Source organism: Neltuma alba, unplaced genomic scaffold, assembly GCF_004799145.2.
Source record: "Neltuma alba isolate B1F8T4 unplaced genomic scaffold, ASM479914v2 tig00012221_pilon, whole genome shotgun sequence".
Classification (NCBI taxonomy): domain Eukaryota; kingdom Viridiplantae; phylum Streptophyta; class Magnoliopsida; order Fabales; family Fabaceae; genus Neltuma; species Neltuma alba.
The window spans coordinates 311,692-369,095 of NW_021636754.1; the positions used below are offsets into that span (position 1 = coordinate 311,692).

The 57,404-nt window shown below is 32.7% G+C and overlaps 4 protein-coding genes across 5 annotated transcripts; 2 read left to right on the forward strand and 2 right to left on the reverse strand.

Moving 5' to 3' along the window:
• The first annotated feature begins 13,219 nt into the window (after positions 1–13,219).
• Positions 13,220–17,392, forward strand: LOC114725080 (adenosylhomocysteinase-like). 2 transcript variants are annotated; one of them, XR_003738387.1, is made up of 3 exons: positions 13,220–14,008; positions 16,066–17,118; positions 17,369–17,392. XR_003738387.1 is itself a non-coding variant. In XM_028911544.1 (2 exons), exons 1-2 carry the CDS (start codon positions 13,331–13,333, stop codon positions 16,978–16,980), a joined length of 1,593 nt encoding a protein of 530 aa, XP_028767377.1. In that variant the 5' UTR covers positions 13,220–13,330; the 3' UTR covers positions 16,981–17,362. The 2 variants fall into 2 exon arrangements, 1 of the variants encoding a protein (XP_028767377.1); XM_028911544.1 differs by lacking the exon at positions 17,369–17,392 and having other exon boundaries at positions 16,066–17,362.
• A 6,993-nt stretch (positions 17,393–24,385) lies between these two features.
• Positions 24,386–24,769, reverse strand: LOC114725065 (protein RALF-like 24). Its single transcript, XM_028911519.1, has one exon. The coding sequence runs from the start codon at positions 24,767–24,769 to the stop codon at positions 24,386–24,388; it is 384 nt and encodes a 127-aa protein (XP_028767352.1).
• A 10,085-nt stretch (positions 24,770–34,854) lies between these two features.
• LOC114725081 (EEF1A lysine methyltransferase 4-like) lies at positions 34,855–38,672 on the reverse strand. Its single transcript, XM_028911545.1, has 9 exons — positions 38,316–38,672; positions 37,835–37,948; positions 37,607–37,675; positions 37,497–37,516; positions 37,377–37,429; positions 37,235–37,265; positions 37,030–37,108; positions 36,357–36,496; positions 34,855–35,150 (listed from the first exon to the last, which is right to left on the reverse strand). The coding sequence occupies exons 1-9, from the start codon at positions 38,497–38,499 to the stop codon at positions 35,118–35,120; spliced, it is 723 nt and encodes a 240-aa protein (XP_028767378.1). The 5' UTR covers positions 38,500–38,672; the 3' UTR covers positions 34,855–35,117.
• A 10,042-nt stretch (positions 38,673–48,714) lies between these two features.
• On the forward strand, positions 48,715–53,275 carry LOC114725055 (methylthioribose-1-phosphate isomerase). The gene is made up of 9 exons (XM_028911511.1): positions 48,715–49,008; positions 49,515–49,570; positions 50,033–50,191; positions 50,397–50,496; positions 50,622–50,761; positions 50,894–50,999; positions 51,520–51,658; positions 51,775–52,043; positions 52,861–53,275. The coding sequence occupies exons 1-9, from the start codon at positions 48,922–48,924 to the stop codon at positions 52,936–52,938; spliced, it is 1,134 nt and encodes a 377-aa protein (XP_028767344.1). The 5' UTR covers positions 48,715–48,921; the 3' UTR covers positions 52,939–53,275.
• Positions 53,276–57,404: the final 4,129 nt, after the last annotated feature.

Consider the following 57,404-nt stretch of genomic DNA (forward strand, 5'->3'; position numbering starts at 1 on the left):
GATCTTGGATCCACATGAGAAAATATTTGAGAGTGTTTGATGCACCTTAACCCTTCTTTTAAAGGTTAAAGTATATATTTAGTCTTCTAACTTTACACAAAATTTCAATTTAGTCCTTTAACTTTAAAAAGTATATTTTTTGTTCTTTAACCCTAAAATCATTAATAAAAATTGATGATATTAAGATATTAAATGTTGATAAAACAAATCCACGTACTAACATATTAAGTTTAATTTTTAAAACAACCATGATCATCACAAAAAATTATTATTTAAAACCAATAATTTTATAGTTAAAAAGACTAAAAATGTACCTTTTAAAGTTAAGAGATTAAATTAAAAGGAGCACCTAATTTATAGTTCGGGCACAGCCCTTATGGCAACCTGACGCCATAATTCTCTTTCTGGGCCTTTGGAGGCCCAATTGGTTTGCACAACCAGACAGCACAATTTCCCCCCCCCCTTCCCCCAAAAAAAAATTCGCTGCTCATCTTTGTGCGTTCCCTGTTTCTCTCCCTCCCCTCACCCATAGTTCTTTGCTTCAACTTCAAGGTTATTTGTCAAAACCCAAAATCATTTCTTTCCTTGCTTGTTCAGAGTCATATTCGCTCTGGGTGCTCTCACTCTCTCACCCTCCTCTCTGCATTCTTCATACAGCATTATATTTTCTTGTTAGCTGGTTTAAGATCACATATTAATTATTGTTTTCTTTCTTTTGTTATGGTATAAGAACATCATATTGGGTTACTTTATCGGGTGCTGCTATTAATCAAGTATGATTTATGGTTGGAAATAATTTATCAAGAAAAAGGGTGATTAATTATATGTAGCTTTTAATGACAGTCACATGAGGGATGTGGATCAGGGCGATATAATTCCAATGAGTTTCTACGTGTATCAAAAGCCTACATTTGTGTAAGTTTTAATAGGCTCAAAACTTATTTATTGAAATATGATACTGATATCTTTTCAAAAACCTATGTTGTAATTAGATCTTTTAAAAAAGCTTCAGGCCCGTCAGGCCTTTTAAATACCCAGGCCAAGCCCAAAAAAAAACTTGTATACAAGTTTGGGTCCAAACTCAGATTTTAAATTCCCATTGCAAGCTAAGGTCTATTTGATCAAAATTTCATAATTTCACCTTGACGAACTATTTCACAAAAAATCAAGGTTCAAATCCCTGTTAGGAGAGAAGAAGTACCCACATTTAGTGTCCGACTCTATGTTTTAGCAAAAAAAAAAAAACTATTTCACGAAAAAAAAATCTCGGCAGCAGCCAGGGGTTGCTGGCATTGGAACTCCTGTGTCACCAACTAGTTGGGGTGATGTTTTTTTTATCATTTTTTCTTTTTCCAAAAAAGCGAGGGCAATATTGTAAAATCACAAACATTTTATGATTCCATTTTGGTATCCGGATGATTTGAGATTACTGAAATTTGACACTTCGATTTGTCATTTTTAAATTTCTAAAAAAAATTTCTGAAATCTTCCATATCCTTTCGGGTGGTTGCATGTTTCATAATGTAAGATATGTGGGAGGAAACAGTCATACATTAATGACCTTATTTCAAAAAATATCCCTCATTAATTAGAGATTCACATTAAATAGATAATATTTTTTGAAAGTTTATAGTTATTTTGTTGCCAACAGAGTTTATATATAGCACTTCTCTTTAAAATAATATGATTTAACTATATTTAATGTGTTGACAAAGAAAATCTATGTTTATTGAGATTCATTAGTTTTTGTAAGTTATTAAAAAAAAAAATCTTATAAATTGAAATAGAGGAATTATTAGCGGCAATGATCCGAACAAGCGCCAAGCATGGCGCCTGGTGTTCATAACATTTGGCACCTCGAGGTTCTTCACTATGCAACTTGAGGGGCTTCTCTTCTTTCTGCGTCTTTAACTCTTTATATCTGAATCATTTAGATTTAATTTGAATGGTTTAAATTTATTTTTTATTTTTATTTTTAAAATAATTATTTTAATGAGTATAGAATCTAAAATAAAAATAATCTCTTAAGTTTTATTCTTTTTAAAATAATTTTTTGTTTAAAAGTAAAAATAAAAAAAATAAAATCTGGAGCATTGAAATCAGATTTAAATGGTCCGAATATGATGAGATTGGATACTTATCCTCTTTCTTGCTTAACAAACAAAAACAAGAAGTGGGCCGAATAAAAAAGTCCTCTAAATGCAATGTCGGTAAAAGGAGAAAGGAAAAAAAAAACATATACCGTTTTGACAACGTTGATCCTCCGAGCTTCCTATTTTAGTTAGAGGATACTCGCACTAATTTGTATCAGTATAGTCTCCACTATCTAGTGAAAGTTGTTATAACTCTTATCAATATTACTTGGAGGAAAAGAAACACAGCTTTGCATAAAAACTTTGCCTCATATCCTCTTGCAAAATAATCTTGAAGTACATTATCTCTTTTGCTCAATTGTTCTCTAATTTAGACGTCGTAGTAGGTCATGTTTCTCATATTGTATTATTCAAATTTTCTTATTTTTAATTCAACTTCAGCTTTGCACTAAAGGATTTGTTTTTCCTTATTCTTTGATTCTTTTTCCAGAAAAAAAATATCATATAATTATTTATTGTTAGTTTAATTTTTTTTTTCCCTGTAAATCATTACCCTCTGGTTTGCCATTGTTTTTAGCAAAGAGATTCTCCCTACTTTCCCTCTTATTTGCACATGCGTCAAACATCACAAATATAAACAAAGTAATAATAACCCACTCGTTAACTATGACCACAAACATTCGCGGCCTTTAACTTAATGGGTCCCACTTATTGACCGGAAATACTAACATGAAAGTATGTGCCCCCGTAAAATATTTTCTCAAATACATCTAATAGTTTAAAATATTATTTTAGTTACGTTTAACGTCTCAAAATATTTTTTAGTATATCTAGTATTTTAAAATATTTTTAGGTGTGTCTAGCATTTAAAAATATTTTTTTGTACATTCAGTACCAAGGTAAAAAAAAAAAATTTAAGGTCTGAACGCATCTAGAAAATGCTTCAAGGTACTAGATGCACCTGAAAAAATATTTCGAAGTACTAGATGCATCTTAACCCTAAAAACTAAAATGAAAAAACCTAACCTGCCGATCTGAAAAACCGCAGAGCATGGCTGGCAAATTGAGATGGGTTTATAGGTAAATTTGCATATTAACTCTAAATTATAAGGATTTAATTTAAAAAATGTGTAGACTATACGGATGTCCAGACCTATTTTCCCTTTTCTTCAGATATCAAAAGATAGAGACACAGAAGTAGTTTCTAAATGTGCATCAAAAGGGGATGTCACTAGTTCTGGTTCATAGAGAATTATGTTTTAAAGCAATTATTTATTGATTTTTATATTTCCTATACATTGGCCTATGTCGTGCATAATTCATAGAAAAGTCAAATTTTTAGGTTTTAACATTCAAATTCTTCGATCTGCCTTCTCGTCAAATTCTTGTAAATAGGAAGTTATAAACTTAATGCTTATTAGTAAATATTTATCTGTTATATCATGAATTAAACCATCTTTTTATCTCAAGCAATAAGAGACATGGCAAATAAAATATTTAGCATAAATAATTAATTCAGTCCAATTTAATTTGTTCAAAGACCAAATGCCCCAATAATTTCGCTTCCAACTTGAAGTACTGCGCAAAGAAAAATGGAAATGAAACTTACATCAAAGCCAATCTTTTCTTCAAAAAAAAAACTATACATATGAGAAAATAATGTTTTCCCGTAATATAGGATTTTAAATAGATTTGCATGAAATTTAATAAATATTTTGATGTCTACGTTTTCATCTTTTAAGTGCTTTCACTTATTTTTGGCTCTGTGGAAAAAAAAAAAAGAGAAAAAAGAACTTTGACTAGGTTCCACCAACAAATCAAAATTTTTTTGGTTGTCTAGAGTATGTATCCTCCCATCTGAATAGTAAGAAACTAGTCTTTCAGAGTACTGTCAGGTACCGTAATGAAGACATCTCCTAACAATGTTTTTCTCTATACATACTACCTTAAGAATCAAACTTGGAACATGATATTTAAGGTGTACAAGTCCCTTCTACAGAGCCGTCAAAACGGGTCAGCCTTTTTAAGCCTCTTTAAATGGAGGGCCGGACTTATATTTTAAGTGGTTTAAAAAGAAATTAGGCTTAAAAGGGCTAGCCCTATAGGGTTCAAAAATAAAAAAATTCAACCATTTTAAACCCGCCTATTTTTTTTTATTATTATCAATATATTTATAAAGTTATAGATTAATTTTTTATGAATAAGTTTAAATTAGAAAAATATTTAGAAGAACCAATACTCAAGCCAAATAATTGAAAAGAATTAGATGTTTTGGACTTGTGAAAGAACAATTAAAATCAATTTTCAATTCTTTCAAGAATGGCAATTGATATTTTTAACATTCTAATTACCACAATAGCTAGTAAATCTTCATTTACCATCAGTTTACATATATTAACAAAGTGTAAAACTTTTCTTATTTGAACAAATGTTCAGACTCTTATTTGTACTTATAACTACTGCATAGTTTTATTTTAGATAAGGTAAATGAAGACAAAAACTTTAATATTTTTATCACTGAAGAAGAGCTCACTTGTAATAAAGAACAATCAAATATTGCTGATCTTGATGATACTGATGAAAATGAAGATAAAGATAATAATGATGTTGATATTGTTAATCTTTAACTGCTAGGTTTTTTTTATCTTTTTGTTTTTTGTGTTTTGTTAGATTTTGATTTTTTATTATTTTGGACAATAGTTTATTGGCATTTAATTTTTTTTCTATACACCATTGGTTTATTTTACTTATATTTAGAAGTTTAATTGTTTTATTTTTTATTTTAAAATAATTAAAAGGAAAATTACGTACAGGTCCCACAGAAGGCAATTTATTACTATGAGGTCCCACGAAATGTCAAAATCACTGACAGGTCCCAAGGGACCTCAGAGTAATATTTTCGATTTGTAAAATGACATTACTGTCCCTCATATTCCAGATTCACATTTGCTCTGTCATTATGATTTACAACCTCAGTAGCGACTATTAACAACCCAATGAGAGGGCGTTAACAACCCTAGCAGTATCCGTTAACAACTTACTTTATATAATCATATAACCTCCACATAGGAGTAAATTATAACCAAATAGTATAATACAATAACTTTAACACTAAAATGGGAAGCTTTTTAATATCATTAAGAATTTTAACTAAACCCAATAGGATTATAGCAACATTTTAATGCGAAAATCCATTTACAACCTTAACAACGACTATTAACAACCCAATGAGAGGGCATTAACAACCTAAGCAGTATCCGTTAACAATTTACTTTATAGAATTATATAACCTCCGCATAAGAGTAAATTATAACCAAATAGTATAATACAACAACTTTAACACTAAAATGGGAAGCTTTTTGATATCATTAAGAATTTTAACTAGATCCAATAGGATTATAGTAATATTTTAATGCGAAGATCCATTTACAACCTCAACAGTGACTATTAATAACCGTATGAAAGGGCATTAACAACCTAAGCAGTATCCGTTAACAACTTACTTTATAGAATCATATAACCTCCATATAAGCGTAAATTATAACCAAATAGTATAATACAACAACTTTAACACTAAAATGGAAAGCTTTTTGATATCATTAAGAATTTTAACTAAACCCAATAGGATTATAGCAACATTTTAATGCGAAGATCCATTTACAACCTCAATGGTGAGTATTAATAACCCAAATAGAACTGTTGACAATCTAGGCAGTATCTGTTAACAACTGACTTTATAGGATAATATAACCTCTAACAACTATATAAGATTAACTTTAAGACTATTTAGTTATAATTTAGTTAGTTATAGTTAGAAGTTATATTATCCGATAAAGTCAGTTGTTAACAGATACTGCCTAGATTGTCAACAGCTCTCTTTGGGTTATTAATACTTACCATTGAGGTTGTAAATGGATCTTTGCATTAAAATGTTGCTATAATCCTATTGGGTTTAGTTAAAATTCTTAATGATATCAAAAGCTTCCCATTTTAGTGTTAAAGTTGTTGTATTATACTATTTGGTTATAATTTACGCTTATATGGAGGTTATATGATTCTATAAAGTAAGTTGTTAACGGATACTACTTAAGTTGTTAATGCCCTTTCATTTGGTTGTTAATAGTCGCTGTTGAGGATGTAAATGGATCTTCGCATTAAAATATTACTATAATCCTATTGGATCTAGTTAAAATTCTTAATGATATCAAAAAGCTTCCCATTTTAGTGTTAAAGTTGTTGTATTATACTATTTGGTTATAATTTACTCTTATGCGGAGATTATATAATTCTATAAAGTAAGTTGTTAACGGATACTGCTTAGGTTGTTAATGCCCTCTCATTGGGTTGTTAATAGTCGCTGTTAAGGTTGTAAATGGATCTTCGCATTAAAATATTACTATAACTCTATTGGATCTAGTTAAAATCCTTAATAATATCAAAAAGCTTCCCATTTTAGTGTTAAAGTTGTTGTATTATACTATTTGGTTATAATTTACTCTTATGTAGAGGTTATATGATTATATAAAGTAAGTTGTTAACGGATACTGTTAGGATTGTTAACGCCCTCTCATTGGGTTGTTAATAATCGCTACTGAGGTTGTAAATCGCAATAATAGAGCAAATGTGAATCTGGAATATGAGGGGCAGTAATGTCATTTTACAAATCGAAAATATTACTTTGAGGTCCCTTGGGACCTGTCAGTGATTTTGACATTTCGTGGGACCTCAGAGTAATAAATTGCCTTCTGTGAGACCTGTACGTAATTTTCCCATAATTAAAAAGAATTTAAATTTTAAAAAATAACATAAAAGGGCCAGCCCTTTTAAGCCCTGAGCCCGTATGTCCAAAGGCCGAGTTTTAATAATTAAATAATTTTAAGGTATGTGGACTTTAAAGGGCCAGACTTTTTAGGCCCTAGCCCTTCAAAGGCTAGCCCTTTAGGACCGAGCTGGCCCTTATTGACAGCTCTGCTTCTATTTGGATCAACACTTGTTTGTTCCAAACCAAAATCTAGTACCTCCTTGTGCTAATTATAAGATTTACATTGCAGTATAAATTTATACTACAAAATGAATCTTATATTTAAAAACAAAAGTAATACTCTTTCGGTCCTTAATATAGGATCTAATTGTTGAGTTGGTTTTAGTCCTAAATATAAGATTTATTTCTCATATTTATCAATTTTTCTAAATTACCGTTATAGATATTTTTTCAACTATAATCAAATAGAAAAGGGAGAAAGGATATTAAAGAAGAAGATTATGATGTTTTAGGAAAAACTTGTCATATTTCTTATGATTAACTAACTTACCTAACTTCCTTAATCTAATCAAATTAGTTAAATAGGTTTTATATTAAGGACCGAAAGAGTATAAAAGAAACTTTTCTACATAAAAATATATTTTTTAGTTAAAAACTATATTAAAATAAAGGAAAAACTAATTTGTCAGTCCTTATAATTTTATCATATTTTAAATTGGGTCCCTAAAGATTTTTTTTTCTTTTTAGGGATAATTAATCTGCAAGTTCTTATAGTTTCAACCTATTTTGAATCAGGTCTCTATAATTTTTTTTCTTTTTATCAGATCCTTATACTTTCACCTGTTTTTAATTAGGTCCTTGTATTTATTTTTCTTTTTATCAAGTCCTTATAAGATCACCTTATTTTTAAGCAAGTCCCTGAATTTTTTATTCTTTATTTTATAAATTCTAATAGTACTATTCTATAAACATAAAATAGTATATAAAATAATATTCTAAAAATAATGAATTATTATAATAATTTTATTTTTTTAGCAAAAAATTAATTGTTTTAAAAAAATTTTCCTTAATTAATTAATCATATTACTTATATTTTATTATAAAATTATTAATATTTTATATTTCAGTGTTAATTTATTTAATTAAGTTTATATTTAATTAATAAATAAAAATTAAAACTAGATGGACTTAATTAAAATTTTAGTGAAATTATAAGGATTTGATAAAAAGAAAAATAAATACGAGGACCTAATTAAAAATAGATGAAAGTATAAGGACCTGATAAAAAGAAAAAAAACTATAAGGACCTAATTCAAAATTAGTTGCAACTATAAAGACTTACGGATTAATTAACTTTTTTTTATTGAACCAAATTTGACTGGATCTTGAAAATGGCAGCGCCGAGCGGGCTCCTTTTTATCACGGAGTGCACGCTTGGTCAAAGGCCCCATCATCCTGCCCCAGCGTAAGCTAATGGAATCTAATCTTCAAATTTTCTGTGCTCATAACCATGCAAATTCAATAAAAAGAAAAAAAATTAAGGACTTAATTCAAAATCCAATTAAATTATAAGGACTAGCAAATTAATTTTTTCTAAAATAAATCTTATTTATTATATCACTCATTATACTGAAACTCTAAAATTTATCATTTTTGACAGTTTAATATTTACCAGTTATTTGTTTAATATTTTCAGTATATTTTGATGATTAAAGTTATTTTTTACTCTTTTACTCAAAAAGTAATTTTTACTTTTTTCTCCCAAAAAAGTAATTTTACTTAAAAACCATTAACAATTAGTTGAAAATTTGAGTCATTTTTTTAAAACAAATGTATATAAAAAATGCATTTAAAAATTTTGAATTGTAAATTTGACATATTAATATAACATTCTTAAAATTATATCATTTTGTAATCTCATAACTTAATCGAAAATATATGTGCATATGTGTGTTGCAAGACGTCTAACATCTTCAACAAACGTATATATTAAAAAGATTACATTAGTAATAAGTTAAAATAAATGATAAGATTAGATATTTCAAATTAGAAAAAATTAGAGAAAATAACCAAAATTCTAAAGAGAATAATATTTTCCAAAAAAGATAGTACGAATTGTAATTATTTAGAAGCACCAAATATAAAAATATAAATTTAAAATTACTAAATTGTTCCTAATTAAACTTCCTACATTCTCTCTTAGTTATAAGAGGGCTTTTTGGTGAGTTTCACGTTTCATCAACATCCATATAACCATATCATCAATCATTTAATTATTAATATAGCTATTTATCCATTTTAACAGTAGTTCGATTATTTTAAAAAACATAAAATAACACTTTGTCATTTTATGTGCAAACTAATGATATTAAAAAAAATATAGGTTAATAAAATTTTTAATCCCTGAAATTTAACATCATTTGGATGATAATCCTTGAAATTTGAAACTAATACTTTTGATCCATGAAATTTGACCTCATCTCAGTTTTTGTTCCTAAAATTTGAAATCACAGGTTTTAATCTCTCAAATTTGATTTCATTTGAAGCTAGCTAAAGACTTCTAGTCCCCGGAACATTATTTTTTAAGAACTAAAATCAAAATGGGGTTAAATTTCAAGAACCAAAACTACTAATTGTAAATTTCAGCTACTAAATCCAAAATAAAATTAAATCTCAATGATTAAATCTATATATTAGTTTGCAAATTCTAGGAATTAAAATTAAAATAAGGTTAAATTTTAAGGAAGGTCGTGTTAATCCAAAAAGCATTTACAAAATAACAGCCATCAAGCGAATAAATAAGAGATGGGCAATATGGCAAGGGAATTCAAATCCATTGCGCACTGCAAAACCGGCTACCAACTACAGTAGCACCTGGCAAGACTTAGGGTGTGTTTGGTTGGAGGGGAGGGGAGGGGAAATGAGCCCCTCCCCTCATTTGGTTAAAAATTTTGGAGGGGAGGGGAGCGCCTCCCTCCCCCCATTTTGGCTCCCCTCCAAATTGGAGGTTTTTGGAGGGGAGCCAAAATTTTGGACCATTATGTCTTTATAGTTTTTTTAATATTCCACTTCTACCCATAAAATATATTATTATAATATTTATTTCAAATAAAAAAATATATTATCCTAAGTAAAAAAATAAAAATATATACATTATTATAATTAAAAATATATTATAAAAATTATTTAAAAATAAAAAATTATTTAAATAAAAATTATAATATTATAAAATTAATTGTGTTTTATAAATATATTATTTATTAAATATATTTTAAAGCTGGAAAAAAAGATAGCCTAAAAAAAATAAAATTTCATTTTTCTTAGAGCATATAAATTTGTTAATTTGATTATTTTAAATATATTATTATATTAATTAGAATAAAAAATTACTATACCAATTTTTAATACACATATTAACATGATAAGACTGAATTTTTATTAAATTATATGATTTAAATTAAGATGTAAATTAATTTATATAATATATCAATAAAAAACATAAACTAATATGTAAGGGTAAAATGGTAAATTAATTATTACTATCCCTCCCCTCCCCTCTTTAAACCAAACAAGGGATCATTAAATACCCTCCCCTCCCCTCCTTTTTAATCAAACCAAACAAGGTGAGGATAAAAACCTCCCCTCCCCTTCCCTACCCCTCCCTGCCCCCCCTACCCTCCTCTCAAGCCAATCAGGCCCTTAGAAAGCAATTAGGTGCAAACCCCATATCCCCTGAGCTTGAATTATCTTTAGAAGTGGGCCCCATTTATCCAAGTGGCTCCTAATTTTTCGCGTCCAGATGAGTTATCTCAGGTCCAGGTCATATTGCATCGAGGAAAGCTTGACAAAGAAGCAAACGGGACGGCCTCGAGGTTGGTTGCCGCAACAAATTAGAAAGGACATCTTTGGTGTTGTTATTAAAAAAATTCGAAGTTTCGATCCGTTGGTTTTGGCCGGGAATTCTCCAGAAACTTATAGAAGAAAACCATGAGATTTAAAAAAAAAAAATTTTGGACCTTGATATGAGATTTAAATTAAAACAAGAATTTTAAATAGAATTATGGTATAATGAAATATTATCCCGATCCTTAATATAAAAACTTGTTTAATTTTTATTTTAGTTTTAAATATGAAATTTTAATATATTTTATCTCTTATATTTATTCATTTTTTTCTCATAGTAGTACTAATCAATACACTTGATTAAAAAAGATATTTTAAGAAAGACAGCACTTATTTATTACAAATAACTAACTTAATTAGTGTTTTTAATTTACTCAAATTAGTCAACCAGCTTTTATACTAAGGACCAGAGCTACTAAGACATTTGTGGGTGGTTTTATGTTTTATGATGTAAAATGTTTAGGGAAAAAATAATGATTCATTACTGGATTTATTCCAAAAGTATCCGTCATCAGTTAATTGTAAATTAATTAGATAGAAACGAAATAAAAGGAAAGTTGCTACAAGTGATCATAATTGCAAGAAGAAAATATTTTTGGAATTTTTTTTAATCCTAATCCTAATCATAATTTTTATTTTTTATTTTTAATGTTCCTACTAAATACGATACAAGGATATAAAGATCAAAGACATACCGGGTTAATTGTCGAAATCAAGGTATGCGCCGAATCCCTTCGCTTCAAGATTATCCAGGGCCTATATGACCATTCAAGGTGGTTTGCAGGTGGTCTTGGTACTTCGCATGCGGTTGCCTCACTCACGGGAGCGGCTTTTCTCTCCTATCGTACCATCCCCTTTTCCTCCTCTATACAAAACTCTACTGTTTTGAAACATATTTCTTTTAGTGATATTTATATCTTAAAATAATTTTTAGTGCACCTGACATTTAAAATATTTTCAGTAGTTCTTAGTACTTAGCAAGCTGTATTCTGAACTATTTTTTCAGTAGCACTTAATATCCTAAATTAATTTTCAGTGTATTCAATAGTCTATATTATTTTCTTGTAATAACACTCAATATCCTAAAATTAGTTTAGAACACCATATGTTATTGGGAAAAATACTGTATGTCCAACTTGCTAGATATTAGGTGCTACTGTAAAGATATTTTAAATTATTAAATGCACTAACAATTATTTTAGGCTTCAGATTAGAATACTAGGTGTTACTGGAAAAATAATTCAGAATGCAATTGGCTAAATACTAGCTACTATTGATAAATAAGTGTACTAAAAAATATTTTAGGATACTGGATTGATTTGAAAAATAAAAAAGCTGGAGAGCCTTCAACTTTAACACCCAAACTGACATAGTTTTGGATAGAGGGGAAGAAATAGATGGTAAGAATAGAGGAGAAAAGCTGCTTCCCTCACTTTTAGCTCATGTTGGCCTCTTTTCTTGCAGCATTATGATTCAAGACGTGCATCTACTTTCATTGCCCTGAAAATATTGATGTGCTTTGCCTATAACTGTTATAGTTTAAGTTGATATAAGTTAATATTAAGTTAATATGATGTTATTTATGTTAAGCTTAGGTGAGGAAACTAAATTTTGTATAAATTAAAAAGACTGATGGTCCAGAGATAGTAATTTACATGGATGATTCCAAAACACAGCTCATTACTGTCACTATTTATTTATTAATTTCATTTTACTTTTAAAATTATATTTTTTTAAAAATAATTAATGAACTAAAAAAACTTAAATTAATTATACGTGGATGAATACAAGCTTACCATTGGTAAAAGTGACTTTTATTTCAATTTTAAGATAACAATAATTAATATAAAAGTATTAACTCTTTCAGGCCAATGATAGCAGAGTTAGACTGTTAGACGACTGAATACTTCATAAGATTAGGAAACTAAACTGAACTTTATATAAAAGTTACATAATTAAAAAAATACCTTTACGTACAATTATTTTTAAATCAGCCGACAATAAAAACGGGGTAAAAAAGCAAAATGAAATATACTAGTATCTAAATTATAGTTCCGTAAAACAAGAGAAGGATTGGGGGAAAAATAAAAAATGATAACATAAATAAACCTGCTGGTAAGATATTTTCCCTTCCTGTCTCAAGAAGGACAAAAAAGAAGAAGCAGGATGTCTGTTTTGTGACAAGGTTTGACTGCTTAGTTTTTCTTAGGATGTTCAGTTTTTATTGGTATTACTAGTGCTGCCTTTTATGGAGGTAACGTATCACTGGAAAAAAAATTCAACGAACTAATTTACAATCCAACAATGAGGTTGGATGAGGAAGAGAAAGGAGCGGAAAAAAAAACAGAGAGAGAGAATACTTGACTTTCCAAACCAACTGGTTTTTTTGGGGCAAACCAACTGCCCAACTGTAGCAAAGGATCTTTGGGTTTATGTAAATCTTTTGTGCTACCTACCGTGGCTGACCGCGGCTTCTGATCACGCGAGCTCGTAGCCTCCCACTACTCTCCCTCTTCCTTACTCTGTTCCCGCACACGGACATTCTTCTTCTTCTTCTCTAGCCGCTACCGCCATGGCCGGGGTTGTCCAGGCTTCCCCTTGGGACCATTACTCCAAGGTCGAAATGCCGGGTCTCAGGTCATGTCTTGCTGAGTTCGGCCCCTCCCAGCCTTTCAGAGGTGCTAGAATCGTCGGTCACCCCCTCATGACCTCTGAAACCATCCCCTTCGAGAAAATTCTAACTGATCTCGGAGCCGAAGTTCGCTGCTTGGCCCTTAACACCTGCTTCATCATGGATCGCATTGCGGCCACTTGGGAGCCTTGGCTGGATATCGACAAATTTCGAGCCAATCTCGAGGATCGCATGAAGGCCCGTTGGGAGACGAATTATTGGCAGGATATCAAGTGTGCGCTTGACTGGGGTCCCAGCGGTGGTCCCAATCTGATTGTTGGTGCCGGTGGCGACGCTACCTTCTTGATCAATGAGGGCGTGAAAGCTGAAGAGATTTATGCCAAGACTGGTCAGTTTCCAGACCCGTCTTCCACTGATGATCCTGACCTCCATGCTGTCCGCACTGTGATCAGGAATGGGATGGAGATTGATCCCATGTGGTACCACAAGATGAAGGACGGACTCGTTGGTGTCTCTGAAGAGACCGCAATGGGTGGTAAGAGACTTTACCAGATGCAAGCTGATGGAAGTCTGTTGTTCCCTGCCATCAATGTCAACGACTCTGTCACCAAGAGCAAGGTAATTATCCGTTACTGTTCTTTTTCTTTTGGTCAACAAGGATTGTATTAGTCAAAAGTTCAAATGCGAAAATTCCCAATCAGAAGCAACTAAAACAAGGTAACAGGAAATAAACAGGAACACTAAGAGAAAGGACAGTCCAACGAAAAGGCAGCACACTAAACTACTAGGACTGAGAGCATATGAAGAAAAGCACCAACTAGGATCAAACATGATTTCCCTGGGGACAGCAATTTCTGTAGCTTTAATGGGGGTTGCAAGACCCATCGCAGGTATGGGGAGATAACATCTCCTTGTCTTAGTCCTTTCCTAAGCGAAACTTTTGATAGTCTTTTACCAGACAACATGACAGGAAAATTTACAGAGCATACACACCGCAATTTTCTATCAATCCATTTCTTACAAAGACCCATTTTTAGCATTATAGCACATAAAAACTCCCATTCTATTCTATCATAAACTTTGTTCATATCCAGCTTTAGAGAAACCTCACCGGCCCGGCTTCTTTATTTTCATATGCTGGAAGACTTTATGGACAATATTGATACCATCCTGAATCAGCCTACCTAGCTCCAAGGCGTCTTGACTTTCATCAATGAAATTGTCCAGAGGAGGCTTAAGTCTGTTTGATAAAATATTTGAAAATATTTTGTATAGATCTATAGGCCTATAATCATTAAGCTCAAAACTTGGGTCAAATTCTTTGATAACACTTGTTAGTTTTGCTACCGCTAGTTGTTAAAATGCGTATGTGCATTTATAAACTCATCTATGACTATTTGTAATTTCTGTATCAGCTACAATGTAAATTAGGATTCGTAAATTCCATACAAGTACTTGCTAGTTTTCTATTTTTAATTGTCAAAATTAGTACTTGTAAATTTCTATTAATTTGCTGTTGTTGGTTATTAAAATGCCTATGTGCACTTGTAAATTCGCTTATGGTATTAACACAAGATCAGTGTTGTTAATTTGACTTGACCTAATAGATATAAGAAACTTGATTTAAGTTTTGTCCAATCATTAACAGGCTCGGGACAATTTACTTTTGGTATTAACAAAAGATCTGTGTTGTTAATTTCAGCCAAAGCAAAACCAGAAGCTTTTTAACTAAATCACAAAACCTGGTTGCCTATTATGTCGTATGATTACTGATAGAAAGCGCCTATGAATCCATCAGGACCAAGGGCTTTGGATCCCCAGAATTGAAATACAGCTTGCTTTAACCTCATCCTCTGTTATTTCAGCCATTAGCACTGCGTTGTCTTCTTCAGTAACCACCCTTTCCAGTTTCCTAATGAGTCGAAGAGTGAAGTATGAGTTCCTCAAAACACTTACACTTTCCTGCTTCAGTATCATCTTCTAACCACTCATTCTGTTCATTCTTCAATCGCATTATCTTATTCCTGCATCTTCTCTGGATAGTTGATAAATGGAAATCTTCTAAAACTTTGTCCCACATTTTAGCCGATTGACTCTAGATTTTTGTGCCCAGAATAATTCCTCCTGGTTCGATAGATCTATTTTCTGCCTAAGATCTGAAAAACTCTCTGGCTGTATCATCATTCCAATCCTTAGTTAAGCATATCAGCACCTTTTCAATAAGCTTGCTAAACAGTTTGTGGCTGTTCCCGAACTCCTTTCGACTCCAGCTGACAAGTATAGATCTTAAATTAACCAGCTTTGAAACAGTCATTCAGCATCTTGTCATTCTCTTCGACTTTCCAGTTATCTTTAATTTATTCCATTAGATTCGGATGAGCAAGCCAACTCATGTGAAATCTAAACAAACTTGGAGTTTTGTTCTCTTTATGATCAAATTCAATGAGGATTGGACAACTATCCGTTACAATATATGGTTTAGTTTTAGAACTGTTTCAGATTTGAAATTTTGTTAAATTTATAGCAGCTACAAAGTCGACTTTAGAGCCAATTGAGTTTGAACCTTTGTACACTTGTAACTAAAGTTCTTTTACTTAGCAACCTTGGATTTAACCTGTTGCTAGTTTTGGAAAACTCAACATTATATCTGATATGTTTTATGTTTGTGTTAACAGTTCATTAACTTGTACGGTTGCCGCTCTGCTCTTCTTGATGGGATAAAGAGAGGTACCAATATGACTATTCCTGGGAAAAAAGCTGTTGTGTTTGGATACGAAGATGCCAGCAAGGGATGTGCTATTGCACTGAAGCAGGCTGGAGCAGACGTGGTTGTGTATACGGTTGATTCCAACCATACTGTTCAAGCTGGCCTAGGAGGTTTCAAAGTTATTAAGGCCCTTGACGATGTTGTTCCTGAGGCAGACATATTTGTTACTCCTAGTATCAACAAGGGCAATATCTTGATTGCTAATTACATGAAGAAGATGAAGAACAACGCCATTATTTATAGCATGGATCCAATAGTGGACCTTAATAGCAACAGTATGTATGCTGGACTGGAGCAATACCTGTCCGGCATGAAGCGGATCATTGTCAATCCTCAAACCGACAAATGGGTCTTTCCTGACACTAATTCAAGCATCCTCATGTTGAGCAACACGGGATACCCTGATTTGATGTCGTCTTGGTCTTGTACAAGCCGTGTGGTTGCTGCGCTTGAGTTGTGGAGCAATAGGGGGACTGGCAAGTACGAGAATAAGGTTTATGATTTTCCTGAGCCTCTTGAAGAGAAGGTGTCTGCTCTTCACTTTGCCAAGCATACGACCGATAGCGTGATGACCAAGACCACTGAAAAGATCGAAGGACGGGCTGATCATGTCTCTCTGCGGATGGAAGGACCGAGGAACATCTTGGCTACAAATACTGAGCCAACGGGAAGTGATAAGGTCAAGAGGATGCTACTCATGGCTGCTCGAGCTTGTTTGTTTTTTGGCACGATCGGTTTTGGCGTCATGACGGTTCCCAAAGTTAACGTAAGTCTCCCATTTCCCAAAATTTGCATAGATCTCGCTGCAATTTGGGGTAATTAAAAGGTGAGAAAGAAGGTACTTTAAACTTCTATTATACATGCATGCTTTTTTCGGGTGATGCGCATTTTTCCAGATAAAGGGTTAGAGAGTGTTTGGTGACTTTGATATCTCATTGGATTTGGAGCAGGAGGAGAAAAGGTAAATAAAGGTCTCTATTATCGGTTGAAAATGTTCAAAATGCTCTAGACCCTTTTTCTTTTTAAATATAAATCTCAGTTGCATGAAACTATTTCTATCGGGGAAGCCTCGCTTATTCAAAGGGCTGATTATTTATAATTCTTGTTTTGTGAGTTAAGCAGCGGGATGATGATTTGTATGCATGTGAAAGTGAATCAATGAAGATCGAAGCAAAGAAATGAACTGCAAGATAAATTTTATATGGATGTAGGGAAAAAAATTTCAAAACGGGGCAAGAATTCTCTGCAATGATCACTTGTAGACCAATTGAAGTCAAAAAGAAAAGAGCACATTAGTCAGTGTGCTTAAGCTGATCCAGCTTAAACATATAATCCGGTTGAACAAACGGAAAAAGAAAAGAGGTTGAAAAGCCGAACCGTCTATAATTTCTTTGACTGAAAAATATTGATTCAGAAACTTCATTGAAAGCAATTTTTATAGTATTCGTATGGAAAAATCAGGTTTACCCAGTAATGTACAATTTTACGTAGATTTGTATGAAATTTAAATATTTTCTAAGCGATACTTCTTCATTTCTTGCCAAAGACCCCATTTTTGGTCAATGGGGGGTTGCTTTTTTTTTTTTTGGGGAGGGGGGGATAAACTGTGACTTGGTTCCACCAACCCAACCAACTTAGGACTAGGGCCTAAAAGATAGGATCAATGTGCCCAGAAAACGCAACCCCTGTATCTCAAACAAGAAGAAAGGAAAGAAAACTCAACCCAATCACATTTGTGTCACCCTTACATCGAAGTTTTTATTTTCCGTTTCTCGGCCAACACAACAAAGTATAGTTTGAACGAAGCCCTTAAGAAATATCAACCAGATTAGATTTAATAAAAGAGTCTAGTTGTTTATAATATAGCGAATCAATATTTTATAGGGAAAATCCCATATAAATACCTATTGAATTCTAAAATCCCAAATAAGTCACTCTAATTTCACAAAAGACAAATAAGCCTACAGGTATTAAATCGGAATTTGCAAATTTTGACAAATTACCTCCATGCCCTTTTTCTCATTTCCTTATCCTCTCTCTCTTCGTCGTCTTTTTTACGGCAGAGACACAGCTTGTATGGGAAATTAATGCCGTGGCTGCATCATTCTTTCACTGGGTTTTGTTAGACATTGGAGACGCAGTTGAAATATTTTAGAATAGAGAAGAGAGATCGCCATTGATTTTGGGAGCACACCATTATACAACGGATCCTCTTCTTCTTCAAATAGCGGCCATTGCGAAACTTTGTTGTTTATATTTATGAATCAAAAGAAACCATGGGAACCAAAATATAACAACTATGAGTCATCTTCTTGAGAGAGAGAGAGAAGACACGACTAGATCTTCTTTTTCCTCAGTCATGGTAGCACTAAATATAGTTACTGTCATAGAACATTCTGGTTTTTGGTAAATATCATTAGTGCAGTTGTCAAACCCATTATAAATGTTGTCAATCACATTATTTTATAATAGATTGACTTTTGTAGTCTGAATGACAAGAAAATATTATAGATATTAGTTTAATCTTAATGCTACCTTGTCATTTGAATATATTTAATGTAACTTCTGTCATAGGCTCGTTGTTTTTTCGTAAATATTGTCATTTTAGTGGTCAATTCCATTACACATGTAGTAAATTATGAAAGTTATTGATATTATGTTTATTATGATGTTTTTCTAGTGTACTTGTATACTACCTTGTCAATACATTTTGACCCTCGTTTAATTCCCCAAAAGGCTAGACTTAAAACAGGTTACAAAAATTGCTATGCATGTAGTAATTTTCATTACGCAAGTTATCATTCCCATTACATATTTAATAAAGTTGCCTGCAAATGAACTAAAATTGGATTGCAAATAATCAAGTTAAAAGTCTCATAATGCTTTTGTGCAACCTGTTTTAAGTCATTTACATATTATTTTACAAAACAAGTAACGAAAATGACAACTTGCATAATGCAAGTTATCATTTCCATCAAGCGACTTGTAACTTGATTATTTGCAATCCAATTTTAGTTCATTTGCAGACAACTTTATTAAACATGTAATGGGAATGATAACTTGCGTAATGAAAATTACTACATGCATAGCAATTTTTGTAACCTGTTTTAAGTCTAGCCTTTTGGGGAATTAAACGAGGGTCAAAATGTATTGACAAGGTAGTATACAAGTACACTAGAAAAACATCATAATAAACATAATATCAATAACTTTCATAATTTACTACATGTGTAATGGAATTGACCACTAAAATGACAATATTTTCGAAAAAACAACGAGCCTATGACAGAAGTTGCATTAAATATATTCAAATGACAAGGTAGCATTAAGATTAAACTAATATCTATAATATTTTCTTGTCATTCAGACTACAAAAGTCAATCTATTATAAAATAATGTGATTGACAACATTTATAATGGGTTTGACAACTGCACTAATGATATTTACCAAAAACCAGAATGTTCTATGACAGTAACTATATTTAGTGCTACCATGACTGAGGAAAAAGAAGATCTAGCCGTGTCTTCTCTCTCTCTCTCAAGAAGATGACTCATAGTTGTTATATTTTGGTTCCCATGGTTTCTTTTGATTCATAAATATAAACAACAAAGTTTCGCAATGGCCGCTATTTGAAGAAGAAGAGGATCCGTTGTATAATGATGTGCTCCCAAAATCAATGGCGATCTCTCTTCTCTATTCTAAAATATTTCAACTGCGTCTCCAATGTCTAACAAAACCCAGTGAAAGAATGATGCAGCCACGGCATTAATTTCCCATACAAGCTGTGTCTCTGCCGTAAAAAAGACGACGAAGAGAGAGAGGATAAGGAAATGAGAAAAAGGGCATGGAGGTAATTTGTCAAAATTTGCAAATTCCGATTTAATACCTGTAGGCTTTTTTGTCTTTTGTGAAGTTAGAGTGACTTATTTGGAATTTTAGAATTCAATAGGTATTTATATGGGATTTTCCCTATTTTATATTTGAATCCTTACTGGGAGAGGTAATCATATTAGTACCTAACAATGTCTCAAATAAAATTACTTTCAATAAAAAAATACATATGCTTAGGGAAAAAAAAGCTATTAAAGAAGAATGAAGAGATAGAACAAATGGCTAAGGAGTGCCCACAAAAATCCATACTGTTCCCTCCATTATGACATTAGTTGTCATACTTATCGTCTATTAATTAAAATTAATATAGATACTGACTAATGGATATGTAAGTTGTTACAAAATATAAAATGAAAAGTTGTTTTTTTAAATAAAATTATGAAATAAAGTTTATTTATTATCAACATAAAAATTTAAAAAAAATTACTGTGCTCATAACCATCTCTTTACGTCTGTATCTGATATGTAATCTGGACTCTTATTTTTGTTTAGATCCATTTGGAAAAATTAATCTAGGTGCATGCTAGGTGAGGGTTATGTCATCAGCTGCTAACATCATTCTCTTACAAATTAGCAAATTATAAATATATCGATCAATGTCTACAATTTAAGAAATGTAAAAACTCAATAAAAAGAAAAAAAAAACCACAAAAACTTAATTAAAAATAAGGTGAAATCTACAAATTTGCGTATTAATTTTCTCAAAGAAACCCTATATCTCCATGCAAATTTCTATACTGCATAGAGGCAAGACCCATCACTCTATTTCTATTTCATATTATCTGACTACGGCAAAATAGTTCAATGGGATATGAGTTTGTAAAATTATGACTATAATTTTTAATTCTCTCTGATCCTCTATTCTTCATTTACCTTGGATACAAATATCTTCGGATTAATGTTTTCCATATTTAATATCTTAACTTGATCCTAATTATTATGCCCTCTGGCTTCTAATTTATTTATATTAAAAAATTGTCTATTGGTAATTTTGCGCGCCATGAGAAGATATATTATTTATAATTTTGTATATCTTATATTTCTGGGAGAATTTTTTTTATAATAATGACTATAAAAATATCTAAATTCACCATAACATATATAGTTCTGCTAATGCTTGTTCAAGTATGGAATAGACTTCTGACCATGGAAAAGATGAGCTTGCTCATATTTTATTATTCTCCCATTCAGATTAAAATCGAATGGTCTAAATTTTATTTTATTTTAATCATTTTGATATTTTTATTTATGAATACGTAAAATATAAAATAAAAATGATTTTCTAATTTGTCTTGACTTTCTAAATTAAATCTAGACGTCCTAGAGATCACCCAAAGATTATGCTTATTTATCGCTATCTCATGGGTGCAAAGGCCTTCTTCTTCTGTTTGGACTAAAGTTTGAAAGCCCAAGCTTCAGTTTTCCCTCAAAAGAGAGAGGTGAAAGAAAAACGTCCAATTTCAATTTACAAAAATCACTTACAATAAAAGTCACTTTTATCAATATTAATTCAATATCAGGTGGTTTACAATTCTCCTCCAATATTTATAAATTGAATTGAGAAATTTACAGCTTGTTGTCTATTTTTTTCTCACTATTTTTTTTAGTAGACTTGTTAATAATAACTCAATTATAAGGCATCTATTAGTGATTAATTTATTTATTTAGAACTTCTTCATAATTTTCCTAAGAAACAAATGGTTTAAATCTTAGTCCCTCGAATCCTTATTATAAAAACCCAATAACATTTTTACATAGATTAAAATTATTTGATGTTTTTAAGTTTTCAAAATTATTAATAAAATTCATTAATCACAGGATGTTGCTTATTTTGTTACGGGGGTATTTAATTAGTTAAAAAATCATCAAGCTGAAGGGCATATAGGGAAGAAATTTAATACTTTATACAGTCTTATGTGAAGAACAATGAAGTCCTTATAATAAATGATAGAGAGAATATTTCATTCCATACTCAACTGCTAGCATAAATTATGCAGAAAATCGACGTCTGCTGGTTTGAATTATAGAAATTTTAATTTCGTTTAAATAGGGTATGAAAGAAGAACAAATTTTCCGCATGCCAACTTTATTGACAAGAAAGCATTTTTGGCTCACAGTGATGATGGGTTTCTTCTGTAAAAAGAACATATTTCCAATCACACAGTCTTGTAATGATCGATTCTTATCTAAACTAGCAATCATTTACAACTTAGCTTAAAGCAAAAGAAACCGCAAAGCAAGACGCATGCCATTGATATTAAAACAGTGAAACTACTTCATCCTATTTACAGAACAAAATATGCTGTTTCCATATTCCAATCATCAACTCTTTATTTTTAAAATTTAAAATCTTGTAATATCCACTTAAAAATAGGTCGGGTCGGGTTAAGAATATTTTCAATGCTATTAAAGTGGTCGCTTATTACGAGAGAGAAAATGGCTGAAAATTAAATGCGTCATAATATCTATTAATTAAAATATGAATACCTATTGATATCCTAATATTAATGTCTAAAATAACGTAGTTTAATAAAATTTCAAATTTAATCAAATATCTCATCTGTGCATCGCATTGAGAAGAAGTTTCTAGTTATGACACCGTGTACCTTGCTAGACAGTTTTTTCAAAAAACAATCTATCCTCCATGAATGAAAACTGATCGAACTGAGAAGCGTAAGCAACAAAAACCGCAAAATGGTTCAATTTCAACACAACAGATCAGAACTTCAATGGCAAAAAGATAAAAATGGTGGGGTATGCCATGGCATCTTAGTTCTTAACAAAGTTCATAACAGTTGATGCTTAAAAATTTTCAAACTTGTTTTTATCTGTTTTTCTTTTTTAATTAAACCAACCAATACTGAAAAGTTTTATTAGACTACGACTAAGATGGATTAAGCCAAATAAGAACTCGGTTAATCATTTTATAATCTTATACCAGATACTGAAAGCAAGATGCTGTCTATGCCCTTGTCTTCTGCATATGGAGCTGAGTTTATGTCAAGCTTTATTCAACACTTCATTAGAACATAGAAAGCAAACGAAGACGTTCAGAACTAGCTTTAAAATCACATTCACTCCAGGCTTCGATCATGCAGATCTAAGGAATATAACTCTGTTAAATTTGAAGACTGAAGAGATCACTAGATGATCAGAGACTATATAGTCCCCAAAAAGAACTCAAGCACTGAAAATTGGTCATGACTGAGAAAAATGAAGCTTAATGTACACACATAAACTATTCTATTTCTTTGTCTTTTATACCAATGACGCCAGGAACAAAGAAAAAGAAAAGGAAGAATCCTCTTTTTTCCCTCACAAACTCAATCTGATAAGAAAATCCTAACTTTGTTATGTAGGATTTATATATAAGATGGAAAACCAAAGGTCGGATTCCCCGTGTCAAATTGAAACCCGAAAGGTTAAGCAACCACATACAATATGCTCAATCTCATCCTTATGAAAAATACTTTAGATGAAGCAAATGAAAACGAAGAAGTCATTTTTTATCTTTCATTCTAAAAGCATAAGCTTCTGGAGAAATCTTTCTCTATTATAATAATTGTGCAGACAACTCCAGGCAACAGATCAAAGTTGCAACTCCAGGTTACATATTTTGAAAAGCAAATTGTTTATGAACTTGATTCTTACTTTACGGCAAGAATCCAGTAAACAGAGAATTCCCCCAGATATCTATTAAATGCAATATATTATACTATCTTCTATTGAACAAAATATAAACCTTCTCATACATAATCAATCATATATGTTACAATCTAAGTACATAATAGGAGTTCAAAATGCGAAAAAATCATGACCACAGGCCACGGGAAAACTAATAGCATAAGCAGGAGAAAAGGGGAATAAAATAAGCTCTTCAAATGAGACATTTGCAAGCACACCCTCAACTTTTGAACGAGAAAAATAGCTCTGAACCACAAAGTTTCAAGACTTGAGTTCTTCTGTTCATGTTCTCTGAAAATGCTGTCAACCAAGATGCCACTTCAAACTCTTTTAGCTACCAGTTGCTAAGCAGCTCAAGTTCTTTGCCTCCCAAATTAACACGAAACGTTGGATTGAAGGGTTTTTCAATGTACTTGGAAATTTTTGGTGCACAATTTTGGGGATTTAGTTGTAGGCACATGAATGAGTGCATCTCAGACAACACTAACTGAAAAGATTATTCAAAATCCTGAAGACTAATAATAGCTTATGGGAGTTCAGAACTTCCACAAAGTGCTTGAAAAATACTCAAAGCTGAAAGGGGGATTTCAAAAGAGAAATAGGGGTTCAAGGGAATGAAGAAGAAGAAACATTGATACAAAGCGTAGGCTTCTCAGTTACCCCTAGCACATGTAGTGATTACCTCACAGCCTCTGCGATAGCGATTGGCCGGTCTAGCTTGACAATTGTAATATGAAGCTCCAGGTCTGTCACAAGGAACCATATCTCTTCTGAGAGTATCATAACTAATATACTTCTTCTGCATTGCCAGAATTCTCCGATTGCTCTCAGAATCCATCATCGTCGTCTCTGTTTCTCCCAAGCTCAAGCAATCCCCAATGCTTCCTGTGCAAACCCTTGTCGTCATTATGCCAGATGCTTCACTCTGCTTCAGAAAATTGAGGTCCACAAGAGGTAGGCCATGGCAGATTGGCAGAACAAGTGCCACATAAAGGAAGGTCTTGAAGAAGAAGAAGAAGAATCTGGTTTGGGACATTGTGCTTGGAGCTTTCTGGTTTTGCAGTTTTGTTTTTTTGGGATTTTTGTTGAAATTTGTGCGGTGTGAAAGGTGGAATCTTTGGTAGCTGGAAGGGTAACCCAGAAGTCAGAAGTCTTTATTGTAAATTGTACAAGTGATATTATATTTGTACCAATGATGTTGGGCTTGATAAACAGTGGAGATTATTCACCTAATCAGATTGATTAGGATTTAGGACGCATGAGGATATATTAATTATTACAAGGCATTAAAGTGGCATTTCCGCGTAGCAGCAATGAGTTGTAAATTTGCAGTAGTAAGTTCTTATTATAGTTTCCCTTTAGTGTTTTTTTTTTATATTTTATGCAGTATCAATTATTCTGCTTATTCTAAATATAAAACTTAGTTTATAATATAATTTATACTATAAAATAGGTTTTATATTTAAGACAAGAGGAGTATTATATTTTTACAGAAAATCTTCTTAATTTATCTTTAACTCATGTGTATTATTGAGTACGGCCCACCCAAGGATTCAAGTTTTTTAAGTTGGACAATAAATATTTAATAGAAAAATTTTCAGCAATTTTTCCTAATTAGTTTCTCAAAAAAAAAAAGATGAAATTTTAACTCAATTATAATTTAGTATTAAAATATATAATTTTGATTCAAATTTTACATTAATCAATAAAAAATTTCCGATTAAAATTAAACCGTGGAATATTTTAATAAAACTAGAAATATTTCAAATATATTTATTGGAAAATTATACTATTCTAATTTAAATTTGACTACTTTAATCAAATTATAATTTTAATAGCAGCATTAAATATTTGATAAGAAATTAATAAACTGTATGGTCAAAAACATAAATTGAGAAACCATATAGAAACCGGCTGTTATTGCGGTATTGTGGGAGGAAAAAGGGATGGTTGCAATTGGCCTGACAAAACAATGCTTTGTAGTCCAAAAGTTAGGTGACTTCCTTTCAAGTTACTCTATCTTTATCTAATCATAACACTCACATCAAGGTCACAAAATGTGTGTGTTGTGTTCAAACAATAACGGTCTTCTTCATTTTTGAGAGGATATTATAAAATTTGCTTCTTTCAAATGCAATTCCTAAATTAGTGGACATTTTTAACTATATGTTAAAAAAAAATTTTCAACACATCATTTTTCAATATTCAGCCTAGTCAAGCATAAATTTCTTTTCATGTGGTTTTTTCTTTTGATGGGAATATTATACTAAACCTAGATGAACCTATATTTCTGATGTTGCTAGGCTAATGCTTATGCTAGTTTATTGTAATTTGTTCATGCTTCTAAATTTTGTGGCCCAAATTTAGTCCTTACTTAGGATTAATCTATAGTTTTATAGGTATTGTTGGAGAAAAAAATTGTTTCATACTATTTTATTGCATAATCATTGACATCTTTTTTGAATTTTGACGTCTTATGTGTGCATAGAGAAAGGAAAAAAAATACTTCTAAATCTGCAGATTTTAATTCAGGATTAAAATACAAATTTACTTAAGAAGTTTTTAGTTAGAAGCGTTAGACGCTCAAATTTTTTTTAAAATTTAACAAAATTAATTGTAACAATTTTGCCCCTGTCATTAAAAATGCTAACGGAATATTTTTCACAGTCAATGTTAAGTTTTTAACAGTAGAAAAAATTGTTATGATTTTAATTTTTAAAGTTGGGGCAACATTGAATATAATGTAGTGCATACAAAATTAATTTATACATTATCTATATTATTTTTTCATTGTTATTATTATTCAGCTCTATCTAATTAATTTTTAAGTAAAGATACCAGTATCTTTTTATTGACATTCTTTTATTCATGTCATGATTACTGCCACTCATTTTTCATATGTGGTCTAATGAATGCGAAAATATTTAAGAATTTTAAATATTATAATGATATTTAAGGATAAGACTTTTTAAAAAAAAAATGATTTAAAGCATAAATGCTTTTATAAGATGTACTAATTATAGGTTATGAATCCAATAATTTGTCTTCAAATACGTGAACTTGTCCAATAATTTTCTATACGTGACAATTAGAATCCATTTACAGTACTAAAGGGAAGATATAATGTAATATAATGAAATGTAATGATTCTTATAATAGGTTTGTTTAATATGATATTAAGAATGTTGGGATAAAACTTATTTTTATACTCAATTAAATGTAACTAAAAGTGAAAGATTAAAATGCCCTTGAAGAATATAACCCTTAATCCCATCTTCCTACTTGTTTTTCTCGTTGTTAAATAATTTTTTTTATTTTGTTATTAAGGCATAGGTGATATTTATCATACATAAAATCATTTTTTTATTTTATTTCGATTTTATCATTTTTAATTTGTGTACATACAGAATATAACCTTACTTGGGGTAACATATATGCTTGTTTGAAATAGTGGTTAATCATAATTTATGAAATACAATAAGAAGGGTTTTATGTCATTGTATATAAACAAAGCTATAAGCAATTATATTAAACAAGCCAAAACAAAAGGAAAAGCTCACCTTATGAGATTGGGCCAACTACGACATAGGGTGTGTTTGGATGAAACCAAACCGTGGTTTGGAAAAGTGATTCTGGAGAATAGATTCTGAAAAAATAGATTCTGTGAAGAATAGATTTTGTAAAAAAGTGATTCTGAGAAGTGAGAGTGTTTGGATAGTTGTTATCAGAAGCACTTTTTATATATACAAATTACTAAAAAAAAGACATAAGTTAATATAATAATTACAGAAAAAAATAGATTTTATGATATATTTTAATTTGAAGAAATAAAATTGTTAATAATATGTTTTTTACCAACATAATTAATAATACATAAGCTAATATAATTAATAAATAATTAATGTCTATATATATTTATAAAATATAAGATTAAATATATTTATAAAAAAATATGTTTATAAAAAAAATAACAAGATACATATCATATAGGCCCTCACACTCTCCCTTTTTCTCCAAAAGCAAAAAAATTTTGCTTTTTCCAAAACCATGGTTTTGACCCAAAACCATGGTTTTGGTTTTTGGAGAGGCTGTTTGGATAGCATTTTCCCCAAACCATGGTTTGGGGTGCTATCCAAACAGAGCCATAGACCTATTAGCTAAACAAGGGAATTGGCAAACGTGAAACGTTGAAGAGCAGCGTGGCATTAAAAGATTGTAATGTATGCTTGATGATGGCACAGTGAATGTCGCATTCTACCTTACTTAATTCACCCAAAAAAAAAAAAGAAACAAAATAAAAATGATGTTAAGTCATCATTTTTATTAAATACTCCTCCGGTTCTTAATATATGACATAATTATTGAGTTGATTTTGGTCTTAAATATAAGACCTATTTTTCATATTTATCAGTTTTTCCCAAATTATTCTTATGAATACTCCATCAACCATAATCAAGTAGAAGAGAGAGGGAGGATATTAATAAAGATGATTATGGTATTTGAGAAAAAACATAGCATATTTCTTATAATTAACTAACTTAAATAACTTTCTTAATCTAATCAAATTAATTAGTTAAATAGGTCTTATGTTAAGAACGAGAAGAGTACTAATTTAATATTTTAACTATTTGATTTTTGTTAAGAATATACTAACATTTCACTTTGGTTGCATTCAGCTCCACAAATTGTGTGTCTAGCTTAATGCATTTTATTAAATTCATGCTTGCTTTCGTTAACTCTCAAATCATCATAGGATTATAAATAAGTAGAAATACACCAGAGCTCTTTAGCTTAAGTGGCACCTATATTCAAATAAAACTGATTTTGTGATCAAATCTTCAAGTGGTAAGAGAGTATGGATGTGTATATATTGGTTATCCTTATTTATGAAAAAAGATTAGGAAGAATTACAATAAGGTCCAAAAAACAAAAATTAATTACAAAACAAGTTTCAAAAGTTGTTATTTATACTCTGAAACTTGTCATTACACTTTTTAGTAACTATTTTCCTCCCTTGAGATCTCATCATAATTCTCCAGAGATTATGATATATTCAACAAAAACAAGTAGAGGGAGATACAAGATAATTTAAATTGAATAAAAGCCAGTCTCAGTAAGAGATGAAAAAAAGCATATTATATATATCTGTTAGCTCACAATTAAATATCATGACCATAACCAGAAAGGCAAACTAAAGCAATTAGCAGACCAGGAAAAGAAACATTGGAACTAAGCTCTTTTAGCTTTAAGTCATTTGCAAACATATAACCTGAACTATTGAAATGAAAAAACATACCTATAAACGACCACAATTCACTGTTTAACTTTACTACATATGATTTGTAGATCATCTGCACATCAGTTTTTCTGTATGGAGTAAGAAAAAGTACAGGACAAATGAGCAGAGAGGATTCTCTCGAGCCTCCATGTACAGAAGCGTAGAAGTGAAGAGAGATAGAGAGGGAAAAAAAACTTTATTACATATCATTTATATAGTCATGTTGACATTTCTGATGCATTGATTTATGAAACCAAAACTCAAATCCTTCTTGCCACCTTCTCATTAAATGATCTCAACCTTCAAACCCTTATAATAATCCTCCATTGCTATGCAACTCAAGTTAGGTGATTTGCCTCTTAAATTAGGATGAAACGTTGGTTGAAGAGCTTTTTCTATGTAGTTATTAGAGGTTCTTGGTCCAAAATTCGGGGGATATGATCCGATTTGATTGCAGAAACATGAACAGATTGTTCAAAATCCAAAAGAGTGATCCTAATGGCTTGTGAGACTGTTTTTCTGGTTTAATCTCAGAAACTCCAAAACAGTGCCAGTTCCTATGCAACTCAAAGTTTGACCTCAAATTAACACAGAAAGCTGGATCGTGAAGGACTTTTCTATGCGGTAGTTTGCCAAATTTGGTTCTAAACACATGAAAAAGTTAATCTCGGATTGCTTAAAATCCTAAAGGGGGATTTCAAATATAAAAAAAATAGGCAAATCAAAAGAAAAAGAAGGGATTAAAAGGAATATGAAGAAGGTGGTTAATCTGGTTAATTTATCAGTTAATTACCTCTAGCACATGTAGTTATAACCTCACAGCCTCTGCGATAAGGATTTGCTGGTCTAGCATGACAGTTATAATATGAAGCTCCAGGTCTGTCACAAGGAACCATGTCTCTTCTGAGAGTTCCATAACTGATATACTTTTTCTGCATTGCCAGAATTCTTCTATTGCTCTCAGAATCCATCATCGCCTTCTCTGTGTCTCTTAGGCTTAAGCAATCCTCAATGCTTCCTGTGCAAACCCTTTTCGCCATTAATATGTCTGAAGATACTTCACTTTGCTTCAGCAAATTGAGGTTCATAGGAGGTAGGCCATGGCAGATCTGGACAACGAGTGACAGATAAAGGAAGGTCTTGAAGAAGGAGAAAAGGAATCTGGTTTGGGACATTTTGTGTTTGGAGCCTTCTTGCTTTCTGGTTTTGTTTTTGTTTTTGTGATGTGAAAGTTGAAAACCTTGGTGGTTTAAAGGCAACTGAGAGTTTAGAAGTATTTATATCAGTAATAATGTTGAACAGTGAATCATACAAGTTCATTAAGTTTAATAGAAGTTTGAGGGTTTTAGTTAAAAAGCTTTATTATTAATTGTGTTTCAATAGTTGGCCCAAAAAAAAAAATGAAATAGAAATATTTAAAATATTTTTTAGTTCTGATTTACAAGTCATTTTTAGTAGAGATGATGCCAATAAAAAGTATATTAAGATTAGTTGATATTTTTAAAATTACCTCATATACCCAAATTAAATGCAATAATTTTTTTATGCATCGGAAGAGTTTGAATCCTTAAATCGGAAAGAAAATTTTGGGGGGGGGGATGCTAGGTGAGAAAACTCCCCATAATAATAATTTCTACGCAAACATCTTGTTTCATATATTGTACAAAATGACTCATTAATGAGAATATAAAACATTTTAAGAAAATGAATTGTAAACAGAAATAAAGGAGTATACATTTAAAACTTGTAGTAAAATTGTTATTCCAGTTTTTTTTTTTTTGGAATAAAACATACCAAAGTGGAAGCCTCCACTACGATAGTGATGAGAATACGGCTATTAGTGGGATATTGTCGGTAAGGAATTTTGGAGTAAAAGGAACGTATGGTTGCCATTTGCCTAACAAATATTGTTGAATGACACCTAAGCCCAATGCACACATTTTAATCACAAGCAAGAACCATATAATTCTAAAATATCAATAAAGGATCAAAGGTCCTTTAATTTAGTAAATTTGGAATGACAAAAGTGCCCTTCAGTCAGACTTTTGGTCCTAATTATAAAACCTTATTTATAATCTACAAATAAGGTTTTATAATTAAGACTAGAGGTAGTATTTAGATTCATCATTATTTTATATTCTACTCCTTAGATCTAATATAAGATCCATTTTGTAATGTAATTTATACTACAAAATAAGTTTATATTTAAGACCAGAGAAAGTATTTTTAAAACTAGGAAATAAAATTCTATCCTCATTAGATCCCAAGAAATTCTGGTCCACAATCCCACAATACTCCTTACAAAGAGGTAGTTGGAAGGGACTTCTAAAGTATGTTTAATATGTTGATGGAAGTGTTGTCTTTATTTTATATTCAATAATTGTATTTATTATGTGAAATTATAAATAAAGAGTTCACTTTAGGATCTGCTATTTTTTTTTTCTTGCAAGATATTTTTACAATTTACTAAATTATTCTCTTCGATCTTTTTTATAAGATATAACTAGCCAAGTTACAACTACATCGATTCTTTTTATCATCATACCATCACATCATTTCAGAATTTTTGAGACTTTAGCGTAATTAAATAGGTATATTGGGACTTTAGTGTCATTCTCCTAATGTATTGTAGTTTTTGTCAAAAAAGGTAGGCCACTTCCTTTCAACTTACTCTATCCTTTAATCATAACATTCACATTTTGGTTCCAACAAAAATCATTATATTCAAATCAAATGTCACAAATTTGTTGGCATCGTGTCTTCGTGGAATCATAGTCTTCTGCTTTTTTCTTTTAAAATAATGATATAAAAAATACTTATTTCAAATGTGAAGCAAACCCAAAAAAAAAAAAAGTTTCCTGGTCCTTTTAACTATAAGATGACAAAGTTTTCAACGCATGTTAAATCTACCTAATTTTAATGAGTGTGCGCATAAGGTAACCAAATTATTCATCCAAGTCAAGTATAAATTCTTTGCATTTAGGCCAGAATAGAAAAGGGCGAAGTTCATTTATCAAATGCATAATCATTAGGGTGCGTAACAACATCAAAGACATATAAATTTTGATGTTTTAGAATGCAACAACAAAAACACAAAACTCAAGCCTATGAGTTATATGCAGCAGAAATATTTTTCTTTTTTTTCATCTTTTACAAAAATTTCTAAGAAAACAAGATAAATATATGACAGAAATTAAATAGCAAAAAAGACATCAAAATTATTAACATAGAAAATCCCTCAATGTAAAGGTAAAAGCCATGCGTCATCCAGACCAAAGAAAACCACAATTCCACCATGATCAAAGTAAAGTACATGAGAGTTTCAATCAGACGTACAAACAAATGCAAATAATCAACCAAATAGCCAAAACTATAAGCTTATAATAGAAAATTAATAAACTAAAAAAAAATTCAAATCCGAGAGGGCGAACTCAATATATCTCATAACAGGCACCAAATTGATGATCCAAAACATTGCAAACTTACTAACCAAATTTTAGCTCGATCCAATAGTTAACGAATGCGTAAATATCGATTTACTAGGACTGTCTTGTCAAGATACAAAAATAGCTTTCACTCTTCTTATCTCCCCAAATGGCTACTATTCTCCCTCAAAATGAGACCTCGTGCTTAACCCTATTATGCTCCGTCTTCACTTTAATAAGTGAAACTCATGTGACCAAAAGTAAAAAAGTGAGACTGAAATGGATTTCAGATATTGGGTCTTTCTCCACATAGGAAGGGAGCCCAATTGGATGTGTTTCATACAAAATGGAAGGAAAAAAATGGGAGATAATTAAAAGAATCAGTTTATGTAATTTATGTAATATTTGGTACATATTTGTTTTATTTTATTGCTCACTTCTATCCTAAATGTAAGAAAGATAATTAATTTGTAAATATTCAAACAATTAGTTGTTTAAGTTACTTAGAATTAAAGGAAGAATGTATTTAGTAAGGATGTTTTTACATAGAAGCATTTTCATTGACATCCTCTTTCAGTGTCTCTCTATATAATAAACGTGCTAATATAATATGTGGACAAAGCATAATGCTTAACTCTTGCAATAGAAAAGGAAAAGGCGATCCAACAAGTTGGGCTCACACCATATGTTTGCCCATCAAATAAGCAAGCCCGATCAGCGATGAGGAGGCAATATGAAGGCATTCTAGAATCTCATGCAAGCAATGCTATTGAGCTGCTTAACGTGGAACCAGATGAAAGACATGTTGATTATAATATTCTAAAGGAAGTGTGTGCCCTTATTAACCGAGATTGGAATGTTAGAATCAGCCATGTGAGTCGGGAGTGCAACAAGGCCGCTGATTTCCTAGCCAAGAAAGGTCTTGAGGCAGTAGGAGGTTATCATTTTCTTTCTGCACCGCCATTAGATTTGGCTGCCGTTCTGAACTTGGGAGTGCGATCTTGATATACGTAAACATGTAGTACGCTGAGGAGGTTTCTTTTAGCATCCCAAAAAAAAAAAAAAAAGAAGACAATCCAAACAACTCACATAACCAATGAGATTCCCCCCCCAAAGCATAGGTATCCTGGTAATCCTATTTGAGGCACTGTCAGATACTAAATATAAGCACTTCTTGCAATGAAAATTCAAACCTTGAATTGCCACATTATGAGAGATTAGTCTCTTCTGCTAGATTCGATCCCCATTGGTAACCAATGAGATTTAGATTTAGGGAGTGTTTGGATAAAAACCAATGGTTTCAGAAGTGCTTTTACAGATTACGAAGTAATATGTGGAGGAGGTTACCTCGTTTTGCGGAAAAGTGCCTGAAACCATGGTTTCAGCACCCAAACAGAGCCTTAATAGAAGATGTCAATCCCTCACAACGTAACGAACTAAATTCAAATCTATATCAGAACATGTGCTCAAATTTTGTGCTCGATAATATCTCAAACATGATTACTTCTAATATGAAAATATCTATATTTAGTTTTAAAAAAAAACTCGTACAAGATAAAAAAATTAAAAAGGAAAATATTTTTAGTTAAGTGTTTTATTAAAAAAATATATGTTTTTAAAAACAAAACACTCAAAACGACTTTTCAAAACGACTTTTACATGTTTAATTGTTTATATTTTTTGTTTTGTTATTTCCTAATTTTCTTTTTGGCCATGCTTGCACTTTGTCTTCTATGTTTAACCATATCATTTCTTGACTTCTCTTCCATTGTCGTTGCACTCTCCACTTGGTCTCTCACTTTTTATCAGTTTTAATTTAAGAACAACTGCTTTTAACAAGTTTTCAAATTTTTTTCCCTTCAAATGCAATGTTTTAGAACAATTATCCAAACAATAATTTTTTATCTTTTCTTTTCAAAATTGGCTTTAAAAAATAATTTCATAAAACTATTCTTAAAAATAAAAACAAACAAGGCCTGCATGTTATCTGTTTCTTCACTGCCCCCCAGCAGCGAGCTATCTCGTTTGGTTCAAATTTGAGTATGAGGACCCCACAATCAAATTCTGTGAAGTTTAATGACTGGCTGCAATGAACTTTATCTACTAATCCGATCCATGTGAAAATTCAACTTTGCTTGGTCCTATTATGGCATATATTTCTTTAGGAATAAGAAAGCTCACGAAGACGGTTCTTACAAAGCCGTGCTTGACTATGCCCAACAACAGAGTCGAAAGTGAGACCGTTGCTGTCAGTAAAAAATCTTTTGCCAGGACGGGCATTAAGAGAATGATATGATCCACACGCCATGGGATCCTTCAGATGGGTCTAGAGTACCGGGAGTTGTCCGTAAAATTGAGTGTTCAAAATCAATTGGTGTACAATAGAGTACTTTCCTTCACAGACTTGGGACTATAAAATTTTCTAACTCAGCGAGGAAAAAAAAATAAATTTATCACAATTATAATTTAAACGGTCCAATTTACAGGAACCATGCGGAAAAGTCGTGTAACATCACAGATTCACAGGGCTGGGGGGCATTCATCATACAGAAATTGAAACTCGTAGACTTCATATTCTACCTCTCAAATTCAAAGTTGGAACAGAAGGAAAAAAAAAAGTACTTATCATAGAACAAATTTGAAGAACTAAAATGCATGTCTTCCCCCACTGATCTGCTTGTTCATTCTTTGGAGCTTGACTTCAAAGATTCATCCTGGACGACGAACAGCAATAAACACAAATGTCCAAATTTCCGAATAGGGCAAAAATATAGAAGATTAAAAGACAAAAGCATACATTTAATTTTTTAACTTTATACAAAATTTTAATTTAGGCCTTTAACTTTAAAAATATATTTTTAGTCTTTTAACCCTAAAATTATTAGTCTTAAATCATATTTCTTGTAACAGTTATAGTTGTTTTAAAAATTAAACTTAATATATCAATATTTGAGAATATCTTGTTAATATTTAAGATGTTAATGTCACCATTTTTGTTAATGATTTTAGGATTAAAGGACTGTATTGAAATATTGTATTAAGTTAAAGAATTAAAAGTATACTTTTACTTAAAATAAAACAAATAATAAATAATAAGTAGGCAAGCCTGCGGAAAGTTACTAAAGATTTATGAACAGTAAAAAGAGAAAATTAACTCAAAAATGCATTATGAAACGTGCTACTAATCAAAGGGTGAGGCAGAATCAACTGGAATGACATTTAACCCCATTTTCCTATCATGTACACTCCTTATCAGTTGACTGATTTACAATAGCAACTTTATTTTGCTAACGGAGCATTTACGATATGTTACTAACAGTAGACGATGGTCTAGAGGGAGAGAAGGAAATTAGAAGGAAGGACGGAAGTGCATGGTGTTCGATAAATAGAAAATATTGAAGAACTAGGTGACTCAACTGATTATATTGATCTTCAGAATATGAGTAAATTAAGATATATGGATGGTTCACCCCTATTCAACTTAGAATATGATCAAACTCACTGAAGTAAGAAACAACAACAATAAGCCTTATCCCACTAGGTGATATCGACTACATGAATCACACGATGCCATTGTGCCTTCACCCCTATTCACTGAAGTAAGAAACAAAGAAAGAGAATTTGGCTTTCTAGGCATCTGGGATCAAGGTATTAGCATTACCATTTAGATCAGATATGTCTAGTTCCATCTAGAGAAGGGTTAGAATAATAACGATAGGATTGAAGACAGACTAGTTTATGAAAGTAAAGAGGGTTCTAAAACGGATGAATTAGTAAAGGTTAACTGGATCATTTCAAAATAATTAACTATGTTATGGACATTAGTCAAGTTAGACAAACTGGAGTGGAGTACTTTTTCACAGAACATGAGGGTATGTTTAAACTGCCCCAGATACAAGGCATAAGCATGAATCAATTACCTTAACACAAACATAAATATAATGCACATCCGGATTTTTTCCAAGTGCTTGCTCCACTGAGCTTCCATCATCATTGAGTGGGACAGGAGTAGTCAGCTCCCAGACTGGACCATTAGACTTCTCTTCTGACGCAAGTTTCTCTGCACATACAACAATAGTGGGTTTTCAGGTTTAATTAATTTTTGAACTCTGAAAGGGAAGATTCGAGATGCATGCTATGTAAAAGGGTAGTGACTTGTGAAGAAATGTGAGACTTTGAATAGAACTATAATGGGCCTTGTGCAATGCACAAAGTCCAAAAAGGATTGCATTATTTATTACTTACAAAAAGAACAGCTTCCCATAACTACTTTATTTTATATTGATGCTATTGAAGGGGAAGGGGACGCGAACAACCAACAGACAAGTGGCAATCATATCAGCATATAACCACCAAAAAATTGTTCAATAGTTCCAACCCTCAATAACAAGAAGCTACCTTGTTGAAATACTCGTATTCAAATTACGTTTGCCCTTCAATTGAATTGAATGTCCAAAATCAAGAGGCAAATACAAACAACAGAGGTAAAATCAAGCTCAACTAAAAGCCTAGGGACAGTATATCTCAGTCATACAATAACAGGCAAATAAAGCTCAGCATAGCTAAAGATAGCAGCATCAGTTAGGAACCAACCTATCACATGGAGCTTTATATTCCATAAGCATGACTCTCTGAGCAAACGTAGACGATATAATGGAGCTCCATAGGTTACCTGCAGCATTTACAAGCAGTCAAGGCTGATCAAGCAGAATGCAAAACACATTTAATCTTCATGTTTGAAGTAAGTCAAGTTAATCATGGAAAGTTAAACAAACAATAAAAAGTGTGGTATAATTACCAGGATATAAACTCCTTTATCCTTGAGAACCCTATAGTGTGTCATCAACTGCTTCAATAATGGTGAACAGATCAAGAATAGAAAAATGTAAAATTAAACATCTCTGAAGAATTCTACTTATTTGTTCATGGTTTTATTATACCTCCAAACCTCTTCAAGCATCATGGTGGCGTTCTGTCTCGAATTACTTCCACACTGCAAAAGTATGCCATGAGCAATAATTTTCCTCAAAAGTTTAAGTTGTACAACATGCAATACTCACCAAAAGAGAATCAAGAGTCCCTGAAACACAATGTTAAACAACATCAGCTTGTTGCTTATTGTCCAATACGAAAAGACAAAAGGGGCAAAAGAGGGAAAACGGTAGCATACCTTTGTCAATTACAGTACCAAAGGAATCTGATTCAAATGCACTCATATTTCGGACATCCATTTGCATATCTAACTAGTTGATAAAGAAAGTACAAGTCAGTGTTGCTTATTCACCAGAAAGTACAACCATCTAATGACAAAATCCTATGTGACTCTATAATGTATGCACAGGTTTAAGCCCATACTTCAGATAATACCCAAAATCAGATCAGGAAAAAATAAGGATACATTTCAACTGGGAACGATCCCGATATTTGTTCTGCATAGCTTCAATCACAACAGAGGATATATCAACGTTGACAACATCTTCGTAACCATCATCAACCATGCCTTCGCTAAATGCTGTAAATTCACAATGCAAACAAAATTAGATTCTTGTGTTGGTAGTAGCTCGATCTATATGAAATAGAATTAAATTGGCCATTTTCAAAGTACAAACCAAATTGACAAGGTCACTTCGGCGTTCGTTCTCATTCTTTTTGGTTTTAGAAAGGAACAAAGAAAGAAAGAAAAAAATTTGTTCGCAGAGACGAACGTGCATTCTTCCAGAAGAGATAAACAACATAATTTCAAAAACCTTCCTTCTATGTTCAACTTTCATAAGATATCTCTTCTAAATTGAAAATCCATGTAAGCAAGACGTAAACCTTCCACATCACAAGAGAGGCATTACGTAACTCATTTCCAGATCTGAGACAAGCATACAAACCTGAATTGCCGCAACCGACAACAAGGATCCGGTGTTTGCGAGGGACATAGAGATTCATGATGGGAGCTAAGGTTTGATACTTTTGGTACCAATCAAAAGGACCAGGTTCGTTGGAATAGCGATTGTCCCAGTACCAGGTTTCACCGTAAGCTTGGGTAGCCGACGCGGTCACCGTCGTCGTCATTGTTGATAGGATCTTGGAACTTGGAAGACAGAGGAGCTTGCGCAGCACCAAACAAGAAGGATCAAAGCCGAACTTCTTCAAAGTCTCAGCTTCGTGGTGTTGTAATTATGATCTGCAGAACAACCATAATAACTGCTAAGCTCGCCGATTCCTGAAACTTCGATCGGAAACTCGGCCGTTTTGTTTTGTTTTACTTTTTGATTTTTTTCATTGGACTCTTGCTTCTGCGGAGATTCTGTTGAAGGTAACATTGGGCTTATGTTACAGCCCAGTTTTTGTTTATGCATTAAGTTAAGCCCAACATACTCACATTAGGAGCGTATTTGATTGGTTGGCAGAATAAAGCATGACTAGTATGGAAGAATCCATGACGGAATGACGCATAAGTACCATAATAGAAAATGTAAGAAAATGGGCCAGTCCACCCTTGGTGGATTGGACCCAAGCCCATTTATCATTTGGGATTCCAGTGTAAATAGCAAAACTCTTGGGTCTTTAACTGTAATTTTTGCCTTTTCATATATTTTGCCAAAAGGCGGGAACGGTTGTGCAGAGGAGACGGTTTTTGAGAGTTACATAACTGATAGATAGGGATCAGTTTATGGGGATGTGACTTGCGTTTTTCCTTCGCCTCTTCACCATCAAACTCTCCTCTCAGTCTCTCCAAAAACTTTCCCACCGGTGTAATTTGCTGTGTCTCCCAGATCCGACTCCGTCACTGTGATCGGACCTCCGCGTGGCAACCTGACTTCATTGCAGACTTCAGGTATGCCTGAAAACCTTCATTGGTATCAGAGCTTAGGTTTATATTTTTTTTCTTTTCTTCTTCCGCTGCCCGAGTTCGTATGCGTCTTTGTTTTTACGGTTTAGACTCCAGTACAACTAAAGTGATTTGCTATCATATATTATGCAAATCCTCCATTTTACTTCCAATATGATAGTTTTTGTGTCTTATATTTATGTTTAGACATATTGGGTTGCTTCTCTGCCTCTGTGAAAATCGTTTTATACAGTATATTTTTTTGGCCGTACCCTTGTTCGTTTTTGGGTTGCTTAAAATCAAGTTTTTAGGCTTCAAAATTTATCCCATTGCGTAGAGCTCGAAAAACTGAAGAAAATGATACAAAGTACACTAAAAACGGACACCGAACGGTGGAGATACGGAGGAGAGAAGAAATCGGGTCCGACGGGTCCGTCGAACCCGACCGGTTGTAGAAGCCGGGTCAAGGCGACCCGGCTGGAGGTTGAAGATAACCTCCAGGGCCAAAACGGCGTCGTTTTGGCCCTCCTTTAAAAAAAAAAAAAGGGAAGGGGTGTACTGGGCTGGAGGCAGATCCAGCCCAGACCAAAATCATAAAAAAAAAAAAATTTGTGAAGGGAACCTGTTGGGCCAAAATGGACCCAAACCCAACCGGTCCAAATACTTTTAATAAAAAAAAAAAGGTCTGTCTAAAAAAAAAGAATTTTTTTAAAAAAACTTTTTTTGACCAAGCAATGCCACGTGGCGCGTTCCGCCACGTGGCACCCCACCTTGGCATGTGGGGACCACCACCTGACAGGTGGTGGCGCGTGGAAGCCGCAGGCATAGCGCGTGTAGCCGGCGGCAGGCTGCATGGGGGAGCATGAAGTACACGCGCCGACGGGGCAAGTGGGCGAAATTTTTTTTCAATTTTTCGCTAATTATTTTCTTCTCGGGGCGCGTGTAGGCGCGTGGAAGGTCCGTTTGAGGTGAGGTTTGTCTCTAAAAATCCCTAAAATCAAGATCTTCATTTTGATATGTAATTTGATAATTTTGGAGATAATTAAGGATCTATTTGTGAGTATTTTCAGTGTATTTTCTGGTATTTTTCATGCGGAAATAAATTCCAGAATATTCAAAATAATTTAAATTATTTTGTTCTAGGTGAAAATGAAGCAAGAGGCTTCTAGTAGCACTGAAAATATCCAAGATGGTTCATTGGAATACTTATACATGGATAATGCAATTCCAGAACATGAACCAGAGGATGAGGATCCTGAAGAGGACCCTGAAGAGGTTCCTCAAGAAATCCCGGAGGAGTTAATGGATTTTGGACCTGAGTCAGAATCTTTATTTCCTACTGACCCCCTCCGTACCGAACCTCATTTGGTCTGTAATGATTCACTAGATCTTCCCAATAAAACCGAAGTAGAGGAAGGCGAAGAGGTGGATCAACCATGTACCCCTGCTTTAGCTATGAGAATAGCTGAAAGAGATGCAGCTAAATTGACAAACATAAAAGGCATCAATGGTGTGCTCACTAGCTACATCCATTACATGACGGATAAGAAGAATACTGAATTCTACCTTAGAGTCATAATGGAGTACATAAGAGCAATAAGAGTTAGAGGCGGACCTAAAGGCAAACCCATAAGAAAGTCTTACTGGATTTGGGCCATAGAGCTAGTGTCCTCCTTTATGAACAAAACGCGCAAACTTAGAAGCCTAAGAAAAGCAATGCTTGATTACCTTTATGTTCATATCAAATGATGTAATATTTGTATTCGTCTTAAGTTTGTGGTTTCATGCATTGTAAACAGACTAAGTATGTTATTTCATTTAATGAAATTACTTGAATTATTGTTGTATGATTATTTATGAATATCATATGTATGCCTTTTATAAGTGGGAGCTTTTAGAAAATGAGACTTCTAAAGGTTATAATCTTTGAAGTGCTTATATAAAATCCTTGATAGGACATGATGATTATTGCTAGTATCTGTGTGATGGGAGGTACAAACGTATTCTCCTGATCATAGATCTAGTAATTTCATTATTTACTGATCGAGGATAATATAGGCACATTAGATTGTATACTTCATTGTGCTATATAACTGAAATGTTCTTTGGTTCGGTTCTCTTTTAAGAGAACATAGATTAATGTGGGATAGATTTGTCACAGAATTAAGAATGGTAACCAAGAACATAATTGCTGAATTGAACAAGGGAGAAAAGCTTAACGGGGACAACTGGGACATCTGGCACCGAAAGGTCCAGTATATCCTAGAGGAACAGGATGTGATAGAGCCTCTCACCACTGCTATGGTTGAACCTGAGGCTGGCAACACAAACCAGCACAGGAGAGACCAAGAGGCATATCTAACCTAGAAAAAGAAGAATAGCATAGCAAGAATCACGCTTTTGAGCTCCATGGCTGATGACCTGATGTGTGAGTTTGAGTCGCACAAAACCGCACAGGCCATGTGGATAGCATTAAAGGATAAGTTTGGCGGAGTCTCTACGACCAAGCTTAGAAGGTTGATGATTAAGTTTGATACCTATAAGCTCAAGCCAAACAATCCTATGAAGCAACATCTGAGAGAGATGGCCAATATGATCCGGGAACTGAAGGAAGCTGGACATAATCTGTCTGATGAGCAGCAAGTGCAGGCTGTCATCAAGTCACTCCCTGCAAGTTGGGAGCACATGAAAGTCAACCTAACCCACAATGAAAACATCATCACTTTTAATGATGTAGCTAAGCATCTGGAGCTGGAAGATGAACGTCTAGAGGCTTACAAGAGCTCTGGACAGACTTATTTAACTGAGGATGCTGGTACTTCCCAATCTAAGCCCAATTTCAAAAAGGGCAAGAAGCCCCAAAAGAAAAGAAAGAAGGGCGGTCCTCAATTTAAAAAGGGCAAGAAACAATTTAAGAAGAAGGGAAAGAAAGGCGGGAAGAAGAAGCTAAACCTGAAGAAGGTCAAATGCTTCGCCTACCAACAAATGGGCCATTTCGCACGTGACTGTTCCAAACAGGCTGAAAGCAAAAAGGTATTAGTGAATTATGTGAATTCACATGTTTCATATGTTTCTAGTACTGTTTTTCTAACAGAACCTGTTTCTTCTTCTTGGATTATAGACTCAGGCTCCACAGACCACGTAAGCAGGGATCGGGGATCCTTCGTGGAATACCGTCGGTTGCCGTATCAAAGCAAGTGGCTTTATGTTGGGAACAATGCGAGAATCGAGGTTCGAGGCATTGGCACCTGCAAGCTTGCTTTGCGTGGTGGAAAGACCTTGATACTCCATGATGTGCTTCATGCTCCCGACATCCGACGGAATTTAATTTCTGTTATTTGCTTAGTAGACTTTGGGTTTAATGTTTATTTTCATGATAAAGTTGCAGACATTTCCTTCAACTCTGAATTTTATGGTTCAGCATTCAGATTCCAGAAATTTTTTGTTATGGATCTTGCTTTGGTTTTAATGCTCATGATTGTTTTGCTATTTCTTCAAGCAATCCTGATATGAATATCTGGCATGCTAGACTAGGACATATTAATCAAAATGGAATGATTAAACTGGCAAAAGAAGGAATGTTGGGCGCAATCCCTAACATGGAAATGTCCTTATGTGAAAATTGTCTAGCTGGTAAGGCAACTAGAAAACCTTTCGGTAAGGGAACAAGAGCTGAAAATCCATTGCAATTAATCCATTCTGATATCTGTGGTCCGATGAGTGTGAGGGCGAGACACGGAGCTTGGTATTTTATTACCTTCATTGACGATTTTTCACGATATGGTCATGTCTATTTGATCTCGCATAAGTCTGAAGCTCTTGAATGCTTTAGACGATACATAAATGAGGTAGAGAATCAAATGGACAGTAAAATTAAAGCATTACGTACTGATCGAGGTCGTGAATATTTATCTGATCAATTTAAACAGCTCTGTGAGGAAAAAGGGATAATTAGACAACTGACTATCCCTGGCACTCCACAACAGAATGGAGTGGCTGAGAGGAGGAATAGAACTCTTCTAGACATGGTTAGGTCTATGATGGCTCAAGCAAACCTACCAATTTCATATTGGGGATGCTTTGTTAACGGCAACCTTCATACTTAACCGTGTGCCCTCAAAATCAGTCGCTTCACACCCTATGAATTATGGACAAAACGCAAACCGGATCTAAGTGTCCTAAGACCCTGGGGGTCAGCAGCATATGTTCATGATGATTCCCACAAGCATGGGAAATTGGGTCCTAGAGGAAAGAAGTGTATTTTTATAAGGTACTCTGAACAATCTAAAGGATACGTTTTCATAGGTGAAAACGAAGATGGAACAGTGACTGAAATGGAATCAAGAGATGCCACATTCATTGAGACTGAATTTCCTAATAGAGGAGATGTTGACCGGACTGTATCTCTTTATGAGACACAGGAACAAGTCAGTGCAGAACAAATTGACAGACCAGAATCGTCTAGGTGTGTCAATCTGAGTGGGAGCCAAGAAAGGTCAACACCAAGACCTGAACAAAGAAAGAAAGATAAGCAAATAGCTCCCGTCAGAAGGAGTAACAGGGAAAGTGTTCCCAAAAGACGCTTTCAAATAGAAGACGAATCTCTCTTAGTTACTCCAGAAGGGGATGATGAGCCCCGTTCTGTACGAGAGGCCTTATCAGGTCCTGCAAAAGATGAATGGATGAAAGCTATGGAATAAGAAATGGACTCAATGAAAAAGAACCAAGTTTGGGTGTTAGTTGATCTTCCAAAAGGGCGTAAAGCCATTGGGAACAAGTGGGTTCTCAAAATTAAAAGAAAAGTGGATGGATCAATTGACAAATACAAAGCTCGATTAGTGGCGAAGGGGTACACACAACAGGAAGGAATAGATTATGAAGATACATTCTCACCTGTTGTGCGTTTCAATTCTATTAGACTTATTCTGGCAATAGTAAACAGTTTAGATTTAGAATTACATCAGATGGATGTAAAAACCACATTTTTGAATGGTAATCTGGATGAAGAAATCTATATGGAACAACCATTAGGTTTCATTGAAAATGGAAAGGAAAATAAAGTTTGTAAACTCAAAAGATCCATTTATGGATTGAAACAATCATCCAGACAGTGGTATTTGAGGTTTCACAAAGCAATAACCTCATATGACTTCCAAATGATAGAGGAAGACCACTGCGTCTACATTAAGCGGTTTGAGGGTAATTTTGTCATATTATCCTTATATGTAGACGATATACTATTAGCCGGAAATAGTCTAGATTCGGTGGTGGCTATTAAAGAATGGCTTTCGTCGAATTTTGAGATGAAAGATATGGGTGAAGCAGAATACATACTTGGAGTTAAAATCCAAAGAAATCGTTCAAAACGAATCATCTCTCTTTCACAAGAGAATTATATCAACAAGATTCTTGAGCGATTCAACATGAAAGACTACAATCCCATGAGTACACCTGTTGCTACTAGAGTGGCTTTGAGTTCTGACATGTGTCCCAAAACCGAATCTGATAAAAAGAAGATGGAAAGAGTTCCATATGCCAGTGCTGTTGGTAGTCTGATGTACGCAATGATGTGTACAAGACCAGACATCTGTTATGCAGTGGGACTGGTAAGTAGATTCCAGTCTAACCCCGGTGAAAAGCATTGGAAAGCAGTGAAGAGGATCTTGAGATACTTGAAGGGCACTTCCAATTATGCACTGTGCTACGAAGGAGGTGACCTGCGTCTTGTTGGGTACTCCGATGCTAATGTAGGCGGAGATGAAGAAGAACGAAGGTCAACTTCAAGTTATACCTTCTTACTCAACAATGGCGCCATATGTTGGAGTAGCAAGAAGCAAACGTGCATTGCCTTACATTCGATGGAAGCTGAGTTTGTGGCTTGCACTGCAGCAGTGCAAGAGGCTTTATGGCTGAAGAGATTTATAGAACACCTTGGATTTGGAAACAAGAGTACCAATCCAGTGATGATATACTGTGACAATACTGCAGCCTTAGCCTATACTAAAGATCCTAAGTATCACAGCAAAACCAAGCACATTGACATCAAGTATAATTTTGTTAGAGATTACATAGCACAAAAGATTGTTACTGTACAATATATTTCAACCAAATGTATGGTAGCAGATCCTCTGACAAAGCCAATAGGCGAAAAAGTTTTTAAAGAACATGTACAAGCCCTTGGCATACGTAAAGTGTAATATGAATGCTTCATTAATGAAATTGTATTTCGTTATCACTTTATGTGTCTGTCCGAAAGTATACAATGTCTAGTATGTCGTATAGGTTGAAAAGGTTGGCTCTCTCACACGGGCAACCGCCTTTGACACTCAGGTGGAGTGAACAAAGATGAGACATTTGTGTTCACCAGTAAAGCAGCAATGAATGCTGATATGGTAGAGAAGAAACACAAACTTTATGTCGCCTTGACTAAAGTGTAGCAAGTCAAGATGAGATCCACATTGATAAAGCTGGATTGAAGTTTGGAATCCCACTTCCATAATACCTGTAGCCAGACAACAAACTCTTCAACGTCGACGTCATAACAATGAGCAGAGTTGAAGAATTTGGGTTTAGATACTGAATGTGTTTGGACCTAAGTCTGTACGGTGTTAATAATAAATCTAAATCGACATACGCTCTTATAGTAAAAGAGTAACACCGTAGCATGTGTTTCATACCACATGTGCTGAGAGAACCGCAAAAGGGAAGCAAGTGAAAGATCCCTGCTTCATTGCTGTGTGAGTCCTAGGGAGGAATTATCCTCCTATTGGTGTCCTTTGACTTTGACAATATCATGAAGATATGTTTCAGTGACTGCTACTTTGGCATATGTCCTATGGCCATGATTGATGCGATCTAAGGTAGTATGCCAAGAAAGCGACTGATTCATTTCAAAGTGATATTTGGGCGAAAGGAAGATTGACTGTGATATACACACCTATGCTAGTGTCTGTGACATGTCCCTTATGACATTTTGTGGTCGTAAGTGTGGATACTAGACATAAGAGAAAGGTAATCTGAGTCAACTATTGGCTCGAGAGGGATTAGATTTACCATGAAAAAGTGTATATAAGTAAATCTAGGACATCTGAGGCATAATTCAAGCTACACAAAGGAGAGGGTGACTTGTGCTGATCCTTTAAAAGGGATTTCTAGTACAGGGACCCAAGCGAAGACGTCATGCCCACGCGGTCACGGCAAAGCACTAAGTATGAAATTGAGGGAAGGTGAAGAGACTAGACCCGCGACATCTAATCCACCAAGTGTGAGTGGGAGATGTAAGAAAATAGGCCAGTCCACCCTTGGTGGATTGGACCCAAGCCCATTTATCATTTGGGACTCCAGTGTAAATAGCAAAACTCTTGGGTCTTTAACTGTAATTTTTGCCTTTTCATATATTTTGCCAAAAGGCAGGAACGGTTGTGCAGAGGAGACGGTTTTTGGGAGTTACATAACTGATAGATAGGGATCAGTTTATGGGGACGTGACTTGCGTTTTTCCTTCGCCTCTTCACCATCAAACTCTCCTCTTAGTCTCTCCAAAAACTCTCCCACCGGTGTAATTTGCTGTGTCTCCCAGATCCGACTCCATCACCGTGATTGGACCTCCGCGTGGCAACCTGACTTCATTGCAAACTCCAGGTATGCCCGAAAACCTTCAGAAAATGATACTGAAAAATCAAGAACGTGTGAAATGACAATGAAGGACCCATGATTAGTAAAAACAAATTGAAAAGAAAATTGGAAGCGAAGGTGCAGATCTCATATCTAACCCCAAAAAACAAAAGAAGGGATTTTAGAATTAGATTTAATATGCTCCGTTTTCATACTTACCTTGTACTACCTCCCATTCTAAATATAAGAGCTAATTGACTAATTTGAATAAATTAAGAAAACAAGTTTAAGTTAGTTATTTGTAATAAATAGATGTTGTCTTTCTTAAAATATTCTTGCTAATCAAGTTTATTGACTAGAACTACCATTAATAGAAGGGTTATCTTGAAAAAAAATAAATAAATATGATAGACAAAATAGATTGAAGTCTTATATTTAGGATCAAAATAAAAGTCAAACGAGATCTTATATAAAAGATTGAAGATAATATTTCATAAATAATAATTAAAAATTTGTTTTTAAAAACTCCAATCGTCATTCAAAACACCGCCATACTTTGCAGCTAACAAATGAGGGACTGTAAAAATATTGACTTTTTCTAAATTATATGTTGATTTTTGTGAATTTATGACACTATATCAGTCAAGATAATCTAAATAAAATATAAATAGTAGTTATCTATGTCTGACATCAATCTCTAAAAAATATAATAAATGCTTGAGCATTTACATTTGTTTTTTGTTTTTAACCCCTAAATATTATGGTTGTATTGTCTTAGCTAATTGCTAAAAATAGACCAGCAATGCATGCATATACACAGTAGAACAACAAAACAATCAAGTAGTCCATTTAACAGAACAACCAATAATATTATCAAACAGTTCTAGTACTGCTAATTAGCCATAACAAATTTTACAATAAACTTTATAACCCTAAAGCTAATAGTGTCCTAATGCATACTACCTCTGGTCTTAATTATAAGAGCCAGTTGACTAATTTGAGGAAATTAAGAAAAGAAGTTAAGTTAGTTATTTGTAATAAATAGATGTTGTCTTTCTTAAAATATTCTTACCAAGCAAGTATGTTGTCTAAAACTATAATTATTAGAAGAACTATCTTGAAAAAAATTGAGTAAATATGAAAGATAAAGTAGATTGAGATCTTATATTTAGAACCAACATAAAAGTCAAATGGGGTTTTATATTAAAGACCGGAGGTAATACTTAAACAATAACTTCAAGCTATATGGTCGCCCAAAAAAAAAAACTTAAAGCTATATGAACCTCATGACCCTCATGACCCGTTGACACACATATACAGTGATTGAAGGTTGGTTTTTGTTCCTACTAATTATGTTATATAACTGTATTAATTATTTTCATAAGCCTCCTTTTTTTACTCATTTTCTATCTCATTTTCTATATTTTTTTAGGTCAAAACTATCTCTTTTTCTCTATAAACATGAGCCATTTTTAAAAACAAAATATATTTTTTACCTACTTTTGTCGTTGTAAATTCTCTTCTAGACCTTAATATAAGACTTAATTAACTAATTTGAATAAATTAGGAATACTAATTAAATTAGTTAATATGATATGTTTTTTTCAAAATACTCTAATCATTTTTATTAATTTTCTTCCTCTATCTTCTACTTGATTATTATTGAGAGAATATTAATAAAATTAGTTTTAAAAAAATTATAAACATTTAAGATAAATCTTACATAGAGAATTAACATCCGGGGAATGTTTGTGTGTGCGTGTGTTTGTGCACAAAAAAAATGCGCGGGTGTTGATTATTTTAGTTACTTATAAAATGATGATCATATGATCCCCATGCGAATCTTCATTGTGTGCCAGGTTCATTGCACGCGTTCCTCCTTGGCATCGGCAAGCTTGACAACTGGGACCCCTCGCTGGGACTGAAATAGTCGAAGGAAGTGCCGTAAGAAGGAGCTCGTCTTGTGGCTGCTGAACCTTTGCATTCCTAGAAGATCGAACCGTTGTCTTGCTCTTCTTGGTTATTCGTTGTTGCTCATATTCTAAACCGATGGCGTCTGATTCGAATGGACCTGCATCTGATAATACCCTCCGGTCTATCTGTTACAAGCGGGGTTCGCTTCAGCTTCTTGATCAGGTCTCTTCCCCTTTCTGCTCGCTCAACTCTCTACCTATATATCTTTCTAATTTCGTGTTTCTTTTTTAACTATATATTTTGATTTCACCATGTAAAGCCGCTCCTTAGAAATGGGAAACTTGACAATGATGTGAATAAACGTGTTTCGTATGTTTGTCAAAGGTACTGAGCTTTAAGTTGTTCGAGTTATTGGAGGCAGCTTAAGAAAATATTCTCTTGAAATTAATTTGTTGCCAATGAATAGCTTAACGCTGTGATGCATGTGTTAGAGAAATTCGGCTGGCCCCAGACCCTTTAGCAACCGTTGGGTGTGAGTTATTGGTGATTTTGCTTTAAATTTAAAGGTTGAAATCATACGCAGAATCGAAACCCAAATTTTCTTATATTTTGTCATGAAAAGATTGCGTTTTGTTAGATTTTATTTTGCCTCTAGCATTCCTTTTGTTGCAATGTATTCTTGGTATTTCATTTGGTTTGTTTACTTATTGCTGATAATTGTGATGCAGAGAAAGCTCCCTCTAGAAACAGTTTATTTGGACATTCAGAATTCAACAGATGGCTGGTAAGTACTGTAGTTCTGTTCAAACGGAGGAAAGTTTTATATACCAAGTCTCATACTTTGTTTTACATGAAAGTTCTTTTGCTGCACTTACAAAGGAGTTCATCTTGAATTTTCTATTTCATCCTTGTTGGTGTAGTACAATCAGCAGTAACGAAACTCTTATTATGCATCTATTCTCTTTGAACATATCTCAGCCAACCTGACCTGGTTCCCTACTTTCCTTCTCACGACAGTATCCTATTAAATTGCTTATACTTTACAACCAATTGTCAGAGTAACCATAGTAATGGTTCCTTTAGTTGAAATTATTTTTCTTCGCTGTTAGATATTCAAAAAAACCCATCCCATCTAGTAGGATAAGGCTTCGTTGTTGTTGTTAGATTTAAAAAGTGTCCTTTGGATTATGATCTTTATTGTTTAAGTCTGTGGGTCCAAATATATAACTGTTCATAACCTTCCCAGGAGTGCCATAAAAGATATGGTGGTCCGAGGAGCACCTGCTATTGCCATCGCAGCAGCACTTTCTTTGGCTGTTGAAGTTTCCAATCTAGAGGCATTTAATGGGTCACCTCATGATGCAGGAAGCTTCCTCGGAAAGAAATTAGATTATCTTGTCTCAAGGTATTTCCAATCCTCTGCATTGGACTGAGACAGTATTCCACTTGTTTCTAGTTAGATTTTGAAATTTTTAATCTATTTCCTGCCGAGAAAACTAACTAGCATTTAACATTTGAAAGCTAACATTCTCCTTGAGCAGTTGTGGATATCAATATGAAATTTATTTCAAGCAGATGAGTCCTAGCTGATTTGTTATTTCGTTCTTTAGTCGGCCAACTGCAGTGAACCTTTCAGACGCTGTAACTAAACTCAAAGAAGTTATATCTAAGGCTGTTGCTTCTACTACGGAGGCCAAGAGTGTTTTTCAGGTATTTCTGTTCTTATAGTAATAATGGAAGTCTGACAAAATAAAGGAGGTTATATATTTTGCCATTTTCCCTCACTTATTTAGCCCATGGCCATTGAATCCACTATTTGTGGGACAATTTTGTAGGCGTATATAGAAGCTTCTGAGATTATGCTTGAGGATGATGTTGCCTCAAATAGAGCAATTGGTTCTTTTGGAGCTAGTATTATTCAACAACAGACAGGGAAAATAAAGCTTTCTGTCTTGACCCATTGCAACACTGGAAGGTGCTTACTGCAATGCCTTCGCTTTGTTAGTTATTACTTTGGTTAAATCAGGGAGCTCTACTTTTGTTGATTTGCTCCACAAGATGAGGGCTTTTAACTGGCCTGCAACTGTTTTTTGTGTTCATTTCTCAGTCTTGCCACTGCTGGATATGGTACTGCTCTGGGTGTGATTCGTGCACTTCATAGTGAAGGGGTTTTAGAAAGGGCCTATTGCACAGAAACACGCCCATTCAATCAGGTGACTGCTTTATTTTTTGTTCCAAAATCTAATTAAGCATTGAGTTCTATTAAGAGAAGACGTATCCACTAGTCACTGATATTATGGTCTGTTCGTGCTTTCCCCCCACTATGAACGGTATTAATTACATGGCATGGAAGCAAAACCAAACCGGAATAATTATCTGTCCTATTTGTAAATGGTCCGTTTTCAAAAGTTTCAACTTTTAACATGAAATTTTGAGTGAGAGCTTCTGCATTACTGAACTATGCTTTTTAGTTATCATTTAGTTTAGCATTACAGACAACTTAGATCTTCTGATTATGCGTTTTTCAAGGAATGAATTAGATTGTAGAATTTATTAAGTGAAGTAGTTATGGGGACGCATTTCTGACTTTCTGTAATAGTGAATATTTAGGCTTTTTCCTTCATTTGTGATAGAAATCATGTCTCTATTAATTATTTAATTATATCTTATGAGTTGTTCCAGTTAATTAAATGAATTGATTTTTATGCTAGTTAATGTATTTTTAAATTGCAGGGATCTAGGCTCACGGCCTATGAGTTGGTGCATGAACGCATACCTGCAACTCTTATAGCAGATTCTGCGGCAGCTGCACTGATGAAAGCTGGACGAGTAGATGCTGTTGTTGTTGGGGCAGATCGTGTTGCATCAAATGGTACTTCATGGATCTAATGAAACTAATTAATTAATTTCTTCTTTTTCAAAAGTTGTAAATTATCATCTGATCCATCATTCTTATCATTGCCTTTCTCTTTCAAACTCTCATTGCAGGTGACACAGCCAACAAAATTGGAACCTATAGTGTTGCCTTGTGCGCCAAGTTTCATAATGTACCCTTTTATGTGGCTGCCCCTTTGACTTCCATTGATCTATCACTTTCTTCCGGACAAGAAATTGTCATTGAGGAGAGATCTCCCAAGGAATTGTTGAATGCACGTGGAGGACTTGGAGAGGCCGTTGCCGCACCAGGAATTTCTGTGTGGAACCCCGCATTTGATGTCACACCGGCTGCTTTGATTTCCGGTATCGTCACAGAGAAGGTCCTGTTCCCTCTCCTATGTTTTTGCAATTTTATGTGAATCTATAACGTTGCCCATGAATAATCTCTTCTAGTCTTTAGATTTATTCTTCTTCACAAACTAGAATTGGAACGTTGATATTGAGTCATCCCTTATACTAGACTAAACATAATTTGGTCCAATAGAGGGATTAGAGTACAGCAAATTGATATAACTTTGAGATGTTAGTTCACATCAAACAAATTCAAGGCCTGAAAAATTGATTTAACGGAGGACCTAAAGAAAATAAAATTCCTTTCAAAGACCATCAGAATGAGCGGTAACCATTGCTTTGTATAGTTATATTCTCTGAAGTTATAACCACCATGTTTCAAAGATATTTTAAATTTATTACTGCCTCTGTATAAACATGTTGCTATAATGTCAGAAACATCTATCATACTTTCAAAGATCATAACACAGAGAGAATTACTATGAGGTCCCAAGGAGGGAATTTAATTAACATGAAGTTTTAATGACAAATGAGCAGCATAAACCTATTATTATTTCCTATACTAGAACTTGTTATTACAACAACTTTTCCTTAGAATCTGATAGTAATACCCCCTAACATAAATAGTGTCACCCCATTGAGTTGCCAATTTACTAGTTATAGGTCCTTAATTATCACTTTACATGCGTACCATGACCAAATTTTATGCTTTTCAATATTAGCAAATTAAATTCAAGCACTGTTGGACTCTGTGGGCGTTCCTTTTTTCTATTTCTTTGCCTTTCATTCTTACGCGGTTAAATTCATTCTGATACGACCACTTTTACATTCTGTATCTTTAAGCAGGGTGTCATTACCAAAACAAGTGATGATACATTCGACATAAAAGCTTTCGCACAGAAGACAGGTTATGCCAAGGGCTGAAGTAATGATAACGTAACATTAGTTCTCTGCTTGAAAAACGACTTGTGGATAGTGAATTATGGGGATAAGTTCATGAAGACATGTTCAATATCTAATCATTTTGATTCAAGCAGCGTAGGGTAAGTTTGTCAGATGAGGTGCAAGTGGTCCTGCAAAACAGATAGGGACTAGTAAATGAATGGGTAAGTTGAACAATAATTAGATGTGGATCCTATGTGCTGTTGAAACAACACACTACTGTTCTGACACAATAGCGTACTATTCATAAATTCATAAATACAGGATTACAATACATGGAAGATGAGTCCTTGTCCTTGATGGTTGATACTGAGTTGGTGTTCTTATCTTCTTCATTAATGCAACTTACTCTACAAGTTTCACTGGTGGATAAACTTTTCTAGTACCTCGTAATCTCTATCTACCCCTCATAAATAGCTTAAAATTCTGCAAGATTTTTTCAACACTTATTTCTTCAACATACCTCATGTAAAATTATTTCTTCCGGTCATTAACTTAAGTTTTAGTTTGTAATTTAATTACAAATTAGATATTATCTTAAGATCCGTTTATCAAATTTAATTTCCCTCTTCAAAATATATTTTGGGTGAACTTATTTTCCCGGCTTATTAATTGTGTCCCGATTTTTTCCCCTCCTATTTAATAATTCTCACAATTTATTGTAAATTCCTCATAACTTATTATCAGCAGGCTTAGTGTATCAGTATTATTTAAATCTGACTTTAAATAAAGTTTCTAATGAAAACAATAGTCGCTTATTATGTCTAGTATTTATCAAAATAGATAAATCGAGCCTACTAAAATTATTTTTTTGGGCATCAAATGAAGGTCAATAACAAAATTTGAAAGTCAACTCACAACCATCATCAATATCGAATATAAATCAATATTTGATACTCCATGCATTATACTACCTCCGGTCCTAATTATAGGAGCTACTTAACTAATTTGAGGAGATTAAGAAAAAAAGTTAGGTTAGTTATTTGTAATAAATAGGTATTGGCTTTCCTAAAATATCCTTACTAATCATGTGTATTGGCTAGAACTACTATTGTTAGAAGGATTACCTTGAAAAAAAAAACATAAATATGAGAGACAAAGTAGATTAGAGTCTTATATTTAAAACCAAAACAAAAGTTAAATAAGGTCTTATATTAAGGACCGGAGGTAGTAACATGCAATGATACCTCATGTAATCATCATCATAATAGTTTATTTCTTACATTTTATGCTAAGCATATGAAAACCCTCTTAATTTCATTGGCAGGAAGGATAAAAAAAATTAAGAATGAAACAGGATATATAATTTACAAAAATTTCTGTGCTCAATCTCATATCAGCTAGCGTGATCTGTGATGTTTGTATCTTGAAAAAAAAAAAAGAATTATGGTAAGTAACCACAAGGATTGTGATTTGTCTAGTTTATTTAGTTTTTGATTCTTTTAAAGTTTGGACAATAATTTAGATAATTTTGAATTAATAATTTTATGAAATTTATTCCTTTCAAAAAAAGATTTTATGATGTTTATTGTTTTATTTTTGGATAGTAAAATGGTCTGAAAACTTGCAAGCCAACTTTGAATCCACATATCTAAAGATTAGGCTGTAGGAACATGATGGTTTTTGAGTACGCAGTCCTTTTAGGTCTAACCTTTTTAAAATTCAAAATTGTTAAAGACTGACCTGTTAAGGCTAAGGCAATTTATATCCATAATTCTAAGCGTGGATAAGTCATATTTGATGACATATGATTATTAGGAAAGCATTCCTCTCTATTATAATTGTTGAGTAACCAATCAAATATTTCAATTTTTTACCAAATTCATATATATCAATTGAGCTACCTTTGTTTTTAATGAAAAATATAGAGTAATACACCAATTAGGCGATCACCTTCATATTTTATTTTAATTACAGAAACCTTGCATCTATTTTGAAAATATATATAAACCTCTTTAAAATTAAAACGTATGTTACACAAACCTTCCTCCTATATTCAATATTTTATTGCCATCCACCTAATCTATTACTTAACTGTTAAGTTTGACTTTAAATTATTTTTTACTAAAATACCCCTTTTTAACTTAATAACTATTTAGACATTTATATTTTTCAAAAATATTTTTTATGAAATCAAAAAATAATTCTAATACATATATTTTTAAAATTTCTAATTTGTTATAAAATTTATTAATTTTGATCCAAATCATAAAATTTTATAATTTAAACATTTTATCACATTCATTAGAAATTATTTATTTGATTTTTTAAAATTGTAAAAACATATTTTAAATACATAGTTTTTGTTTATCATAAAATTTAAATAATATATGTCTTAGAAATTTTATAAATTATTTAAATTTATAATTCAAAAATTTTAAGCACATCTTTTTTACGAAAAAAATTATAAACATATTTAGTCAAGTATATATATTTGTTAACAAAATTGGTTAGATTTTTAATCTAGTCTTTTATATTTGTTTTAATGAATAAAATTCATGTAACTGTAAAAATATAATTTAGGAATTTATTATCATGAAGAGCAAAATAATAAATAAAATTTAGTTTAATATAATTTCAGTTAAAAATAATATTTTTAAAATTTTTTTATAATATTTCTAACTGTGTTAATTAATTGGAATAAACTGTATATTTTTAAAATAGAAAAGAAGTATTTGTAATTGGTGTAAAAGAGAAAGATAATCAGAGTATTTTACTCAGAAATATATATAGTGTTTTTTTTGTTAGGGCACATGTAACTTTCTACCGGATACGTGTGTATATATAAATATTTTTTTTGCTAGGGTACATGTGACTTTCTATAGTAGCACGTAATTTCTTTTTTTGAAACCATTGTCATCGAAATTTCTGAACAGTATGTTTATTTATTTAAAAGATAAGTTAAGAAAGGTTAAATCTAATTTATATGAATTAAAATTCAAAACTCAAATAGTTTTAAAAATAAAAGGTATGTGTGGAAGATTTTTATTTTTTAGTTTCATCTTATGAAGACTTAACATTTCTTTTTATTTTTTTATCAGCCAAGACTTAACATTTTTATAAATCAAAGAGAAGCAAAAGATTAGCACAGAGGATCTTAAAAGAAATATTAAGAGCAATTTTCAAGTAATCAAGTAAGTTTTTATTTTTCTTTCCATAGTTCAAAATATTTCATATATTTTTTCTTCACATAATTAAAGGCAAGCCTGGGCTATTGCTCTTGTGAGTCAATACCGTTTTTTCATCTTAAAACAATTATTTGATATTATTAAAATACAGAATTAGATAGATTTTACTTAGCTCGAAGGAGAACGTAAAAAACCACTTACTTTGACATATTTCAAAAGATTGGTTTTCTTAATATTATATCGTAATAACACCAATACTATGAACCTTTTGAACTTAAAATAAGGAGAAGATATAAATAAAAACTAAAACTTTTTAACTTCATGATTTTTTTATAAAACATGGAAAAATTAACAAGGCCATATTGACGCATTTTTCGTAGTCAATCTTAAGATTAATCCAACATTTTAAAATTAGTTTAATTCAATTTATGTATAATTAGTAGCAGTAACAAAACATTTAATCAAATTCAAACACATATTTAAAGATTGTTCTTTTTTATTTTTTTTTTCCATATGAATCTTCGATAAATCGTGCTCGAATTGATAAAAATTTTTTTATATACTAATTTAAATTATGCTGTGCTATTTTGAACACAAAAGTATGAGATCTTTCAATATATAATTTCCTTTTTGTTGAGATGATTTAAGAGAAATGTGTGCACTCAGTAAAACTGAAAATTCATATTCTATATTTTTCAATCTCTTTGAGTTTTTGAATGTCTAAAATATTATTGTCAAGATTTTGGCAAAAAAAATTATTTTCAAGATGAAATATTGCCTCTGACCATATGGACTTCTTTTGACCAAGTTTGACTTCGCCGACTATGAATGTGATAAACAGATTCTTTTTTTGATAAAATCTAATATTTTTATTTCTTTGAAGACAGCTTAACAAATTTAAATATGATTTATATTAATAAAATTCAAAACTCAGATAATTTTAAAAATAAAAGATATAAATGGATAACTTTTTATTCTTATTTTTATCTTATCAAGACTTAACATTTCTTTTATATATATATATATATATATATATATGTGTGTGTATATTTATGCGTGTATATATATCAGCCAAGGCTTAACATTTTTATAATTAAGAGAGAAACCAAAGGATATCGCACAAAAGATCTTAAAAAAAACATCAAGAGCAATTCCCAGGTGATCAAGTAAGTTTCTATTTTGTCTTCCATGTACTTCAAAATACTTCATACATCTTTTATAAAATTAAAGGCTCCAACAAGCCATTGGTTTGTTTATTATTATTTTTTATAAAATTAAAATATATATATTTATACGGCAGATTGTTTGGGAATTTCAAAG

Coding starts and splice junctions, on each gene's coding strand:
- LOC114725081 (XM_028911545.1), bottom strand. CDS start 38,499: ATGACGACGACGGTGACCGCGTCGGCTACCCAAGCTTACGGTGAAACC. Junction 37,517..37,606: donor TGGTACTGTAATTGACAAAG/GTATGCTACCGT, acceptor ATTGTGTTTCAG/GGACTCTTGATTCTCTTTTG. Junction 35,151..36,356: donor ATATTTATGTTTGTGTTAAG/GTAATTGATTCA, acceptor TTCGTCGTCCAG/GATGAATCTTTGAAGTCAAG.
- LOC114725065 (XM_028911519.1), bottom strand. CDS start 24,769: ATGTCCCAAACCAGATTCTTCTTCTTCTTCTTCAAGACCTTCCTTTAT.
- LOC114725080 (XM_028911544.1), top strand. CDS start 13,331: ATGGCCGGGGTTGTCCAGGCTTCCCCTTGGGACCATTACTCCAAGGTC. Junction 14,009..16,065: donor ACTCTGTCACCAAGAGCAAG/GTAATTATCCGT, acceptor TTGTGTTAACAG/TTCATTAACTTGTACGGTTG.
- LOC114725055 (XM_028911511.1), top strand. CDS start 48,922: ATGGCGTCTGATTCGAATGGACCTGCATCTGATAATACCCTCCGGTCT. Junction 50,497..50,621: donor AGGCCAAGAGTGTTTTTCAG/GTATTTCTGTTC, acceptor ACAATTTTGTAG/GCGTATATAGAAGCTTCTGA. Junction 50,762..50,893: donor ACCCATTGCAACACTGGAAG/GTGCTTACTGCA, acceptor TTCATTTCTCAG/TCTTGCCACTGCTGGATATG.